This window comes from Mercenaria mercenaria, chromosome 4 (genome assembly GCF_021730395.1).
Source record: "Mercenaria mercenaria strain notata chromosome 4, MADL_Memer_1, whole genome shotgun sequence".
Taxonomy (NCBI): Eukaryota; Metazoa; Mollusca; class Bivalvia; order Venerida; family Veneridae; genus Mercenaria; species Mercenaria mercenaria.
In genome coordinates this window covers 86245010-86317098 of record NC_069364.1, presented here as the reverse complement: position 1 = coordinate 86317098, position 72089 = coordinate 86245010, and the positions used below count along the sequence as shown (strand labels likewise).

Genomic DNA, 72089 nt, shown 5'->3' with positions numbered 1-72089 from the left:
TATTTGTCCTCCATAAAACAGAAACGACGTAATAAACCTCTATGGTCCCGTTCAAAAATGAAAATACAAATGAAAAACAAACACCAATGAAAGAAAATAAACGGACCAGCAATACTAATAGAGATGTGCCACAGTTGTACAAACCGAAGAAGAAAAGCGATGTTTGCCAACGGGTACTTATTCGATTTGATAAGAGTTAGAAATATTGTAAAATAATGTATCTTTTGCTTCAGAAAGTTGTCTCAGGACAGCCTTGTCATTTGCAATGTCTAAAAAATCTGTCTCTTCCACTGTTAATTCTTCAAATATTTCATCACATAAAACTCTTTCTTTTAATACCTTATTGTGAACAGTTTTTTTTCCTTGATATTTTGGTGCTTGAAGTTGGAGTCAGCAGTCTTTTCGTTTCTTCTTTTTTCTTTCTTTTTTTTTTTTATTCACTTTTAGAACATGAAGAAAACGCTCTTAACCGTTTGCTTGATGACACGTCTCTATTAGTATTGCTGGTCCGTTTATTTTCTTTCATTGGTGTCTGTATTTCATTTGTATTTTCATTTTTGAACGCCGACCATAGAGGTTTACTACGTCGTTTCTGTTTAATGGAGGACAAATAAAATCTTGTCTTTTCCCTGACCAATTTTAACGTTCTCTGTGATTTATCTCTCTGAAAATAAATGAACGCTACACCAGCAATATGAATGAAAATATATACAAACAACTGATCAATACTTTTATCATGGACCAAATTTTATTTATTTTGTATGAACAGCTTAAATGCACAACAAATCAGTAATGAAATCGCAATGTATTGGTTTTAAGGGACTAAAAAGTAACCAACTGTAACTATACTGATTTAAAGAGTCAACCTGCTTTTGGTATGCAGTTCAGTACCATTCATGGAGGAGAAACATATCCGTGAACTGGTTCTTGTTTTTACGAACTATTACTATTATTTACTTAATGATATTGTTCGATGTTCATCTTTGCTTTATATTTTTGTGTTGATGTTTTTTGACAATGTCCGCAAAAATATGTTAAATGTTAAGATAACATAAAATGTAAAAGTACAATATATTTGAAATGGCGGGATCATTATAATGCTATAAAACTCTCTAAATTTATTCATTGTTAGGCTTTAATAACTGTTTTTAAGACGGATTAGACTTCGCAAGTAAGACACAGAACGGTATCCACTTGATTGCGTTGCATAGCGACCCACTCGAAACGGCGTTGCATTAGGTTTTCGGCCGATCGTTCAGAAATAACCCTGAATAATTCTATAAAAAAATACACACGCTTTGTTTTAAGAGGTAGCCCTTTACAAAAAAAGTGTTTTAACAGTTACTTGTTCCCGATTAACACTATATTTGATGCGATATTGTCAAAAACTGTCAAAAATCTCCTTCCCCCGCCGGACTGTACAGAAGTGTTTGAATAAACGGCACAAATCTCAGCTAAATGGACACATGTGCTAAAACATAGACACATTTGCGTTCCAGGTGCACCCATCGTTTTCATTTGATTCGTTATTTAACGGGTAGAAATTCATTTAAATCATACTTACAATGCCGGAAATTTGTAGTATCGGCCATATTTCTCCATCTGATCGGCGTAAAATTCACCGCTCAAACAACGTTGGAACCACTTGATCTGATAAAGCTATGGCCAGTGTGAGAATATGCAGAAATTATCGATGGAAAAGTATACACTATTCAAGCTGACCACTTATGGTATGTAAGTTCCTAATCCAATTGAGATGACATAGATAGCAGATAGTGTTACAAACACATTGATCCGTCAAATGCAATGCAACAGATATTTTAGGAAACCCAAGCAGTCTTAATCTACCTCTCACTTCGCCTGCGTCGACTGGACGTAGCACTCCCACCAGTAATGGTAGTATGAGCATTTGCATTCCTTGCTCGAGTCTTCTGACGTGGCATTTCGTTATTTCGTATCTCAGCTCATTAAAAATATTCTAAACAGCATAATTCATTTAAATTATAACTGAATGAATAAAATGCGCAAATCAATCCTTAAAATCTTTTGTCTTTTAAAAGTTTTGTAAAAGCCATAAAAAAAAACGTGACCTGTTTCGCTGAAATCCAATTCAAAAAGAAAGTTATCGCGTGCTATCATTGATGACGTATAGCTGATGATGTCAAAATAGCGTGGCTGGCCAAACCAATATGCCCCGAAGAGTTGTCTCCCATCTAAGACTCCGGATAAAGTCATCTATTTGAAGACAAGCCTCAAATAACTATACTTAATAAAAAACTCAACATTTTATTTATTTATTTCCCTTAATCATCTTTTTAAAGAAATCCGACTGTATTCTAGATGTACTTCATAAATAGATTCTATATTAAAACTTGTTTATATTTTTAGTTTAAGAAAGTGCTGTTATTTTCGAACGTTTTTTAATAAAATACATTCATGAAACATAATCATTGTATTTTTTTTTTTAAAATTGAATATTTACTTTTTATTACGAAATCCGTGTTTAACCTAGATCTACTTTATGAAAAACATTTTTGTTATTTAATATAAAAGTGTCTTGGTGTTCATTTATGAAATCCATAAAAATAGAAAAAAAATCAAAGAATTGTTTCACTTGCACAACACCTGACGGACGTCTGTTGTGAAAGTAAAACTGTGGATATTTTATTGTGAGACTGTTGTTTTTTCTTCTAATTTTCTTTATCTGTTTAATTTGTTAATTGTTGCTGTTTTTCAAAGAACATGCACTCAGATAAAGTTGATAAAAATGTGTTATGTGCTAGTGATATGTTATTTGTTCACAGACAAACCAAACTGTGTATGCAGTTATTCTCTGCTTCATACTATCTGTCAACGAGTAGCATTAAGGCACTTACAAATTGCAGTAAACCAGAAATAAATTTTTAGTCTTGCTATTACTAGCAGCTCTGCCGAGTCTCTTTATAGAAAGGCAAATGATCCGCCGAGTGAAAATTTGGTGCCTAAGTACTCGTAAACTGCCTATACAGTGAATCCGCATTTTTTTCTAGAGATACTACACGTTTTTATTTTATGTTTATGTTCATTGTGTATTCGTATAATCTGCTTGACGAGTCCCCTGATCCACGCATACATACTGAATCCTAACCAAACACACCTTTCCTACACCCCTGCTTACTGTCGTTGAAGTGACTTTGCATACATATAGTCGGCTTAAGTCGAGAACTTGAGTTAGAAAATCAAGAAATGGATGGTTTATATCGACATAATATGTCGAGGTATCATTACAGCTTACGCGGATCTCGAGAAAAAATGATTAAACATTGAAAACATGAATGCAATATGTCAATAAAATATAACGACTTGTTATGATAATATGTTGATTTCTCGCGAAAATATGTCGATATTTGCGTTATCTTACACGACATTGCGAGGCCCATAAACGTTTCCGTACATTCTCAAACAATATTGTCGCGATGTCGTGTCGCATTGTCGTCAATAGCACGATGCGGCATCGCAATACAAAACACGACAATGCAATACGACATCACAACAATATGATACGACGCGCGAAAATGCGATACGACAAACGACATTGTCGCGATGTCGTATCGCATTGTCGTGCATCAACTGGTGTTCACTTGAATAAATAGCGGTGTTCACTAAAAAAATACCGCCTAATCTTGGTGGCATTCTTTTTTGGAACAATTCATCAATTTCATTTTATCATTAAAAGCGGTAAAAGTAAGGTATCAAACTGAAATTTCTTTTAAGAAGTAGTATTGCCAAATCGAATATTAAAAACAAATGTTCTTCCCCGATGGGCACGCTGTCGGGAACATTTGCTGAACTTAGCCATTTTTGGCTTAAAACATTATCAGTAAAATAAGGAAAAAGTGCTTATAATAGATTTATTTTGGGTAAATAACTGCAAATAAAAACTTGTTTTGAAAGAAAATGATAAAATCTGAATGTTTGTGACAAAAAAGACAACATCTGTTCATCCGTCTGTAGGTAATTTAGGATAAAAGCTGTATTTCGTACGTAAAATGTCCGTTTTTCTCATTAACTTCAAAAAATTGTAGAATGTACCAAACACAAGATATTTAAATGGTATTACTTTTATAAATCTAATTTAAACATTGTCTAAACGGATACGTAATATGTATAATTTTACCACCGACGGTTTCGTCGGAGGACCGTCTCAAAATGTATCATTTTTCGTGAAAATATGCATACTTCTTCATACATTAAATAGAGGGGTGGTCCTTGTCTGAGGAGCTATATCTTCATAACCTGGTGTCTGATTTTAATAAATGATACCTTGTTGCAAAGGGCAAGCCGATACCTAGAGAAAAGTGGCCACGTCAGGTTCGTACCCGGTCAACTAGGGGTCAAGGTCATAGGTCAAATTCAGGTAAAATTCTCAAAATATTGACTTGTTAGAGCAGTCAATGAAGTCCTGAAAACCCAAGCACTACCTTTACCCAGTCCAATGACACCATTGGAGCAATTCTCAGAGCTCCACGGGTCAGGCAAGCTTAGTCTTGGCCAGCACCCTACTGCATATAGCAAGTTTCGTCATTTTCTGATACCTGTCCTATTCTTATTATTATTATTATTATTGTAATTTATACGGAATTTCAGTTGACAATGACACTATGTTAGATTTTGACCCTTGTTCGAGTCTCTACACCCCAGGTACCTACCTATATCATATATGGATATGTTCGTAGGTGACATGGCTTTACATTTAAGCTATTACAAGTCCATATGATGCCATTGTTGTGCGTCGTATCATATTTAAAATGCTGTTTTCTTTCCTGGCGACCGTATCAGCAGCTGACTTCATCAGGAACTTACAGACTTTATCGTGTGATAAATAATAAGTCACATTTTCGAGTATATTTTTAGACATATCACGACAGGCAAATCTGAGACCATTAATTATGTTGAAGCAGAAATATACTGTGGGTCTATCATATAGTATTTGATAGTCAAAGAAATGTAAAGATAACATACAATTTGTGATGTTTATTGCTTGAGAGCGATTAGCGGTTTTGTATTTTTATTTTGGTCTTTTTTAAAAACTCTTTGTAAGAAATGAAGTGAAAAGAAACTGTGCATTCCTGGATTCAGAAATTTGTATTAGAGAAACAAACTGAGAGCAAAGGCATGATCGTTAAAGGGCGCATGGCACCGAGTGTAGGTATGTACTGAAGGGGGTATACTGAACAGTTTAAAATATTATATTATGTAATATAACAAGAGCAAAACCACTAGACTTACAGTCAAAACTGAAAATATCAGAAAGAACACTTTATGCAGAAAGAAGAAAGAATCCGTATGACTAGGTTTTCCCGTCAGATAGGCAGCGCCTAATTTCATATTATGAAGCTTACCTGATACTGACATCCTTTTCCAGGTGTAAAAGTACCAATATTTCCCTGTATATATGATTCTGCATAAAATAATGCCGAATGTCATCTTCCAACGACATTTCGAAAAACGGTGATAGTATACAGTTTTTTACCAAGACACCTCTTACCGGTGTAGGGTTATGCTCACTGAAATTAGTCCTACAACGAAAAGTCGAAATTTAAGCGATAATATCGCGAAATTATCGGCCAAAGAACTGGCACGAAAAGTAGAAGTTAAGATTTTAATTTATACTTTTCGCCCTACAAATTCAGTCGATAAGTTGAAATTTGCACGACAATTGTCGCGTTACAAACTTCGACTTTTCAACTTTTCGAGGAAATATCTTAACGAGAAGTTGAAATTAGCTCTCTTAATTTCTACTTTTCGCGGTTGATTCTAGGTCGAAAAGTTGACGTTTGCACGACAATTGTCGGGTCAAAAACTTCAAGATTTCGACTTTTCGCGGTAAATTTATAGCACGAAAAGTATAAATTAGATGCTTAATTTCAAGTTTTCGCGTTTCTTTCTAGTCGAAAAGTCGATGGCGGAAACAGGATTCCGTACTCAACGGTAACATGCGATATACCGAATGAGACATATAATATCGAATTAAAAAATGTGTACTTTTTTTGGAAGAATACATCTTTTCCTAATGCCTAATAAGCGTCCACATAACCTGTCCGAACCGCAAGGTCTATCAAATTAGTACAAATATGGGCAGTGTTGTTTTTATTCCAAAATCTACCTTTAAAGTCGTATCTGTAGGGTTTTATATACTAAGCAAAGAAGGAAAACTTTAACTAGCGGAGAGAATTTTCTTAAACTTTGCATGATCATAGAGCATCATATTAGAAACAAATTTATGGGAAAAACTGGGGATCCTGGTGCTACTTTTTGAGTTATCTGCACCTGAATGCGAGATTTTTGCTCTTTTAGGTCATTTTCAAGGGCAGATAACTCAAACTCTAGATAACGCGTACCTTATTTCATTTCACATTATTTTTTGTTATTACATTTTTATTCATTATGCAAAGTTTTTAACCATTCTATCAAACAGAATTTTTGCTGTGTTTCAATGAGTAAACATACTGCATTTTTCTTGAAAAAAATGGCATAATTTGAAGAAATTTCCTATTTGTTTGCGTAAGCGACTATAGAATATAATCCGTCTCATAGAATTTCTGCAAATTTTCTACAGTTGCAGGAAATAAAGTAACAAACACTAATTGGAAATCAAGTAAAGTGTAACTAACCATTACCTTGAGTTATCTGCCCTTGAAAATGACATAAACGAGCAAAAAACTAGCATTCAGGGGCAGATAACTCAAAAAGTAGCATCGGGACCCCCATATTTTTCCATAAATTTGTTTCTAATATGATGCTCTATGACCATCCAAAGTTTAAGAAAATTCTCTCCGCTAGTTAAAATTTTCCTTCTTTGCCTTTATAAAAACCCACAGATAGTCTTTAAATTGATAGGGAATAGATCCTGCGCGAAGCGACGAATCTCGGGATCGATCCCTCTACGGTAAAATGCGATATGCCGGATGAGATATTCACTATCGACTTGAAAAATGTGTCTTTCGGTCCGTGCCTTCATTAGACAAGTTTTTTTCAAATGTTTAGTTTAAGTAGTTTAATTATATTTTATTGTTATACATAATCTATAAATACACATACAACAAGCATACATAAATACATCAATGTAAATACTAGTATACAAAAGGGCTGGGCTGGAAGTTATAATACCATTGTCGGAGGCCCCAAATGTTTTCAACTGTTATGGGATGAGTTGAAGTCGGATCGATTCCCGATTGAGACAGTGCCTTGTTTCATATAATTTAATTTTGATTTCTATCTGATTGTCTCGATCCAATGTCATCTATTACTTAGTAGTCTTTTCTCTTGATATGATTTATAACGTCTGTTGAGTAACTGCTATGAACTTGAACCTGTAAAATAAACATTCGCTGTACGAAATATACTACGCATATTACGTACCTATATCATAACAGCGCAATTGCATTGCCGTCAAGGTTCTTTTGGATTGTCCTGCTGTGTAACTGTGAGTAAATGTAAAATATTTTAGGGTAAGTTTGTTCTCGTAAGTTCCTACTACCTGTCATCAGACTTCTTTTTCATCATATTTCACTGCGAAAAAAGAGTTAATATACGGGAGTGTACGGGATCCCGTATATTACCCGTATACGGGAAGAAATACGGGAAAACTAAAATACGGGCGTGTACGGGGCTTGTATATTAAAAAGTCCGTATACTAATAAAATACGGATTACCGTATACTATGAAATACGGAATTCTTAGTATACGATACCCCGTATATTATTGAAATACGGGAGATTCTAAAAAGGGTTATTCTGATCGTATACAACACCGTATATTCCCGTATATGTCTGGTGTACGGGAATACATAAATCCGTATATTACGAAAATACGGGACGTATATTTCCCGTATATGTTTCATATACAACCCCGTATATTTCCCGTATATTCTGGATATACGGGATATGTATAGTTTGAAAATACAGGGATTAAATTTCCCGTATATTCTTCGTATACAACTCCGTATATTTCCCGTATATGCCGGAATTACGGGATTTAAATAATTTGTATATTTCGAAAATACGGGACGTATATGTCCCGTAAATGTTTCATATACAACCCCGTTTATTTCCCATATATTCTGGATATATGGGATATGTATAGTTTGTATATTTCGAAAATACAGGGATTAAATTTCTCGTATATTCTTCGTATACAACTCTGTATATTTCCCGTATATGCCGGAAATACGGGATTTAAATAATTTGTATATTTCGAAAATACGGCACGTGTATGTCCCGTATATGCTTGGTGTACAACTCCGTATATTTCCCGTATATGCCAGAAATACGGGATTTATATAATTTGTATATTTTAAAAATACGGGACTTATATTTCTCGTATATTCTTTATATACAACTCCGTATATTTCCCGTATATTCTGGATATACGGGGTATGTATAGTTTGCATATTTTGAAAATACAGGGATTAAATTTCCCGTATATTCTTTGTATACAACTCCGTATATTTCCCGTATATGCCGGAAATACGGGGTTTAAATAATTTATATATTTCAAAAATACGGGATGCAATCAATATGTGTAGTGAAAATTATATTTTCCGGCCATTTCAAAGGTCAAACGTTTTGCATGTTTTCGAACTTGTACGTGTATGTAGAATGAATGCCAATACTGAAAGAAAGAAATGTTTAATACTAATATGACATGGAATGAAAAAAGCATTCACGGACCAAAACAGGTATAAATTTAAATCAAACATGAATGAATGATTTCATCTAGCGCGTTCCCGATTTATTTTAACATTTAATCTAAATAGCCGATTGAGAATAGAAAAGGATTAATCAATTCATCCCTTTTTATTTGTAGTGATAAATACATCCGTGGATCATCGCCATTGTAAAAATCTAATGGAAGCATAAATTAACTCTTTTTCTGCACATTTCCAACGCTTGTGCATACAATGCAAATATTTACAGAAAAAAAGAGGAACTAATCCATTTATATTTTGTACTGAAAAAGTATATAAACATGTATTGATACTTTACTTATGAAATCAATTCTAATATTTTTACAGACGAAAAATAATCGATATAATGTGTCTGCGTCCAAAGATTCGAACAAACGCCTTTCGTTCGATTTAATACAGTATCGTCTGCTACCGACCGAGTAGGTCGGTTTTTTTGTGTGTTTTTGTTGGGATTAACGTTGCGCTGACACACTTATTGGTCCTTTAGCGACTTTCCTGTTTTCTGGTGGGGGAAATACCCCACGTGCCCTAACGGGGCATTATTTCATTCGTGACGAGCGAGCCTGCTTAATGTGGGGCTTGAACCCCCCATCAAATGATGGGCAACTAGTTTGAAGTCATCGATCTAAACCACTCGACCACGGAAACCCACTCCAGGTGGGTCGAATCTTTAAACCAACATGTAGATAACATAGCATTTTGGTTATAAAGAAAGCACATAATCTACCGAAGTCATTCATTTTTAATATAATTCAAAGAGCTATAAAATATGTATATTATACCTTTTTGTTCATGTTCACTTTCACGGGTTACTTAATTTAAATCATTAAGCGAAAAATATTTTCATATCCGTTGACTTTTGTTCGAAGTATTTCTGCAGATGTTCTATGTATAGTACGGGGGCATAGCGAGGCCCATAGGAAATATTTTATTTTTTCTGTGCGCCGTGTTAGCTACCACGTGCGTATGTGGTAGTTCACACGTGCGCGGGGGTGATAACAAATCACGTGCGAAAGTGACAGCCGTTATCCCTACCATGTGCCATGTGATGACTAACACGTGCGCACGTGTTAGCTGATCAATGAAAAAGCGTGAAAGATCTGCAATTTTTCTAAATGGATGTCTTTCATAAGGAAGTTTTTATTTATAGTTAACTGTAATTTACGAAGTAAGTGTTTCTTGTTTTTGATAAAAGGCTGGTATCTCGATTAGTTTCCTTGGTAATATTTCACGTTCGCACGTGTCAGCTAACAACTGCGAACGTGTTAGCTAAGATATTTATTACGTGCGCACTTGTTAATCAACACATTCGCACGTGGTGTCTAACATGTGCGAATATGGTGCTAACACGTGTGCACGTGATAAATAAAATGTTTCTATGTCCTCTCTGTTCCACTGTTATATACACTGTGGCAGACTATTTTATTTCTCGTGGATGTAGGGCCCTTTTAGTATTGACCTAGCCCATGTGAATATTTCGTAAAATTTCCATAAATTCATTTTCAATGTCCAAACATAAATAGCGATACAAATATTACATATATAATTCTTAGTTGATATTATACTATCGCATGTGCAGGTAGCTGGGCGGCAAAGCGTTTAGCTGCCAATATCAGGGTAGTGGGTTCGATTTTTGGCCATACCTTTTCCCCTAAATTTATTTGCCGACTTTCCATTATTTGTCAAACGCACCGTGATATTTATGGTCCATTCATTAAAAGTTATCATATTCACTCGTTGTAAAAAAGTCAATTATTTAAAATATTCAAAGACAAAAGAAGGACACATTACCAGTCACGCGTACTAAAAATAAATACTTTAAGAGAAAAAATAAAATTTATAAAGAAAAAAAACAGGTAGTGATAACATCACATTACTTCACTTTAAAGCAATGATAACCGTGGTAACGTGAATGGCGTGACACTGATTGACTGTATAAAATACAAATATTGCTTAAAATTAACGAAAACGCTCGAAAAATATTGACAAAGATTAATGAGTGTCTTTCATTAAATCAAATGATATAAGCATTTACACTGATTTACCCATCTCTACAATTGATAATAATTGTATGCATATTAACTAAATCAAATAGATAGCCCATGTACCCTAAGCCTGGTAATCCAGTCTGACAATATCTCTACCTGCAAATGCAATATCGGGAAACTCGATGAATCCCAATTAACACAAATTGCGCAAATTAATTGGGATCTTTATGGCATAGTATTAGGTTCCAATCATTTGGGAACACGCTTCGTCACGCTTGCGCGTTCATATCCCGAAGAGATAACATCTGGCTCAAGTGCCCGCACGCGATAATCTGTATATTGCATATTTCGGGGGAAAAGGAAGCCCACGAGTAAGTACTTATTTGAATTATATGTTTTAATTTTTAAAACTGATTTTTTTTGTGACAAACCAGACCATGAATTATATTTCAATTAATCGGAAACAGGGTTGCTTTTTATGCTTTCCCAAATTCAGAAGCGTCAAAAAGGTCAGTTTAATTTTGAAATCTTAATATAAAAAAGAAATTCAAAATAGCCGTTAAATAGTTCATTCATTCATTCATTCGATTGATCATTTCTTCACAATAATCATTGAATAATAGTATTATTTCATTCATTCTTTCATCCGATAGTCTACAAGGATGTCAGTCACCAAATGTTGATGTTGCAAGTGTTTGAATAAAAAAAAAAAACCCGTGCAAAAATTATTTGATGAATACCATTGGGGTTAAACGAGATTAAAGTTGAAAGGAAAAAAACAACCCCAGATAGAAGTTTTTTTTCGTAGAAGCTAGGTAGCCGAGGCTAGCTTTAAGAATGAATAGGCGGACGCAGTTCATTCATTCGATTAAAATGGAATTCGGAAAAAGCATTATTAAAGTTAAAAATTAAAATCTTTTATTTTTAGAAAAATGGGTACCGGTAATCGGGACAAATAACGCTTTTTTCTAGATGGCACTTTTGCAAAAAATTACAACATCTCTTGCCTCTGTCTAGAGAGAAAATGTTTTTCTCTGCGAAAATATCAGTGTCAGTATGAAGAAATTAATACTAATTACAGATTATTTTATCTCTACAGACTTTGTAAGTCTATGTAAGCGGTTGTCATGCGTTTTTTTTTTCAAAGTATTATATAAAAAAGGTTTGGGAATAATAAAAATTATTTAAAATGTAGAATTTGATTATTAATCTGAAGTTATAAGAATTTTTATAGTGACCTAAAATACATACATACTTTTAAAATCTTTTGCATAAAACCCAATTTTTTGTAACATCTTTAAAACCGATAAAGGGGAGAACAAATAATCCCAATTTGTCGATTTCCGTACAAAAGTGTTGTTGATGTAACACGGGGGTGGGGGTGGGGTGAATCGATAACTAATAGCTTTGGTCATTATAATTTTTTATCTTATGCATTTACAGGCAAACGGTTTACTAACGATGTACTTGAATGAAGTTTAAATTAATATTAAAGTGGAATGCGGAACAAGTCGAAAAGTTATAACTTTATTTATTGTCAAATAAAAGTAATATTTAGTAATATGAATATGGTATCTAAAAATATTTAAAATCGTTACATATTCACATCTAAAACAAACATTTACTTTCAGGACCATACATGTACAAACAATAAGTAATTGCTCAGCTTAGTCTGTTATTTTAAATCGATTTTCAACGGACCATTTTGACCCTTTTAACAAATTAAAGTTGGGCGATATTTCCGATTGATGGTATTTTTTCAGTTCTCTATTTACTCCATTTTACAGCTGTAAATCTTCAATATGGGCCACAAACGTCTTTTTTTCAGCAGGGCGCAAAATGATGTACTTACAGGTTAACCATAAATCAAAAATTTAAAGTACCTATCACTTGTAGTAAGTGGGTTAACATTTTTTTATGACCCCGCTTGAAATAAAAACTGACCGGATATTTCTTATCCCCGGCAAAATTGTAATACACAATGAAAATTTTAAAGGGTGATTAAACATTTTACACAATTAATTATCTTATTTTTAGTGTAACTGTATGCAATCTTGGGGTTAAAATAAATTTAAGAATAACGCAATGTTTAAACGAATACTAAAAAAAGGCACTGGCCTCCAGATCGTCCGACAAGAACGAAAAAAAAAAAAATAATTGAGCCGTGCCATGAGAAAAACCCAAAATAGTTTTTAGTTTTCGACCGCATGGATCGAGACCAAACCCGCGCATCCGCGCAGTCTGCTAAGGATCCTTGCTGTTCGCTAACAGTTTTTATTCTAATAGGCTTTGAAAGCGAACAGCATGGATCCTGACCAGACTGCACGGATACGCAGGCTGGTCTCGATCCCCTGTGGTCGCAAACCCACTATGTTGGTTTTCTCATGGAAAAAGGCATTATATTTTTTAGATTATGGAATTAATGGTGTATAATTATGCTACGTATACTGACAGACTATAATGTTGCGGAAACACATGAGAATTGATGTTTTAACTAATTTTTACGATAAAATTGTATATTTAACGCGCAATAAACACTAAACCCTCCCTTGCGTTGTAATTTGGTAAAGACAGTGGAAAACTTCTTTTTTGCCGCTGCGGTCAGGGTTCGTTTCCCCCCCGCGCGACCACTTTTTTTCTATATATGACATTTTAATAGTTTATAGAAACAAAATAATTCCTATTTTAAGTTTCATAATGTGACAACTTCAGCTTAAAAGGTATCATTGATGAATGATAATTGTGCTTTTAATCGAACCTTCTTTGAATATTTTACTCCGTAGATGTTATTTGTAGAATTGTATCGTCAGCATATCCTGTGCATTTAAGGAATATTGATTAAGGAATATTAAAGCCTGTTGCCTGGGGTCTATATATTTCGAAAAAAAAAAACTGTGAGAACAATAAACATCTCGCGGGAAGGTCTATCTTTTTTCATGTCTACCGTTTTTCTGATACTCTAGCCCAGGCCTGTTCACGTGCACGAATAGACATGCGCTCGTGCAAAACCATCATTCTGAACAAAGTGGTCATTTATTAGGATTGAAATCGAGTATGTTTGTAAATTCGATCATCAAACCCTTCAATCAAAATGTACCCATTCTTTCATTTTACCACAGATTAGACATGTATACACTGTTATATAATTATTATCGAATATTCGGCAACTCTAATATGAAATAATGTAAATTATATTGATACCCTGATATTATTTATTGCATTTTAGTTAGGTTAATCTATGGATTTGGATAATTTTAAATCCAGAATTTACAGATGCATTTTATTTATTTGAACATGATAAAGAGATGGGACGTTTATGATGAATATTTTACTTGTCCCAAAAATATTATACTGACAGCGAGATTGGAAATTCTGGAAACTCTTCAGATTGTTTAACCAATATTAAAACGTTTAGAGGCAAATATATCGTTCAGAACTTGTTCAGTCACAAAGTTTAAAGAGATGTTTGAAAATATTAAATTTAAAAAAAAGCTTAACACCCCGACTGTTGTGCATTCTCATCAGTCAGATGTTCGTTTAAAATCCCGGGAACCACGGTAGACTCTGGTATGCGAGAATGTGTTATGGTACTCTGATTATTTTATCCAAACTGTACAAAAGATTTATTGTGCATTTTGAATAATTCTAACACGGGGGGATTGCGTAATGGCGGACAGGTTAAGGAACACTAATTTGCATAGTTTACGTTAACACTAGGGGTTGTTTTAAATTATACCGTGGCTGTAGTTTTGACATTTTGGTAGGAATAAAGGGGAAGTGTTATTTAGATCCCTTTACCGCATTTATGTGCTTTTGAAGTTTTGTGACAGGTAAAATCTCTCTTGAAAAAGTCTCTCCGTATTTATGTAATAACTGTATGTCAGTTTGAAGACAATCCATCAAATGAGGGAAAGATTGACCGGACAACGTGTGACGGCACTATGAACACCATGCATTTTATATTAAATATAATTTGGGAGATAGATATTAACGTAATATAACCATAAAATGCAAATAAAACACTACATAGATAACTTGTATTAAATATCAACAGGCACGTTTAATGATATCTAATTTCTTTTCGCGACGAAATGAGTATGGGCGTTCTGACACTAAATGATGTCGTCATCCCTGCCCACATGTCATTTTATTCGTCATAATTTTCACATCATTTAATAGATATAATTATCAGTATCTATGAATTGCAAGAGTCCATTTTTTATAACTTTTAATGCGTGCATTTTTTTTATTCCAGGTTGACACAACAGTTGTTTACTGGAATCAGAAAACGGGACGACTATTTATTTTCACGATAGAGAATATACTTACGTGTGAAGTTTCTACTAGTTTGATCAACAGATGCAGACAGACAGCCCGGATGAGCCATTCGTTCTCAGTGACATTCGTAACAACAGATAAAAGCTTATACTTATTGACATCAGGAAACTGAATATTTCCATGTGGTTCATCATTTGTAACCTGCTTACATATCGTGTTCCAGTACAGAACCAACATGCGTCTTTTTAACGTACATCTTCGGACATTAGGAGGGGTGTACTGCTCTTTTTAGAAGACGGCAAATCGAAAAGCCTATAGCGGTAATCAGCATTCATGAGAATAACGAAAACATGTACAGACAATAGTAAAAGAAGTGATACTCAACTGATTTGTTGAGTCAACCGCGCAGAATTAAATGTGTGAATTGCTAGTTTTTCAATTAGAAATGAACATAATAATATTAAGAAATGCTTGATGTTATTGACTACTCACATTTTAATTCTGCTTATTTCATTTGGACAATAGTCCACAGCCATTTGTAATCCCGCTCGAAAGTAGTTGAGAAATATAGCCACATATACCAAATTATTCCTTGGTCTAAGACAAAAACAATATGTATGTATCTCAAATGGGGACCGCGACTGGATCCGGAAATGACGTCATCAATGTGGCGGCCGATTACGAAAATAATACTGCTGAATAATTTCTGAAAAAAAGATCAGTAAAATTGCTTATAATATCGAATATCATGTCATTAAACAAGCCAATGGGACATTTCAAATATCTATTTACACTTTCTCAGGAAACAATATATTCAATTTATTTTAACTGTTTAATTCGTACCCCACCCACTTAATTTACAATGCATTTTTACACGTCGCTTCTACCTCTTGATATTAACTATTTTCGACTATTCTTATGGTGTTGAATATGAAATAAGTTAATTTCCGAAAGTTACAAGAAATGTAACATACAAAAGGGAATATATGTTACCAATATTTGCTTTTAGTAAGTACACAGAAGGAAAGGAATTTGAAATACAGTACAAATCAATGTCGGCACAAATAGTTGTCTATGCTCTTATTATAAGATTATGTGCAAATTACATGCATTGTTTGCAAGTTCATTTTGATTAGATTTAAGCATGATCAAGACGATTATGCCAGTAGAAGTTTAACAGATTTTTTTTAATTAATGCAAGTATTAAATTCATGACAGTCTTCTTAATTACTCTGAGTTACTGGTTAATTATATTCATTAAGACTTGACATCAACACTGAAAGTGTTCCATAATTCGTCTTCAGCCCTGCGATAACAAAGCTATATACAAACAGTATTATTCATTACCTCTGCATTTAAAACGTTCTGAGTTTAATATGGGCTTTCCGCAATTACATTCAGCTATTTGCAGAAGGAAGGGCATCAGGGCTATGGAATAGTCATTTCATTGTCTTTTTTTCATCATTCCTTCTCTGCAACTGAATGCATTTCTCAAAAAATCCAATATGTGATACACTCTGCAACGCCTCTTTAAACCTTAACACTGCAGCAGTGCATGTATAGTTTAGAACATGATAAATACATGAACAAAGTAAAGCATATAGACAGAAAGCTCAAAACGTAAATAAAGAAAAGAACGCAGTGCGACAAGGCCTTGGAACAGTCAGTTGTAAAACAACGCTGGCGTGCGTTAAAACAGTATTTGGGCAACAGTGCTCACACTCTATATCCCCACCATATGTGATAGAACAGTATAAATAAAATTAAGCCCTCGACTGCTGAATGTCTTATTCACGAAAGAGAAACTAAAGGTACGTTATGTGAAAAACAAAAATGATTGGGTAAATATCTATAAGAAAAACCTCTGGTCCTTTAGTTTTATGGGGTTCATTTAATATTATCACAATAGAATTCCGCTTAAGCTGGTGCTAAAGAGCGTGAGGGTATTTAACCTTTCAAAACGTCTCATGAACAAACTTAGTCGAACCGAGTCTATTTATTTTGATTAGTTGTGTCTATACTTCTAAGGGATCTTCTTGAAGCTTTAAACAAACCATTTACGCATGTTCTCCATGCCGTTGCAGAAGGCAGAACAACAGCAGAATATTATTAAGGATCCGACGAATCAGCTCAGTATTAGTGGGCTTTAAGAACTATCATGGCGTCGTCTACCTCTTTCGTTAGACACGATCAAATAGGAAAATCTAGCATCCAGCTGACAAAGGACTGAGCACCAAATATGCAATCTCGGAGTAAGTAGGTCAAAACCGCATATGATAAATCATTTCATAATTTTATCAAATACATTTGGAAATATTTCCATTGAATTTGATAAATAACTATTTTTTTGATACACTTTGGAACAGAAGTGTTTTAAATTGCTATTAAATGTAAAAAAACAACAACACTGAATTACGATACTGACATTTGATAGAATATTCTCGCAGTTGATAATAGCTGTATTTCTGTAAAAGGACAAATTGATAACGTTCATTGAATTCTTGAAAGTCGCTCTTGCAAAGATATGACGATTACATAAAGGTAAAGGAAAAGGTATTTATCAAACGTCGCATATAACCGACAGACAACATGACCTACAGCTATGGTGAGACAAACCACGCACCTAGTTACTGATACCTACCTGGTCCGATATATTTCAAAAGATTGTATGGGAAACATCCCCCACCCATCTAAATAGTATAAAAGCTTGGGTAAATCAGTGTACTTAAATCAATTTTAAATATGGAGATACATGTATGTCAGTCCCAAGCGATGCAGTATTGTAGTCTACATTTAATAACTGTACCTCCCTGGCATAAAATGTCAGCTATTCGAGCAACAACTGATTGTCCGGATTTGAAAGCATCATCAAGAATGCGTGAATTATCTTAAAATGCGTTTAATTTAAGCAGTCCCTTTGTCATTCATTAGATTATTAGGTAAATAGGTATAAAAAGTAAAGAAATCATATGAAACAACTAACAGCACACCTTGTAATTGTTGGATTTTAATTTTTCTAGGAATTTTATTTTCAGAGTTTGCATATACTTAGTCGCAATATTGTTTCACGCGGGGTAAAATATCAGTTAGACATGATAAATTAGTATTGGTAAATGTAAAAGAGGTTACATTATCTATGAAACGAGCTTAATGTGATTGTATAGGAATCCATCATAATCTTGCTGATCATCTATGTGAACTTTGAAAAAGTAATACAAACTTCAGAGATGTGATGAGTGGCCAAATCCTGTTCATTAGAAGGACTCAAGTTGTAGGTTTAAATACTATAAATGTCCTTACGTAAAACGTAAATATACTATAGGCGTTAAACGACGATGACATCATAGACATCTAGTATACTGGACTAAAACGTACATAGAGAAATCTTCTAATGATTCCTTTCGTACATGTAGATGTCTTTAACTCAGGTTTACGGGGAAGTATGTATTAATTGGATTTATCAGTTTTAATAGGAGAATCTACACTATCAAATAGTTTACGTTTTAAAGCTGTTATATCATTAGAAACAACATTTTTAAGATTGCACCATATAACATATTTTTTTTTATTTTGCGGTCTGACCACATTGTCGGGGCGTTAAGCCGATCTGACACACTCATACAGATAACAAGGGTGTATAGATATATATAATTATGTTATTTGACTATGGAAGTGATAGAGTATTAGACTATTTAAATTTTTAATCGAGCATACTGCGCCATTTAACAGAAAATTGCTCATTTAATATCGTTTTTTAGTCACTTTCGTCATTTTCTGATAGTTATGGATATTTTTTCATTTTAAGCAAAATTAATTCCAGCTTATTTTTCATAAAAGTGTTCTATCTGCTAGAGTAAACATTACCTTCAATAAATATGTCAGTTTTACAATCATAACATAGTTTTCAAAGACGTTGTCACCTGTAATTATTCAGTAGTCATACATTTTCTGCCTTTATTATTTTCTCTTTAGCCGCCATATTTATGACGTCATAACTTTTTCCAGTCGCGTGTCTGGAAAGAGATACATGGGAAATTACGATAACTCACTTCAATCTACAATGTGGTATAGGTCTCTATATTTCTCAATATTTTTCTCACGGCGGCCCATATTCCCACAAATCGACGTGTACTACAAGAAATGAAAATGATTCATAACCGTTTGAAAAACTGATTTAAAAAGTATTTAAGTTGAATAAAATGTTAGTTTAATCTGACATGTCTCCAATTAATAACAATATGATTTTTTTCTCATACCCTGTCTTTGTCTTGCTTTTTTCTAACATACCGCATTCTGCTGTAGGTATCACCGACATTCATTTTGTCATCTTTCAGTCTGTGCCCATATACAAAATCAGTTCACATAAAAGAAAAATACGGGATTTTTATACTACACATGCATATACGGGAAAAGTCTGGTAAATGTATCTTTTAGAAATACTGGTCCGTGAATTCCCCGAATACGAAAACCAAATTCAGTCTAAATGTGACACAAATATGGAATCTGTATACTCTGCATATCTTGCATAAACGGGGAAAAACCTGGCCCGTATATCAAAAACTACAGGTTCTTATATCCCCGTATATCAGATGCAAATAATTCCGTATATGACACAAGTACGGGATCCGTATATTGCGTATACCATGCATATACGGGACTAGTCCGTAGCCCGTATAGTAAAAAATACAGTTTCGTATTTTCCCCGTATATGACACAAGTACGGGATCCGTATATTGCGTATACCATGCATATACGGGACTAGTCCGTAGCCCGTATATCAAAAAGTACAGTTTCGTATATGCCCCGTATATGACAAAAGTACGGGATCCGTTTACTTAGTATATCATGCGTATACGGAAAAAATCCGAAGCCCGTATATTAGAAAATACAAGTCCGTATATGCCCCGTATATTAGATGCAATCACAGTCCGTATATGACAAAAATACGGGATCCGTATACTACGTATATCATGTGTATACGGAAAAAATCCGAAGCCCGTATATTAGAAAATACAAGTCCGTATATGCCCCGTATATTAGATGCAATCACAGTCCGTATATGACAAAAATACGGGATCCGTATACTACGTATAATTATTCGGAATATACAGGCTCGTATACGTGTTCCGTATATTCTAAAATACGGAAAGTATACGGGAAAAAAGTCTCAAGACCCTTTGAATACATGAAAATGAAATTTATGTTAAAGCAGGACACCATTTCTAGGGATTTTTTTTAAAGTTCGTATATTGCATATATACGGGAAATATACATTTATGTATATTCGGCGTATACGGGATCCCGTATATGCATGACAAATATACGGACTTCCCGTATACTAGATGTTCCGAATACGGGATCGTATATTAGGTCCGTATATTTGTAATATACATCCCGTATACTCCCGTATTTTCGAAATATACGGGACCGTACACTCCCGTATATTGACCCTTTTTTCGCAGTGTTATAAGGTCACTTGAAAGCTTGTTTAAATTGCCATAAAGGGCAGATGTAACCATACCAAACTAATTAAAACATTCATTACAGTAAAGTTTTAATAAAAATGGTAATAAAAGAGCAATAGTTCTGCTGAAATTATCTCAAACCTACTATTAGCTATTATTGTTACAGATTTGTCTCGGTTTTCATGGAAATAAAGTAATCTTGCATCTTTTATATTTTATATACTATGTATAAATCAACTTTATAGTAGAAAATCTTCATTTAACGTTTTTAACTTGAGACGTCTGGTAGGCGGGTTTTTGTAGATTTATTTTTTGTTTACTTGCAATGCATTCTGTCTGTAACCTATCGGATAGCAAGTTCTATCTCGAGAACAAAGACAGTTTGCTTGTAAAATGAAAAATTAGCGTCACAGTGACGTATCAACATTTTCCACCTTAAGGTTGTGAATATTATACTTATAAATTGAGCTTTAATTATTCATATGCATTACCTCTTATCTTTTTGTAACAATCAGTTTGTAAGATATCACTTGCCACAAATTCAGTATATTAACAAAACCTACTTCTATTTAGTATGCAAATAACACAAACGCACCTAAAATCTGATTAAAATTCTATGCGACCTCACAAATTAGTGAGAAACGTTAGATGAACGTCGAATTCAAACGGATATAAACAACTACATTCTGAAAATAGACGTATTTCGTTTGATGTATTTAGTTAAAATCTATCGACTGTATAAAGTAGCGTTAACCCAGAATAACGCAATGAAAAGATTTTTTAAACTATATTTGTAAAAGGAACTGCTTACAATTAAATGGATATTATCAAAAGCAAATGGAAATGAATAAATCAGTGTAAAATAAGACGTAAACCCTATTTATTTTTGCTTTAATCACTCACCTAATTATTTTCTTACGAACGTCGGAGGCGTTTAAACCATTTTTCTTTGTTTTTAAAATTACAAAACTGCCAAGTTAAACTGCAACAAAATCCAATAATTTAGGTGTGTTTAACAACTGCTGAACATATAAAAGTGGAATCTGAAATATTCCATACGTAACTTGAGCTGTCTACATCTTTATGTAAAATAATGAAAGGAATATTTTACCAGATAGTGAAACGATTTTAATAACAGCAATTGTAGTAAAAGAATTTAAAAGAATAAAACATTGAAATTTATACTTCAATTTTAACTCATATTTTTATATCATTTATAAATAGTTATATTGGTAACGTATCAATGTTAAAGCAAAATTGCAATCCTTTTTGGCATGCCAGCTTTTGGAATTCTGAGATAATTAAAAATCCGCATTTGAATCGGATATGCAGTGATTTTACTCATGATACATTTAAAATGATACATAAATACAATAATAGTAAACGCATTACAATGTAACGGGTTCGAAAGCAGGCCCAATTCTCAAATACCTTTTTTGCATCTACACTTTACATTATACAAGTAAATGCGTAAATAAAAATATAACATAACAGTAAGGCTATCGGTTAGAAATTAATCAAATATAATTTCGTACTAATGTCTATTATTTACTTATATATAGTATCCCAGTACAATTCGTCCGTTTTGTTTAGAAGAAAATGAACAAAAGAACCGCACCATGAGAAAGCCAACATAGTGCGTTTACGATCAGTATGGATCCAGACCAGCCTGCGCATCCGCGCAATCTGGTCAGGATCCATGCTGTTCGCTAACGTTTTCTCTAATTGCAATAGGCTTTGAAAGCGGACAGCGTGGATCCTAACCAGACTGCGCGAATGCGCAGGCTGGTCTGGATCCATGCTGGTCGCAAATGCACCATGTTGGTTTTCTCACGGCGTGGCTCAAAATTAAATATGAAAGGCTTCTGCAGTGTGCTAAGCATAAGGCAAATACAGACTTAAAGATATGTAAATGAGATAGTAAAAGAAAACAAAAATCGAATTAAGAAAATATTTTTTTTTAAATTAGAAACTGTTACCTGGTCAGTAGACAGACTTGTATAGCATGAGCATGAATTACGCAAAATGGACATTATTGGGAGTCACTGATGACCAAAATTTATAACATTTAAAGAGAAACACCGATTTATTACATTTGCACTGAACTCAATGAAATAGAAAAAGTGGAAAACCACAGGTCGTCCAACACGAAATAAACGAAACTGTTGCAGGTTCGGTTTGATTGAGCCTGTTCATGGGCAGTGGTGGGGATGCAAGCTACCGTCCACGCCCTCTAGCCCAGGGTTGTGCAGAACCCAACATTTACACATGATATAAGTACTAGAATATAGTTTAGAGACATCCGCAAAAACCCAGTAAGGAAATGCCGTTGTAGAGATGAGTGAGTGGTGTTGAATGTATACCTTTAAATGAATTTTGGCAATTGCACTTCCTGAATTCCATTAGTAGCCAATAGCAAAACAGAATTTCGTTAAATAGCGTCGCATTATGGTTAAACGTGTGAAATAAAAATGAATAGAGAGATCTAACTGTGTATACTATCGAGTTGAAAATCCGTGGTACTTTTTTGGAATCGGTGTTGTTCGGATTTTTTCGAGTACACTATGCACATAGTAATTAATCAGTAAAGACGTCAGTACACGCTTACTGTTTACGGTTGACAAAAGCGTCTCGCTTACTGCTTTGAATATTGAATAAAAATGTAAATGAGCGTTTGATAATAAGAAATCAGTGCTAAATACATTTTCTACGAAGAAAAAAGAAATAAAATACAATATTTTCATTTTGAAACGAGTTTCGTCACGCTGCCATTACTGAACTGTATTATATATACTTATGTTTGTCTTATGACGTCATAACTCCACAATGGTGTAATGGTTAGCGAGTTCGCGTTGTAATCCAGAGGTCGTGAGTTCGAATCTTTGATTTTTTTCATTTCACTTTTTTGAGTTTTGAAAAAATTGAATAACTAAAGTCATTCATGTGAAATTCAACATGTGTTTAGTTTTGATGTCAGGTTCCACTTTAGTGCCTGTGTTGTAGTCAGTAGACATAACTTAAAAAAAAGAAAAGCTTTAGGATCAAAATATACAGGCATTAAACTTTGAAAAGCAAATAATGCTCTTAAAAAAAAAAAAAAAAAAAAAACATTGGCAATGAATTATCAACAAACATCAAAAAGGTTCTTACTACCATCCCTATTCTATAGTGCTAAAAGATTAACCACTTTTGGGTTTAAAACAAGCTTTGTACAGTCATGTAAATGATTGTAATTTGCTCATACTAGGCGTCAGTTATAGCAGTATTTTTGACTGAAAGTTGGACACATTCTTCCTTCCAAAAAGAACCAAAATTTGACAATAATGACATTTAAAAGAATTACAATAGTCATTTCCAGGATTACGTAAATTCTAATTTCTATTATCTTTGGAATTGGAACATTAACTTTTTACATTAAGTCCTCATTGTCTAACATTCACACGCAAAGACACAGAATTCCTTTGGCTATTGGCCTAATGAGATTCTGTTAGGTTTGAAATTTTCAAAGTTCAAGCTTTTCAATTTGAAGCAGTTATCATTTTGTGACTGGTTTCCAGTATGATAATAAGTTATGTAAAATTGTTGATGCAGTACGTTATAATAAGAATAACAGAAATTATTCAAATACGTTTTTTCTTTATCTTGGTGCAGTTTTGATTATATACAGAATATTTGTGGAGTTTTCACATGTCGAGAATTAATCTTGATGCAGTCTAAAACATGCATTCAGAAATCATGAATTGTCATTAATAATTTTATTAGATCTAAAGAACATAAACTTCCTAAACGAATCCATAATTCCAGATAATTCCAGCACCACTCATTTAATTTTTAACGGGCACTGGTGATTTTTCATGGGAGCTCTGCTTTTTAGGTAGCACCTAATTTCATATTATCTTAAATCCCAAGGACATACAAGTAAAAATGATTTTCCATATACGCCAAAAATCAGAAGCAGGCGTAAATTATTCTATTACGTTATTAAACATTGTTTTCAAAAGTGAATATGGCATGCACTTAAGAAATGAAATGATTTTTTTCGGTGTTCATGCGAAATGAACGACAGAATAGGATCGGCAAATCCATGAATCGCGCTAGTTTCATTTCTTATATTTACATTATATTTCCTTTCTATTTGTAAACAAGATAATATTATAAATTGCACATATTTTGTGGCATTTAACATTAAAATCAGCTTCCCGGACATTCTGTTCACCAGACGGAACAACTGCGGCGTCATTTAAGGAACGTTCACCCTGACTATACGCGGACGTCGTCAAAACAGCGGTTGGTTATCACTAAGCAGCGATGACGTAACTTTCGCGCCTTTCCTTCTGCTGTTCATACGAAATGAACGTCACAATTTTATTGGAAAAGAATAGGGCGAATGTAAATATATGGATTTATATACCAGAGTGCGTAGACATTCAGCTAGTACTTATGATGACATGTTGGCTTAGCATGTTATTATACAGTATTGTTAATGAAATACGTTTAAAACATGTTTCAGATTAATATTCAGATTGACAGCGTTGGCTGTAAAAATTTTTTTTTTCAATTTTAAACGGCATACAATACGCTTTACTGCTCTCTTTTAGGTTAGCGTTTGTGCAGATGGAAACACTTTGTTTCAACCCCTATTACTTGAGTTTTTTTTCTTCAGTTAAGTTCTGCATTACTCTTTGCTTCTTTTTTACGTAACTACGTACCATGTGGTATGTCTAGGTAAAACTAATATTCAAAGACAACCAAATTTGAATGCAAAAAGATATTGGGTACTTAGTTGGACTAAATAATCGTATACTTGGAATTCAGGTAATATTAGTCTCACAAATTAAATGTAAACTCACCCAATAAATCATTGTTTTCGCAGTAGAATAATTTTTGTGCATTTAGAGTATTTTATCGTACATTGTGAAGCATAAAGTTAGAAGCATATGTAGATATGCAAGTCCTCTTCTTTTAAAAGTTGCTGCTGTGTTTTATAAAGGCGGGGTCATCAACCTTCTGTGCTCAACAAGAAACAACACTACATGTTTTCGACTTTAACCGGCACAAAAACACATAAACAGAATAAACACAACTTAAAAGATAGTTACGCAAAAAGATTTCATTTCGTTTCGATGACATTCATGTACTTTGTATTTTGTTTTTACATATTAATATCATTTAATTTATATTCAACATTCATAGAAATTTGAATTCTTGACACATTGCACTAACATTTTTTTTTGTATTTGACATTTGTCACCAGTCACTGTTGGTTTGAAACATTGCTGATTCTTTTACATGATTTTTTACAATTTAAATCTGTAGTGCAAAGTAAAATGGAGTTACGCTTATCTTAAGACTGCAGAGACAACAAAATCAAGACAAAAACTGACGTATGTCTCACTCGAAACACTTTAGAGCTTAGAAACCGGCGCATGAAGATTTAGCTGTAACGGAGGTGTTTTATGCACATTTATTTATTTGACATCTTAAGTCTTTCCGCTTTTGTCAGTTTCCCATAATATTACACTTGCCTTCTTTTATTTCAGCTCATTTATTTTCATGTCACATTAAAAAAAATCTCGTTCTTTGTCGGCTACACTTAATATTCAATTCACTGTTTATATTTATATGCCCCACTCTTATTCTGTAAGTAAACCATCCATTTTTTCTAGTCATTCACAATGATGTTTCTGTTATCAGATATTTTGATACGTTCAATGGTAGTTAAGTTCAGGTAAAAGTAACATGGTGCATCCATTATGATCAGTGTTTTTGTGTATAAGGTTATTTTTTAGTTATTTTGTTTTATGTAATTGGTATTTAACCGAAATAAATTCGTGCCGTTTCAATTTCAAGTAAATGCAATACAGTCAAACTGTGTTAAAGACAACCTCTGAACAGAGACAACCTTGCTCTAAGGACCACATGTTTCGTTACCGATTTTAACATTTACAGTGTATTTTGACCTGTGAATAAAGACCACCTCCCATTAAAGACTACATTTTGGCTCTTCCATAGTGTGGTCTTTATAAACAGGTTTGACTGTAGTTTAATTATGCTTTTATGTCACAACGACATCTGTCTATTCATATGGCGACATTCCAGCTTATTTCAATAGAGAAGGTCTCCTGGTTTCCCCCAGACATTACCTCAGGCATAGACGGGCTCTAGAAGCCGAACCGGTGATAGCCAGCTGTGTTGTGGTGCAAGTGGTCAGTGATTTTATCATTTCGACCGTAGAGGTCACAACTAAGACATAATCGGATATTAATACGGTTTATATTGTATTACAGCTGTATTGAACGTGGTAGTAATCTAGTCAGCATATTGTTGACATGTTTCACATTTTGTCACATAATAGAAATGTGTTGTAAATTGATCATACCTATAACGCATCAACTTGATGGCGATTGTCTTTAATTTCTTATATTCGTTGGTATCTGTTTTTTTATTGTTTTTTTTTTTATATTCTTCAAAAAGTTATGATAAATCAAGTCATAGACTAAGTATATTATATCATAAGCTGAATGTGCAAATTGTTTGAGTAAAACACAGAAACATTTATAAATATCGATGGAGTCTGAATACAATGAATTGAACATTATGCGTACAATATGCTTACAAAAAAAACACTCAAGCTGTAAGACAGTGCTTTCTTTTACTTGACATCATAATATGATTTCCTACGCGGGTCATGTTTTATGGTTAGTACAAAGGATATTTAGAACGACCTTCAGTGAAATTATAGAAGCGAGTTGTTCTTTGCTCTAAATAATTTGCACTTTGTTTGTCTCCGTGCGAAAACTAAAACACCGTGCTGCTATGACACAACTTGTGTATTCTGCATCGAATGAATCCCCTTTCACTACCCGTGTCCATTTTTATAGACAAAATTAACCTGTCTAAATTTTAACAACAAGGACAGATCTACTAAAATAAACCGCAAATATTCTGCTTCAAAGTATGAATTTAAACAAATCTTCATTTCTGTAAACGTAAATAGCACATCCGTGTTAGATATCAGTGTTTTTCAGTATTTTTTACACGGATTTCTAGACGTGCGTGCGATATCATTTTGCAGATATTCATGATTTAACATTCAAAACTTTGAAATGTTGACAATAGTCTGCCAATATCTTGGGAAAATGTGACTTCTGGTGGCATTTTTTGTTAATGCTCGTATATTAGTATAAAACTGTTCCTTAGGATCGAACATGAAATTTAAAAGGGGCTGTCGCCTTCTAGGGTTCCTCATTACAGTACAATGGGGTCAAAGGTCAAATAAGTGCATTTACAAATAAACTGTGCTGCTGTGCACTCGTTTTATTTTCATATACAATCTAAACTGGTTTAAATATTGTGTCTCAACGCCCTTTAGTATTTTGTAAATAAAACTGATGATAATATATACAATATATATATATATATATATATATATATATATATATATATATATATATATATATATATATATATATTGTAAAGAATAATATACATCTGGGAAAAGTGGCATACGATGACAAAGTGTGTTTTACTTGACATGTTTGCTAATGTGGATTAACTAGAGAAATATTTTTGGAACTGTCGTATCCAAGGGTTATTTCTATGTAATTTCAAGGTCACAGACATGTCAAGGTCAAAACTGATCTTTAAAAATGACTTCTAAGTTATTAAAGGTAGCAAAATGGCATGTATATTAACAATATTCTCAACAACTTTTTTAACTCTACACCTGTTTTTACCCTTTATCGCCAAATTTTGACAGATTTGAATGAATGTTTTACACAATGTTAAATGATTATTTTATTATAATATAATATAAAAACGACCATAGCCTGATGTAAATCTGTAATTTAACTGTAAGGGTAACAATAAGGTAACCCTTAAATTAAAAGTCACATAATTAGTATTTCCAACTCACAGTAGTACACTTTGATCCTATTAATTCAATGAAATTAAAATTATCATATTCTGAATGTTCAGCTCTTATTAGTTATAATAGAACATCGGTTACTATTTTCAATATGAACATGTTATTTTTACTAGGTTTGTGACGTCATTAATGACACCACATTAATGACAAATTGTTTAATCCCGCAGATGGCAGTACTTGCCCCATACAGACAAGCACCAAGTTGCATTCATTCTGTTACATTTTTATAGGGGGGGTGGGTATCTTATTTGAACTATAATGGCACAACGAATGTACGCACAATTGATATATTGTTATGTTTATTTAACTGAACTGTCATTAAACAGTGTGTCCAATTTTCATTCAAATCTGTCAAAATTTGGCAGAGATAAAAACAAAAGTCAGGTGTGGAAAATTATGATTACAAAATGACACTGTAAAAGCATTTCTTGCATTTCAGGCTGCAATAAAATTTGAATTTAAGCTTTGAACTGACTATAAAAAAAAAGAATATTTAAATATTGATTACCTTTTGAGAAATGTGTATGAAAGAGAAAATATGATAGGTTTTGAGGAAGAAGACTACAGTGGAAAATGAATAACATACAAATGTATAAAATATTCACGTAAATAGTTAAAATTACTTTACTGTCATGTATACAAACAAATATTTTTAGCTCAATCAGTAGAGCGCAAATCTTAGGTTCGCGGGTCGTGAGTTCGATCCCCGGGAGAGGTGAATGTTCTCCATGACGATTTCACAATAGACATTGTCAGAATTAATTTCGGCAGTTACTTGCGGGGAAAAGGCTACTACTTGTAGAGACTCCAGAACACTGATTAGGTTAATTGACCGCCGTTAAATGACTGAAATACTGTTGAAAGTAACATATATACTATTATATGGAATCTTCTCCAGCCCCTAAAGAAATGATTTCAAATCTGGTGATGTTTCATTATATGATATATATTTATGTTAATTTGTCCACGCGGTGATGGTTAAATAGGACCATTTTAGAAGAATAACTGAAATATTGGTCACAATATAGGTTTACAAAGTACATGTACAGTTATTAACTAAACAGAACAGATATGTAGGATTTCAACTAGTTAATTTATACACAATTCCTTTAATATGCTGTAATATAGTTCTTTTTTTACTATCGGTAAGGCATTTATCATCATATTTTATGTATTTGCAATTAAATAGCACATTTCAGGAACTAGAGTGTCTATCACCGAAGCTCTTAATGCGATATCTGCATCATTTCATTCTGAAAATTCAGCACGCTATTTCTGTTTCGATCCTTTTGATCTCTGGCTTTACTTCTACACTCTCACTTCCTGTTCAAACCAAAGTTGAAAACGAATCAGACTGTAACAATTTACAGATCTGACACTTGGTTTCAGACAGGATGTCCTTGATAACATTGTGAAAACAAAGCTTGTGTCTTGACACTGAAACATTAGTCATTCAGATATTTTACAAATAAAATGTAAAAATAAAGATATAAAAACATCAGAAGGTTGCTCTAGAATTTTTATAATAGAAACATTAAGGCTCAATTGCTGAAATATTGAAGTTATACCTTCCGATGTTTTCATGATTACTGACAGATGTATGACGGCTCAGCAAATCCAAATGATGATATATGGTGGTTCGATAGTTACCAAGAGATATACAATGCGTAAAAATAACTTCCTGCAGGATGAGAAGAGCATGAAGAAGAGATTTGAAAATCAAAACGATGGATTTATAACGAACAAATAATGCCGATTGAATAAGTCAGACTAAGACATCTATAGCTTGTGAAGTGTTTTGGGGTTTGTTCATTTTTTATATAAGGGTAAGAAGTTATTTCTATATAAGGGTAGTTCATTCTAACATTCCGCACTGAATTTAATTGACAATTTATTTATTTTTATATGTTTAAGGCTACAATAGCGTTAGCTCACATTTGTTTATTTTTTAACATCAGTAGATTCCTTCGTAATACATTGGTAAGTTTTCTCTACCCGGTTCTATCAACAACCAATCACTCGGAAATCTAAAGGTGTTGTAACAGGAAAACAAACATGCTTTGCCCCTATATTCACTAAGATCATACTAATAACATTCGATATACTGTCAAATTCACTGACAATTATCAAGCCTTTTGAAATTAAGACATTTAAAGAACCGACATGAACAAATATTTACAAGATTGTAGATATTGAAAACACTTGAAGAGCGGTTACCAGTTCTTATAATAGCCTAATGTTAATGTTCAAAGAAATATTTTTTTAGCTGATTCAAAAATATGAAAATGACCATTTTCATACTGATGGAATAAAAAAAATAACAAACAAAAAACAAAAACACCAAAAAACATAACATTTGCGGTTATCTAATATTTATATTTACGCTTTGATATCGCTTGATTTGTATACATAGGTAGTATTTCTAAACGCCCATACATTCATGAAATTGCTACAACACATGCATAAACCACTGAAAGAGAGTATTGATTGATAGCATAGACCATTTTAGATAATGCTTGAGAGAATTTGCACATTTCATACTATCTCATAGATAGACTTAATCAAACCGAGTTAAAAAACTTTGCTGTTTTTACGTCCTTGAGTTCTATGCTTCCAAAGGAATCTTTGGATCTTTCAACAGTTAGTACAGTCAAACTGCGTTCGCGAGAGAGTAGTAAAGTAATTGTTTGTGCGAAGACAGTATAACCTCATTTGACCTTTTGACCCTTGGTCAGGACTGGTCAATGCCGGACAATTTAAAATCCACAGGTTTTAAACCCTATAAAAAAAACTCTGATTTAACTAAATATGATTTAATTAAAGATGATTTAAAATGAAGAAAACATATGTCTTTATTTAAAAATAGTTTCCACTTAAAAACTTTAAACACTACACCGAGAGACAAAATGTAGAATAAGTTTGGCCTAGTATAACATACAGGAAGTAAAATATAATGTGGTTGAATTTAGACCACATTTATTTTCTGTTTAAATTATTCTTTTACTTCCTTGTTTTGTAATCCTTCTTCATAGATAAAACAATTGTTAAAGACATTAGAAATGACACAAAATGTACACAATACCAATAAATACATTAATAATTATCCATGAAACAAGAAAATTTCAAACTAAAAATAACACAGACCGGGAAACCAAATGCTAAATATAACAAGGTCAGGTTATTTATAAATCTATCCCCCTTTTTAATAATTGAAATTAAAAAAAAACAAGTAATATCTCCCTTTGATAATTGAAATTCATACAAATTATTTTAATTAATATTGGAAGAATAAAATTACTTTAGGAGTTGTTATTATTTAAAAACAAAAAGTAATTGAATAAATTATAACACATGAAAATAAAATTATGATAATTTCAAAACCATAACACTATTATAATAAAGAATATACACTATATATAACCGGTTTCAACTTTTATATCATTGAGTCGTGTTGTGTTACGCTTAGTTCCGGAAGTCGATCTGACGCTTCCTTGTCTGTTTAAAGGTAGCTTGCAGTATGGTTTGTGTACTGGGTCGCCTTATCTGTTAACGGTTACAGCCTGCTGTTATGACATTGACTGGTTGTGCACATAAAGAATTCTTCCGTCAATGTTGTAATAGCACTGAATTGCCTTACTTCGTTCTTGTCTCTAGTTTCGAAGGTTTCGGGAGGCAACGAACAATGGGGTTGAAGGTGATTCTGGCTGCAAAACCGGGCAGGTTTGATGATTTAGGAAAAACCAGCTGTATGGTGAGCCTACAGATGAGGTCTCTTAGGAAAGACTAATGGTTCACCCCGGCGTCGGGTGTGCACGTAATAAATTCTACCTGGCGTCGGGGTTAAAATAAATGTACAGAACACGGCTTTTGCATTTTTTAACAACTATTAAACAAGTATTACAAGATTTAAGTACAAACAACTGAAATCACTCAACCGTTTGAGTATGCCATAGGTATATGCATGATTGAATATCATAATACTTTTATGTTATGAAAATCACTCAACTGTTTGAGTATGTCATAGGCATATGCATGATTGAACATACGCTTTTGAGAGTAGTATGAAGTATTCCCATTATATTAATTATTCCAGTTAAATAAAAACACAGTAATTAATAAAAGTTTTAATAAAAACTAAAGATTAACTCAAAAGTCTGTTTCTATCATAAGATATAGGTTCATCCGATACGTAGAATCTGATGTAACTATCCGTCAAAAGCGTAAATGTTACTTCTGTAGATGTTGAATCGTCATAAGGATGAATGTCAAACATTGTCCCTTGTGTTAAATAAATCTTAATTTTTTTCTTATAAATAGATACTAACAGATCAGTGTCAAAGTCCTCAGCTGCTATATTTACATTATCAAATATACTAAGAAATGGATCATCATTATCATTCCACCACCTAAATATAAAATGTGATATTGGGCTTTTAATTGGTTTATCCGGTTCACCTATGGGCTTGGCCCCCGTTCATAAAATCATAATATCTATTATATAAATTCCGGTTTTTTCGACTATAAACACACCCCTCAAAAGCACATCTGGTACAGCTATTTTATATTGTTGGTTTATGTGTATAAAATCTTTAAAATCTACGGTAATTCCAGATCTTAATTGAAGTGCATTCAAATAGCTCAGACCGGCCATATCTTCATATGTTGAATATATCCAGATACCCTGACGGTTTAAAATACTTTTTCATTTTTATGTATTCATAAAAATTGTATCCAAACATTGGATTTGTTTCATAAAAACTGTTATATTCAAAAAGAAACACTTCATGTTTTACTTTTTCTATTTCTTTTTCCAATTCTTCCTTTATTTTTTATCTTTCTTTTTAAGTTGAAGAATTATTTCAGCTAAATCATCAAGTCGTTTTGTTGTAGCAACTTCAGAAGCAGATAAATTGTCAACAACGCCTTTTGTTCTAGCTAATTGTGTTTCTTGTTTTAGAAAAGCATTTTTTACTTTTGTAATTTCTTGGGTATTAGTAGAAATTACTTGGGTATTAGCAGTGATTGATTCTCCTTGTTTAGCTGATATTTCAACTACAGAGTCCAGATCATCTATAATTTTTTTAATTTTATCATTAAATTTATCTTTAAATTCATTAATATCTTTTTGTAATAAACCTGTAAGTTTACTTAAGTCTGCGTACTTTATATTGTGACGTGTGTCAACAGTACTAATCAAGTTCTGAAGTTGTTTCTTAAAATTTTCTAGCTGATCATTAATTGTGTTAATTGCTTTAGCATTAGCAGTAATTGATTCTCCTTGTTTAACTGATTTTCCAACTACAAAGTCCAGTTCATTTTTATGTTTTTCAACTTTAGCATTAAATTCATTAATATCATCTTGTAATTTTTTTTTGTATTATTACTTAAGTCTGCATACTTTAAATTATGACGGTTGTCAACAGTACTAATCCAAACTCGAATTTGTTTTTTAAAGTCATCTATTTTAGAATTGAGCTCTTTTTTAAGGTTATCTAATGCTGTGTCATGATCATCACCTCTTTGTGAAGCTGCCTTTTCCAGTTCAGATTTATATTCTGCAAGTTTATTTGAAATTAATTCTAATAAATCTTTATGCTTATTTTCAGTTTCAGTATTTCGTTTATTTATTTCTGTTTTGATTTCAAACTGATACATATTTTGTAACTTTTTCTCAGCCTCAATAATCTTTTCTTTTAGTTCTTCATGTTTAATCATACTATCTTTTAATTCTTGAACTTGATTGTATAACTTTTCAAAATTGGTTCTTAATACTTTTTTATGTTGTCATCTGTCAAATCAGATTTCTCTTCAAGTTCTTTAATAGAATCAACCAAAGCTTTCATTTCTTTTTCAATTTTATCTTGTAATTCAACTATTAATAATGAATTGTTTTTTAAGTCTTTTGTTCATTCTTCAATATTCTTTACTTCTGCTTCTAGTGTTTGTTTTATAGATTTGATGTCTTCAAGATTATAGTTATCTATTACACTTTGAACTTTTTTAAACATAAATCGTCTTGAAACTGCATCGTTGGGTTTATCTGGATCTCCTAGGTTTATAAGGTTATTACCTCCCATATCTAATGCTCTCTTCATTGTGTTATCAAGTTCCTTATTTTTGTGAAGATACGATTCTGTTTCCTTTTTAAGTTTTTTGAATTTTTTTTTAGTAGCATAATCACTTAAATCAATATCAAATTTAACTTTACTTATACTGTCAGGTTCACTTATTTGTTTTACATCATTAAAAACTCCCATTATATAATTATTATATATTACCAGTAAAGTTTTTTCTAAAAAACTTCCTTGGTTTGTCAATATATAAGAAATCATATTTTTGATTTGTTGCATTAGCAAAAGAGTTAGGGTTAATATTTTGTTCATTACAAATCATATCATTTTCTCGTTTACCTGGACTTTCAAATAAAATATAATGTGAACAGTTAATTTGAATATCTTTTGGTGTTTTATAGTAAGACTGACTTAAATAAATAACACAACAGTTTTTGTGACGTCCTTGAATAAAGTATTTTGTTATTTCATTTTGAACCTTTTTATCTTCACATACAAAATCATCAAATATTACTACTTTTTGTTTTTCTGATTCAAGGCTATCGCATGGTTCAATTTGGTTAGGATCAGCTGAATATTCAAGTATTTCATTTGGATTTATTTTATTTTTTTCTGCAATTCCATTTAAAAGTTTAACTAAATCCTGATATTTAGATTGTTCTAGGTTTTTAGCATATAAGTATAATTTATCATAATATATAAGAGGTTTTCGAAGTATATGCATTAGTGTATTTGTTTTTCCAGATCCGGACGATCCACATATTAACATTCTAAAACATTAATCTGGCATAAAAGGATAAAATTGTGTAAAGTTATTGGATTTATCACTTTTTGTATCATAATTTGGAATTTCTATTTATATATAATAGTAATACATTATCTTACATTATCTTACATTATTATATAAATGCAATCAAAACTTAATGAAATAAGAATAAGAAAAAAATTAGTCGGGCAAAAGATGAGAGCTCTTAGAGAAGAAATAATGAGAGAAAAAATTAAAAAAGCTACAAATCGGGATATGTACACTGAAATTTATAAGCCAATTACTGAAGGAATAAAAAGTCAAAAAGAAGAATTGTCAAGTCAGTTAAAAGCATTACCTGGAATTAAAGAACAACTGGCATTAATTCCAGAACAGTTTGCTGATAAGATACAAGAAGCAGAAAATCTAAAAGGGTTGGAAGAGCTATTCCAAGAACCAATACCATTATTACCGCCGAAAGATCATATGGGTTTGGATGATGAAGATGATGAGTTTGAAGACACTAAAGAATTTCCTGAAGAATCAGAAGAATTAGAAGAAGAATTGGGAGCAAGACCAAAAGAATTTACAGTTAATTTTAATAAAGATATTGATTTAGATCTTTTAGATGAAAAACAATATTATACGCCACAAGAAGTGTTTGATTTTTTTCACAGCAAATCAAAAGATCCAGATGAAAAAATGACTAGAGAAGAAGTAGAAAATATCATAGAAAAGGTATCAAAGGATATAAAAAAATTGGGTAATGAATCTGGTGCAATAACTAGAAAGAAAAACAAAACAAATTTCGATCTGAAGCAAAAGGAAGCAATTATAGCTAAGTCGGAAAATTATAAAAAATATAGAGACGTAATCATTGATATTTTAAAACAAGGAAAAAAGTATATGGGAAAAGGAATAAGATATCATAACCCATATAAAGTTTCACAAAATGGACAATATGGTAATTTAATTATTAACTTAAATAAACTTTATGGTCACAACAAATTAATTGCTAAGGATCAAAGAACTGGAAAAGAAGTAATAAATACTGAAGTAGATAATGATTTGATTGATTTGATTAATAAAAGATATAACAATAATAAAAAAACATTCAATTCATTCTAGAAAAATATTTAAAGAATTAACAGAAAAGTCAGGATTACCTTTCAATAAAAGATCTATGAAATTTAAAAAAGTAATTAGAGGACAAGGTTATGACGTTTGTCCATGTAATCCAAAAGAACTGGTTAATGAGTTGGAGTTAATTTGTGGTTCGATTGATGCTGGAAATAATAATGAAGAACTAAAAAATGAAGGTATTAGGGTAGTAGATCAATTACTAACAAGAGGGCCATGATGGCCCTATATCGCTCACCTGAGTGAAAGAGAACATATGCAATACTTAATCAGATCTGTGTTATTGCTAATAATAACTGTGCTCAGTGATAATCCAGAGGGTGACTGTTCATAACAAACAGGATATCATTTCTATGGCAAGCAAAATTTTAAACAATGCAGACCTTTTTGACTCAAATATGACAAACTTCATTTATCAATTTATATTTTTTTTATTTATTGACAATTTAACATTTTAAACTTATCAACACATTCACAGATGACACTTAACTTTCAGAGACACATACATGCTTGTTGTAAAATATATTTGTTTGTCATAAATACTTATATGTTCATTGTAGTGTATGAAGAGGGCAACCTAATAATGTACATGGTTATGGTAAGCATTTGAAGCCTAAACCATTTGCAATATTGTATATAGAGAAATAATTACAATTATAGTAAATTATAAATTTGCTGCTGTTATTGTCTTACACTACTGAAGCTTTATTTTATACTTGCACAAGGACTATTTAATACAGCCAATTCTATATTTCTAACAGGATATCTAACCTAACATAATCTATAGATTTAGACATAAAAATATCATTAAACTTTACACATTGCAATGCCATGAACAACACATTCACTTTTGTAGTTAGTAACTATAAAAGGTTTAAGTAAGGTACAGTTAACACTGAAACTATGTAGTACTATGTATGTACAAGAGGGAAATGTGAATCATAAGAAAAATTGGAAAAGATGTGCTGTTGCAAATATTGCAAAATACTTGTTCCAATTTAAAATGAGTACAAAATAAGTTATCTTTTATTCATATTATCTATAACATTAATACAGATAGCTTTATCAGTAATAAATTCATGACTTTTTATAAGCTACCACACAGCTTCATCAGAGCTGCAGCATACGTTTCATTATGACTAGCAGCAATAATTTCATGACATTTGATATCCCTACATACAGCTTCATTATACAGCTTCATTAGAGCTGCACCATACAGCTTATTGTGATTAGCAGCAATAAATTCATGACTTTTCATGAGCTACCATCATATTTAATACAGAACACTCTCAGGGTTCTTGAACACTGCCAAACTCTTCAGCAAAGCATGTGCCAAGATTTAACCTGTTTGCTTAATGTAATATTTGTAGACTGAAGCTTTCAGTTAAAACCAGTGTTGTAAATTGTGTTCACATTTTTTAACAACTATGCACAAAACTTAAATATGCTATTGAGTAAACTGCAAATGGTATGTCATATTTCAGAAACACTTATAGTCACAATGTTATAGTGTTTCAAATTCCAAACTGGAAGACAACTCTTTTGCAATAATTGCAACAAAAAACACAAATAAACAGTACATTACACAACTTAATTTTAATTTCAGATGCCTCCTACTATTACTTGATTTTTCCACACAATCTTCTGAAAAAATGGCAATGCAAACTGGAAATAAAAGTTTCTATCAAACATTATTTTAACTGCAGCATTAATTCGAAGTAAATAAACTACAGATTACAAAAGTCTACAACATAATGTTATTGTGTGTATGCAACCCATGATTACAATAGGTAACAGTTAACGGCCACGTGCCACACTTTAGCATGCAAAACCACAGGTAAATTATATAGAATTTATATAAAAATAGACTCTATTTTGACAGGCGTCACTGTTCATAGTCAGGATTTTCATGCTTTTTCAGTGACAATTTAAGGTTAAAATGTAGGACTGGAGCAGGTCTTTAATATTACATCAAAGCTGTTTCACATTTAACACAAATACAACAGCAATAAAAATTCATCTACAACTTAAAAAATGGAAAACTTTGTTAAAATGTTTATAATAAGACCAAAGACACATACTTATATTGCAAATAGAATGTAACAAGTGGCCACCCTGAAACAAAGTTAAACCACTATGAATGCCAACCTCTATATGGAGAGGTTGGCATTCCTCATACCAGGAGGATGAAATTGTTAAGAAGTGATTTTAATTCAGTTTTGTGACTAGTTCCAATGATAATGCAAAACCTTTTATGTATAAAAGTAAACAAGTTTGTGATCTGACCAGTATGTTTCTACAGTTCCAACACTGCCACTGCAATTTGCAAATACTAGATCTATTGTTGACCCGTGATCGGTTGTTGGTTCATGCATCATTTGTTGGCAACATAATCTTTCGTTCATAAATTGTTTTAGACTGTCATTTTGTGAAACATCTATATTGAAATCTCCCATGATAACTAACGGTTTATCCGAGTCCAGGTGCTTAAAAAGCTGTTTTTCAATAGTTGAAGCAAGACAAGAAAAGAAGGACCTGGTGATTTGTACAGAATTACAATTTGCATTTGCATTAGCACATGTTTTACATCTATGACTATCCACTCAAAATTCGTTGTACTATAGCAATGGCATTTAGAAACTGTGACATCATTTTTAACATACAAGGCTAAACCATGAGATGGTCTGATGTTATGTTTTGTTTGGTTTTGGTCATTTCTAATTAGCTGAAACCCATTAATTGAATAGTCTGAATTTTCATCTCTTTGGACTAATCTTGTTTCAGCAACTCCAATCACATGCGCTGACAAGATATTCTGCTCTACAGCTACATCTTCAAAATGTCTGTGCAATGATCTACAATTGTTATAGACTATTTTAAAATGTTCATCAGAATTGACTGTGTCAAGTGGGACATAACAGAGTTGAATATTTGCTTCAGAACAAAGTCTTTCCATTTCTACTTCTACACGCTCATCCAAAGATAATGCCTGTTCATTGAAGTTCAAAATATGGAGATTTTTAATAGACCTCACTCTGCTTAAGGCTACATAATGGATATGTGGATTTTTTCTTAGTTTACGTTGTGACAAATCTATAACAACTTGGTCAAGAGTGGTTCCCTGAGCTCTGTGAACAGTTCTACCTGCAGACGGTTGTAATGGAAACTGTATTCTCTGAATTGTATTTTGTCTCAGTGGAAATGTTCGCTCTATGTCAAATATGGAGTCCAACTGTCATCAATTAAGTGATGATAAAAGCCTCTACTGTGATATTTTTTTCGTCTTCATTGCCTATTCGTGGGTCATCAAACTTTACCCATATAATACTGGTCTATTTTTTCAGCTTGCTTGTACTCTATATCTTTAACTATACAAGAGGCACCATTAGTTAGCCCATCTTCTGTGTCAATATTAACAGTCAAGTCGTATAACATGCCAACCACTACTGTCAAGAGTAGTGCAAACCCATCGTACTACAGGCATCTCTTGGTAATCTTTTCAAAATATCATTTTGTCTATCCTGTGATATGTTTGCTCCCACTACTGAGTCATGACAAGAAATTTCAACTTTTTGAGAATTAATGTTATTGATGATTTTGTCATTAAATGCTTGCATAAAGCAATTTTCTGCAAATATATGGGGTGCATTCTGTGGGTATGTTACTGAGTTTGGATCAACCTGACATTGTTGGATCTGTTCTTTGTCATGGTCTGTCATTTTATTGTGTCGTAACCTGTTTAACAGCTCTGCAAATTTATTGTCATTCTTTTGTCGCATGATCTCAGTCAACTCAAACATAGAAAAGTGATCTTGCCACAAGTTAGATGCTAAAGCAGATGCATCATGTGTAAGGTCTTGAAATATCCAAGATCCTGCCACTGGCTTTAACTGGTACAAGTCACCTACAGCTATGATGCTTTTTCCACCAAAAGGTATTCTTGTGCCTGTCAGTTCTTGAAGTCTTTGGTCAATAAACTTTAGCATTGAATTGCTAACCATTGATATCTCATCTATAATGACAACTGAAAGGTTTCTATACTTTGACCTAAAGGTGTTGAGCTTGTCACAATTTAAAGTTTGTTCCTTTTGCTTGAATTTTTGAAGAAAAGCTGTTGATATTGTTGAACCATTGATGTTATAAGCTGCTTTACCAGTATACGCACACAACAGTACTCTTTTCTCATCTGCATTTTCACCTTCTCTGAGATTAAAATACCTGTACAAGGTCTGATACAAAGCCTTGATTACAACACTTTTACCAACACCTGCTCCTCCAGTCAAAAAAGCATACAATGGCGCATCTTTTGTTTTTACCCAATGTATAACATGGTTGAAGAAGTGTCTTTGTTTTGTATTCAAACATCTCAGAAGTTCTCTGTAGTGTTTCATCTGGCAACACATTTTCATTTACATCAATAGTAGCAGATGAAGTACAGCTTCCTAGTTCAATACCAATATCATATTCTCTCTGCTCAATAGCTCTATCAGGATTAAAATAAACAAATGTTTCAGATTCAACTGACTCTTCCTCAGCTGTTTCTGCTTCAACTTGTTGTGTTTCTGGCGCTATTTCATCATACGCATCAAAGTCATTTTCTGCAGCTTCCCGTGCCATTTCTAGCTCCTCAACATGGTGTTCATACAGTTTGCACTTGCTGTCAATTTGATGCTTTTTTGCTTCATAATGCTCCTTGTACGTTTCATAATTGGCTATCAAATCTGTCGTTTCATTTCTCCATGACAGAAACAAAAGAAGTTTTTCTCGAAAATGATTATCTTCATCTGATTTGAGATTAAATCGAACATAACGTATGACTTTGTGGTTTTGTCTCTTTCTAATTTTGATACCATTTTTCAGTACCAAGAGAGTTTGGTCATCACTGAATACTTCATGTTCAACCATGTTATCATCGTCATTCACATCTTGGTCAGCAGGAGGAGTATCATCATCATTTGGATAGACAATTTCTAACTGTGATACATAATCAGCAAGGCACCAGTTTTCGAGGCATTTTGGTCTTCTTGAATACCTTTTGATGATATTGTCAGCTACAATATCTGTTGAAGAATCTGGCAACTCGTCCAGTACACTTTTTGTCTTGAGAACCTGTATTCGCTGATTTGGTTGTGAAGTGTTAATAAACACTACATCTCTTGTACCCTAGTCAAAGACATTTGAAGTACTAAGTAAGCTGCTTCTTGGGCACTAACCTCAACACTATTTGAAAATACATTTCCAATGTGTCTAACCTGTCTCTTTATATCAAAATTTCCATTTCTGGCCTCCTTTGCAGCAGCATGTAATAATGTACTCATTCCCCGCTGTGATTTACTAATATAAGATACAATGTACATTGCACAAGCATATGGGTCTAATACAAATTGAATATCAATGTTTGCTTTCCAGGCTCTTAAGACTGCCTCGTTGTACAAGTTTACACGAATATCTTTAGGTGTCCTTTCTAGAAATACTTTAGATGCTTTCAAAGAACTTCGTATGCACTTAATATAGTCTTCCTCTGTCTTTCCAAAAAATCAGTTAAAAACTGTTCATATGACATATCTAATCCATCTTTTTCAGAATTCATTTTCTCTTGTATCTTTTTGTACATTTTCTTGTACTTGTCAACATCTGACTCAAGTGGCTCTAGAACCATTGTCCGATTTAATGGTGGAAGTGGGTAACCAAATCGACAAATTTTATCTTCCTTTTGTGACAGGTCCTTGAATGTTTATGAATTTGTAATTGAATTAAATCTTGTAAATGTACTTCATCTGAACAGCATTTCAAATACTGGTCAACATATGCAGTTATTTCTTCATTGGAACAACTGTTATATTTAGGAGCATCTTCCACCCAAACTATCATATGAATATGTGGAGAACCTCTCTGTTGAAATTCAACTCGATAGAAATAGTCTGTCATACAACCAAGGCAATTGTGAGAACTTTTCAGAACAATTTTTATAAATTGCTGAACCCTATGCTCAAAATATCGAGAACATGTTACAGGGTCTTTTTGAATCAGCTTTATTTTCTGTTCCCATGTCAAATTGTTTATCTGCTCTTCAGAATATTCAGTGCCATCATTAAGATTTGATAACATATTCAATAAATCTGTCCATCTTGTATCTGCAGATGAAAGTGACATGAACCAAGTTGGCAAACCAAGCTGTCGTATCATTGCAAAAATATCTTTTTTCTTTGTTTCTAAATATGACGGAGAATTTCTAAGCTGTTTGAAAATGTAATATCCTTCATCTTTTTGTACCATGTCTTTCATGTAGTCTGAATTTCTAGCCTGAACTGCTGTCAATTTTTTCTTCTCAAAATTACCTCTTCTAACAGCAAGATTAACTTTGTCATTTAGTTGCTTCATTTGAATTTTTTTCAATTTAAAAAATATATTTGGTACACTATTGGCTGCTCGTCTATCACTGCTTCTCAGTTCCCATTTAGCAATATCACTATAGCTGACAGGGATTAATCTTTCTGCATTGTCAGTTCTCCTTTGTCCACAAAATATGGTAGGGAAACATAAAAATTCTGAATCTGTATCTTGATATATACTAAGAGGTCGCTGACCTTCTCCTGGAGCAAAGGTAAATGTGTTGTTTCTATTCTCAAGATCTGCATCATCAAGAAGAGTGTCTATGTTTCCTACATTTTCTTGTGGGTTTTCTTCTGCATCTGAATCATAAATGGAATTTTCTAGACTTTCACCTTGAAAAGTAGAAATAAAATTTTTGTCTTTTTTTGTAAAACTGTCAGGTGTTGTCGTATCAGATGAAAAAAATTCTTGCACTGTATCTTCACAGTCTTTTGTTACATGTGCAGGCCATTCTTCATCTATTAGCACTGTTGAGTTTTTGTAGAAGTCACTATTTCTCTTAAGCCAGTGCAATGCTACTAAAACCCGTAATGGTCGCACATTCTCTGAAAATGCACAGGATTTGTATGACAATTTCTTTTTCAATTTAACAGCTACTGTTATATTTTCATCAAATGGTCTTGGAAGTGCATTCACAACAGGTTGAATATCAACAGGAACATTGACAACATTCCCTTTCACAGAATACTGACGACCTCTTGGCAACTCTCTGACCTGCATGAATGGTATACGTAAAGAAATTAATCTTTCTTCCAATGGATACAAATGAAGCTCATTTGGTTTTTCAGGCCAGCTCATACCATTCTTTACAGATAACTTTGGAACTTTTTTGTTCAAAAGACTGGTTTTACAAGTTGTACATATCCATTCTAAACCATCAATAGACAATGTCCCAGTCAAAAACTGTGAATCAATAACACCTTTAACATTGCTAATATTGCAAACACTTTGCTTAAACCAGGTCTGCTTACAGCAAGTGCAGACAAACTGAGGTCCAACCTTTATGCTTTCATGAAATAGTGAGATGCAACTGTCAATGTCTCTTCCTTGCTTCGTTCGTTTAGCAGCAATGTTCTCAGTTTGCCTAAAATCAGGCTTCTTTCGCTTTTCAGCTTTTCTGGTCTTATCTTTAAGTAAGTATCTTTCTTTTGTCCTAGCATGTGAACGAGATATTAGTTTTGTTATCCTTTATCTTTCTAACACATAAGGTTTCATTCGAGCACTTCTTTTTGAGGTTCTTTGAACAAGGATTTCCTTACTTCTAAACTCTTCATCAGCTCTTGCTTTTCGTTTTGAAGTTTTCTGCATTTCTTTTTCTTTACTTTTGAACTCTATGTTGGCTCTAGCTTTCTGTTTTGAACTTTTCTGCATTTCTTTTTCTTTACCTTTGAAATCTATGTTGGCTCTACCTTTTTGTTTTGAACTTTTCTGCATTTCTTTTTCTTTACCTTTGAAATCTATGTTGGCTCTAGCTTTGTGTTTTGAACTTTTCTGCATTTCTTTTTCTTTACTTTTGAACTCTATGTTGGCTCTAGCTTTCTGTTTTGAAACTTTCTGCATTTCTTTTTCTTTACCTTTGAAATCTATGTTGGCTCTAACTTTTTGTTTTGAACTTTTCTGCATTTCTTTTTCTTTACTTTTGAACTCTATGTTGGCTCTAGCTTTCTGTTCTGAACTTTTCTGCATTTCTTTTTCTTTACCTTTGAAATCTATGTTGGCTCTACCTTTTTGTTTTGAACTTTTCTGCATTTCTTTTTCTTTACCTTTGAAATCTATGTTGGCTCTAGCTTTTTGTTTTGAACTTTTCTGCATTTCTTTTTCTTTACCTTTGAAATCCATGTTGGCTCTAGCTTTTTGTTTTGAACTTTTCTGCATTTCTTTTTCTTTACCTTTGAAGTCGATGTTGGCTCTAGCTTTTTGTTTTGAACTTTTCTGCATTTCTTTTTCTTTACCTTTGAAGTCTATGTTGGCTCTAGCTTTTTGTTTTGAACTTTTTTGCATTTCTTTCTCTTTACTTTTGAAATCTATGTTGGCTCTAGCCTTTTGTTTTGAAACTTTCTGCATTGCTTTTTCCTTTTCTTTAAACTCAGGATTAGTTCGTTTACCTTGTTTAAATTTATTAAAGTACTCTTTTCTATCTTTCTTTTTATGTCTTACAACAATCCAATCTTCTTGTTCCCCCAAGTTCTGCATAAGACTGCTTTTTTGCTTACTCATTTTATGATCTCTTCTTATCTCTTGATCTTCAAAGTATTTTGCTAATAGATCTGAGGCATTACTACTTTCACCACCTGAGACAGCTAACTGCAACGGCAATATTTCATACTGACAAGACAGATCAATGCTCATGCTGCTATACATAGCATACATAAAGGTAACAAGATCATCTAGGCAGTTAAATGACATCAACACACATTTACCATCAGGACTAGACAACCCATCTTTACCATGTGAATGAGAATCAAAAAGCCAGAACAAGTCATCTTTGACAAAAACTGCTGAACAAATTGCTCCAATCATCACCAAAGCATGTTGTACATTTTGAAATGCTGTATGTAAAGACTGGTGTAAAGAAGGTAAAGCAGAACTGCCAAACTGTTCAACAGCAACTCCTGATATAATGTCTGCCTTTTCAACACAAACAAGCCTTGATAGAACATTTACTTTATCTGGAATTTCGTGAAGACTCAACAATCTGTGTCTAAATTTTCCAAGACCTTTCAAGGTGTTTAAAACATGTTTATATATCTGATCACCTGTATTAAGCACATCATCTAATAATTCTCTTGATGAAAAATTAGAATACTTTGCATAAATTAAAGCACACAATGAGTTAATAGTACACTGACTTCCTCTTGAATCAATAGAAAATCTGACATCACCTTGATGGTAGGAACCAAATATTACTGACCTACTACTTTCATTCATAGATTTAACAGGATAAGCATAATACATAGCTTTATTTTTATTCACTGATGCAACATTTTCTACGGTCATAATGACACGATCTTGTAAAATTTTATGCACATTTTCAACTCTATTCAGTGAACAAATTTCAGGCTCAGTACAAGTCTCATTATCAATCTGAATTTCAGGCTCAGTACCAGTCTCATTATCAATCTGAATTTCAGGCTCAGTACAAGTCTCATTATCAATCTGAATTTCAGGCTCATTATCAATCTCAATATCAATCAGAAATTCCAGCTCATTATCAATGCACTCAGATGGTCCTTTATCAAATAAAGGACTAATGGGGCGGGCTCCACCCCCATCTGAGTTAACCAGGCGCCCATTTTCTGCATCATTCCTCTGAATCACTGCCTTCCTTGCCTGTGCTCTTCTCCAGTTCTTCCCTCTAGGCATCTCCTACTAGTATATCACTACAAAATCCACACTTCACTATAAAATCCACACTATATCTACACTATTATTATGTCACACACTATTGATCCACAAGTTTTTCACTCGTCACTATCAATAATACAAATATTTATAGTTTATAGTTTGTTGGAATATAATTCTTGATATAATTCATGTAAACCTAGAAAAAAAGAAAATATGGTATTTAATGGAATCATAACAAAATAAAACTAAATATAATTGCAAAAACAAATGATTTTTTTTTTTAAATTCCTATATAAGTCTATGTAAAACTTGAGACCCCTAGGGCAGGGCCTCTTTTCACCCCAGGGGCATTATTTGAACAATCTTGGTAGAGGACCACAAGGCAATGCTACGTACCAAATATCAAAGGCCTAGGTCTTGTGATTTCAGACAAGAAGATTTTTAAAGTTTTTTCCTATATAAGTCTATGTAAAACTTGGGACACCCTGGGTGGGGCCTCTTTTCAACTCAGGGGCATAATTTGAATAATCTTGGTAGAGGACCACTAGGCAACGCAACATACCAAATATCAAAAGCCTAGGCCGTGCAGTTTCACACAAGAAGATTTTTAAAATTTCTTCCTATATAAGACTATGTAAAACTTGGGACCCCCGGGGCAGGGCCTCTTTTCACCCCAGGGACATAATTTGAACATTCTTGGTAGAGGACCACAAGGCAATGCTACATACCAAATATCAAAGGCCTAGGTCTTGTGGTTTCAGACAAGAAGATTTTTAAAAATTTTTTCCAATATGTCTATGTAAAATTTGGGACCCCCGGGGCGGGGCCTCTTTTCACCTCAGGGGCATAATTTGAACAAACTTGATAGAGAACCATTAGATGATGTTACATGCCAAATATAGAGGCTCTACGCCTTGCGGTTTTGGACAAGAAAATTTTCAAAGTTTTTCCTTTTGGTTGCCATGGCAACCAGAATTCTGTATGGAATTCAATTCTTTGAACAATTTTTAAAGAAGACCATCCAAGGAACATCCCTGTGAAGTTTCATCAAAATTGGCCTGTTGGTTTAGGAGGAGATGTTGTTTAAAGGAAAGTGTGGACGGACGGACGGACGGACGGACGGACAGACGGACGGACGGACGGACGGACGGACGGACGCCGGACGGTGAGCGATCACAATACCTCACCCTGAGCACTTTGTGCTCAGGTGAGCTAAAAATGAATTCACTCTTACCAGAACAACATGAAATGTTATATAAAAAATATTTTTCTTGAATATATAAATGGAACAAAAAATAGTATTAAGTTCTGAAACAGTTAAAAACGATAATAAAAATACTCCGAGTGATTTTACAATCAGATTTAGTCGTTCTTTAATTTTAGATAAAAATAAAACTTATGTTGTTGGTTTGGATAGTATTAACACTATGACCTACTCTTGGCATAATATTAGTGATGAATATGATAATAAAAGAATTCGTTATAATAATGGTAAGGATTGGAAAGATATCATATTTACAAATGGTTCTTACAGTTACACAGATATAAATAATTATATTAGGGAAACATTAATAAGTAATGGTGATTATGAATTTGATAAATCAGACATTGCACCAATAAGTTTGGAATTTGATTTAAGTAGTTTTAAGATTTTGATTTCAATTAAAGATAATTTTATGTTGGATTTAGAAAAATCAAATTTTCATACATTGCTTGGATTTGAGAAAAAATTTGTAAACAAAACTGAATGGGAAACTACAACACCAAATATAACTAACTCTGTGGATACAATTTACATTCATTGCGATCTTATTGATAATTCACTTGTTGATGGTAATTTCAGTGATATTATCTATGCTTTAAGTACTGCAGATTTAACAAGAGCTTATCCATTTACAAAAGAACCACAAAGAGTTGGATATTCTGAAATTAATAAATATATTATAAATTCAATTAGAATATATATTACAGATGTATTTGGTAGAATAATTAATTTTAATGAGGTTGAAACAAGTTTTACATTAATATTAAAAGAAATATGAAATTATAAATTTTAGTTTTATATAATGTACAAAAAGGTTTATGACAGAAATAAAGGAATACTTATTTATGTTGATGCTCACACAGGAAAAGAAATCATACACGGAACAGGTATCTTTGACACTTTAACGAAATTGTTTTCAAGCGGAGTTGCATCTTCAATTAGCACAGCTGGAAAAAAAGCTTTGGAAACAGCAGGAAAAGCAGCACTAGAAAGTGGAACAAAAAAGGTTGTAACAGAAGTTTGAAATTTAGCTGCTAATAAAATTGTTGAAAAATTTAAAAAGAAACCTGCTCCGGCAGTTGGTAATTTACTTGCTAAGGAATTGCAAGAAAAGAATAACAGTAAAAATAATAAAAATAATAATGATAAAGAGGAGGATATTCATATGAGAATAAATAGAATATTGTCAGGATCTGGGACACGTAAACGTATTAACAGATTAATTTATAAAAACTAAAGTTTTAACTTTAATAAAAACTAAAGTTTTAACTTTAATAAAAAAAAAAATAATATATAATATATACATGTTTAGAACAAAACAATATTGTGAAAGATATGAATTAACTCCTATTCAATTAGATACAGCTTTAATATCTGTCTTGGGAAATAATGTTAAGCAACAGAAAAACGGATATCATTTTACAATTAATGATAGAAGCTCATATTTTGATTGGTTTAATGCTTATTTTGAAGTAAGTTTTAAAGTAAATAAGCTTGCTGATGGTAATAATTATGATGATAATCAAATTGCCCTAATTAATAATGCTGCTTCATTAATTGATCAGTTAGTGGTTAAACAAAATGGAAAAATTGTATTGGGGGTTTTCAAAGTTTATTGTCCGTTCTATACATGTTTACATACATAAAACAATCATTATACATGGAACATACATGCATAGCCAATCTATTAAAGATTTGTAACAGACAATTATTAAAACATTTTACATAGTACAATGAATAGCACACAAATACAGTCCAAACTCGATAACCCGAACTCGCTTAAGTTGAACTCCCGCTTAAGTCGAACATATCTTTCAGTCTCAATCTAAATTTATTCCAATCTGACTTTGTTTAAATTGAAAATGTTTAAATAGAACCACGACTATTTAAAGTCAAAGTGTTTACATTGGTCCAACCGACTTCGAGTTATAGAGTTTCAGCTGCAATATGAAACTACTTGATATATACATATCAAACAGATAAAATTCAAAATACCCTTGTTAATCTTAGTTTAAAAGCTGCCTTAAAATCTATTTACTTAAAACACTGAATTATTAATACTATGGCAATAAGCTCAACATTACAAAATGGTATAAAATAATGGAACATGTTTGGTCAGACCAAACATATGTTAGATTAACGAGAGCATTTTGAGTGATAGATAAATATCATCAATACTTTTAAACAATGGATAAATTTACACTGGCCTAAAATAGTTTGACATTTAAAAATTACTTAGTAATTTTACTATATACATGTCATTTATTAAGAAATTGACATCTTCTATCAAGTATTGCACAGCAGGTTTTTGCACTTAATCTCAATAATGCTGGGTTTGTTAACACAAATTGTATATGATTGTAATAATTTAAATAAGGTAGTAAATGTAAAGAGTTTGGTTGAATTGTCTGAAGATTATGTAAGAACAACTGGAACAAATGAATTTATCTATTTAGTGGTTAAACAAAATGGAAACAAGCAAATTCGATGAATTGGAATCCCCCGCCGAAAGGGTCAGAGTTGAGGAACGGCAAAAAAATATATCCAGCAAAAAGTTAAGAATGTTACCAAGAAGCAAATAATTTCATTAGTCAAAATCAAATTAAAAGAAAATGAATGGTTTGTTTTGGGGGGGGGGGGGGGGGGGGGTGAGGACACAACAGTTTACATGTTGATTATAAATATTGATAGAAAATGAAAAATGAAAAAAAAAAAAAAAAAAAAATGGTGGGGGGGGGGGGGGGGGGGGGGGGGGGGGGGACCAAGGTAAGGTGGTGACCAGGTGTAGGTACACAACATCACATGTTTATAATAAATGTTCATGGAAGAATGAAAGAAGTTTAATGAAATTCTTCCAATTGGTTGGTTTGTTATGTACAGATCTGTGGATTTTTAAACAATTAAAGGGCAATAACTATATGGAAAATTGACCAATCGAAAAAAACCTTGAAGGGCATCGTCGCAGTATCTTGGTTCATGTCTGTTTCAAGTTTGATGAAATTCTACCTGCTAGTTACTGAGAAATGGCTGCAGACGGACATTTTTCATTAAATCAAGGGCAATAACTCTGACGGAAATTGACCTATCAAAAAAAAACTTGACGGGCATCAGCACAGTATCTTGGTTCATGTCTACTTCAAATTTGATGAAATTCTACCTGTTAGTTACTGAGAAATAGCTGCAGACGGACATTTTTTATTAAATCAAGGGCAATAACTCTGAGGGAAATTGACCAATCAAAAAAAAAACTTGACGGGCATCATCGCAGTATGTTGGTTCATGTTTATTTCAAGTTTCATGAAATTCTACCAAGTAGTTACTGAGAAATGGCTGCGGACGGACGGACGGACGGACGGACTGACGGACTGACAACGCCATTTCAATACCCCCCTCCCGATTTCATCGGCGGGGGATAATAAGGTAGTAAATGTAAAGAGTTTGGTTGAATTGTCTGAAGATTATGTAAGAACAACTGGAACAAATGAATTTATCTATTTAGATACTACTGCTACTGCTGAGAGCAGGAAGGATCAAGCTAAATATAATAGTGGTTTTGCTTCTAGGAAGTTATCAATCCAGGGTGGTAAAGAGGTAAATGCTAAAATTCCATTAAATAATTATTCATTTTTTCAGGGTTTAGAAACTAATATTATACCTCCAAGTCAAATTCAAATAACACTGCAGCTGACAGATGATGATGAATTAATTTTTAGAGCTAATGCTGCTGATGCTGGTAGAGTAATTGTAACAAAATTAATTCTATGGGTTCCACGTTTAATTTTCAATGAATTTGGACTTAATTTAATTTCTGAAAGATTTACAAAAGCAAGATGGTCATACCTACGGGAAATGGTGACGCAATCAAGTGACACACAACAAACTAATATAACCTTTAGAATAACGGCTGGTGTAACAAAACCACAACATGTATTTGTTTATTTACAACGACCTGATAAAAGTAATTCACAAGAACATAATCCACATTTATTAGATACATTTAAAATTAATGCAGCAAATGAAAATTGCACTTTGAGCTCCTGTCGTCTTGAAGTTGGTAATGGTGTTTTTTATCCAGAAACAGAATACACAAGTATATCAAGAATATATGATGATGTAATTAATTATTATTATAAACAAAATAATAAGACTACCGGGAGTCTGCTAAATAGATCAAACTTTTATAGTTTATTTGGATTTGTTCATTTTAACTTGGAATATAAAAAGGAAGTAATAACAGAAGATCCTAAGCATATTACATTAACAGCTAAATTAAATCTTCCACCAGCAGCTAATATTCGTGTTTACGCAATTGTATTATATGAGGAAACAGTTGAAATAAATACTATTGGAAATGAACTTGTTATTGTTTAAATACAATAGATATAAATTATATATAATGGTATCAAATTATATTGAATATAAAGTTAACCTTACAGATGGACAAAAGAAAAATTTAGCACAAGCTTATAATAATAAAATTCCACATACTTTTAGATTAAAACATGAACAATTACATGGAAACTTTCCTTTACTTTTAACAAAAACACAAATTAATCAAATTAAAAAAGCTGTTGCAAATAAGAAGGGATTAGAAATTAAAATTTCAAAAAAAACAAATGTCCAGTCAAGGTCAAAATGGCGGATTTTTAGGAGCTTTGGCTGGTTTGTTAGGAAAAACAATTCTTCCAATGGCAGCAAAAATAGCTCCAAAAATATTAGCCCCTCTAGGCATCGGAGCCCTCTCTGGGCTGGCCAGTACTGGTGTTAGTAAGTTACTTGGGAATGGTATGATTTCAGTAGCTAATGATAAGAGAAATATGATATCACCATATCTTACACCTAATCAAAGAAAGCAACTAGTAGGATCTGGAGTGATTAAATTAACACAAAAACAAAAACAAAATGGCGGCTTTTTAGGTATGTTGGCTGCTAGTCTAGGGATACCTTTGATTACATCTTTGTTAAGTGGTAAGGGACATGGTCAGGGTGGAATTATAAATTCCCCAGGAACCAAAGGTTTTGGTCTACAGATTGATTCTCAGAAAAGACCTTACAGACGAATTCCTATAGTAAAAAAAAAAAAAAATATATAAACAAACCAATTTCTAACTTTGAAATTGAACAGTGGGTAAAACAATTAAAAATTAAAACTTTAGGGGTGTATTTAGTAGAAATAATTTACTAAAATTAAAAGTAAAGGACGAGTGTGGAATAATCAATTTAGATGACTCTGCTGGACCTGGAACACATTGGGTTTGTTACTTAAATAATATGTACTTCGATAAAACCAGAGGTTTTCTGAGAAATGCTTTGTATTTCGATCCATTTGGACTTCCTCCGCCGAAAGAAGTAATTAAGTATATACCAAATGTAAAATACAACAATGTTCAATATCAAGACAAAACAAGTATGCTTTGCGGATATTATTGTTTATTTTTCATAAAAATGTTACAAGATGGTATAAACATTTATGATTTATTGTATAAAATACTAAAAATTAATAATGTAAAACAAAATGAACAAACTATTATAAATTATTTTAACCAATAAGGACATGTAAATTTTTCTTCCGGGTTTTAATTAAAACTTATTAAAACTGTGTTTTTATTTAACTAGAATAATTAATATAATGGGAATATTCAATAATATAAATGAAAAAGTAAATAAAATAGAAAGACAATTAATAAGAAAACCTCCATTGTTTTTAACATGTTATACCCAAGATACCGATAGTGGATTATTTCAATGGAAAACTGTAAATGCTAGTCCCGGTTTAGTTCAAAATGGCAATAATGTAAGAATTAGTTTTAATTGCATTTTAATTATTCTTGTTGATGCAATTAAATTAGATAAAGGAGAAGCTAAATTACAACTAAAAAATAAAGAAAATGTAATTCTTCAAAGTTACGATGTAAAAAATAACAGAAAAAATGAATCTATTTCTATTAATTATGCTAATAAATTTAAAATAAATGATGTTATTTATATTAATTCTTTAAACGTTAAAAATATTCAGTTAACAATTTATGGTTCTATAATTTAAGAGTTAATTTAAGAGGTAATTTAAGAATAAGCTAATGTATCAATACCATTATCAAGAATATATCTTTTATCGTCATAACATGATAAAGATGTTTTATTTATAACATAGCTGGAAAGATTATGCTTATCAGAACGAATAACTTTAAAGGTGTGATTAGTTTGGGTTGAATTAAACAAAGTATCTTTGTAATTTTTATGAACTATTGTTTTCTTAACAACAAGTTTTTTAATTCCTTTACATTTTTTAACGTTAACTTCGTTTTCTAATAAATATGAATACATTTTACTTCTTAATCCGACAAATTCAACAATGGGAATGCCGGCAGCTTCGTCTTTAGATATTCCAATTACTTTTTTATTATTGTCGAAATAAAATTTTGAGTTGTTATCGTAATCACTATTATCAAATAAATCTTTGTCCTTATAAAAATCCTCATATGCATCTTTGGTTTTAATTTCATAACATAATGAATCAGTGTCAGTGAATAATAATTTACAATTACCCTCGTACTTTTCCTTAATACAATTATAATGAAAATCATACATTAAATATTTTGATAAATCTAAAATGCACATTCCAACATAACAAGGTCTGTTTAATAACAAACTTTCTTTTATTCTATGAATACCAAACAAATTCTTGTTAAACATCGTTGAACTAACAAATGAAGGTTTGGCTATATATTTTAATAAAAGGTTTTCATCATGAGTTAATTTAATATTAATCCTCTTGCGTAAATTCTCCATCGTCTTACCGAATACAGAATTGTTCATTAACTTAAAAAAGTCTTTTTCAAATGAATTTTTTGCTTTAGATCTTTTTGAGTATTAAAATCAATATACTTTTTTAACCAAGGACTTTCGTCAAAAGTTAATATTTTGTGTATTTTTGTTACTTTTAACCCTAATTGTGTATATAGTTCAAGATTTTTATAATGAACTACATAATTTTGTTTTTTCATTAAAGTTGGAACTAATTTTTTTACATTACTTTTTCCTATTTCAAATTTTGTTTTAATTTTTTTACTATAATTGGAAAGCCATTCGTCTGGTATTTTAATTTTTTCAGGGGCTAAAGGATAATCGTTGTGGGTTTAATGTAATTCTTTTGGATATTCAAGATCACATTCAACTATAAAGTTAGTTTTACCTTTTGCAATTAATTTCTTGAATTGTTTTTCGGATATAAATTTAAAGTTTCCAGAGGGTAAAGGTTGACACATAGCCCAACCGTAAAGGTTATTGGCGTCGAGGTACATAATGTATTTGCTGTCAAGTTTAGGATCATAATCTTTCATATATTTATTGTTTGCTTTACTGTATCTGTTTGAAATATAACTAATTCCTCCTCTCAGTCCCTTTTCAATAAAAAGATACATATCAATATCAGTTATTAAATCTAACTTAATTCCAGTCATTTTTAACATTGCATCCCAAGCTAAACCAGGGCTACTGAAATAATGACAAGGATCTAATTTGTAGTACTCTAAACATAATTTTCTAAAATTTTCGAATACATCAGCTAAAAGTAATACGTCAGTTTTTAAATATAGATCGTGATATTCTCCCATTGTTTTTATTTTAAATTTTTTCCAGATATTTTTAGCATGCTCATATTCGTTGTCAGATATGTGTGTTTCATTTAAAATTGAATAAAAATCTTCTTTAGAAGGTAATTTTGTTTCTTTGAATTTTTTAAATGAATCCATGTAATCATATGGATAAACACCTTTTGTTTTTAATAATTCTATATTTTTATCAAATTCAGTTGAAGTGTATTCAAATTCTGGAATATTTTTTACTAGGTTATCCAATGATTGAGACATAAATTGGAATGAATCAATAATGTAAATTATTTTGAATAAAAATAATTTTATTAATTTTCGAGAATTCACGTTATTGGTTGCTAAGCAAAATAATATCGATGAATAACTGGTTCCGTAGCTCTTCTTTATCTTCTGGGTACCGACGTACTTTAAACCGGTCTCAAGCTAATACGCATGAACAGGTAGTTTACTATAAATACCGCTAAACCCGTGCTCTTCGTTCACTTTGTATTGCTACACGGTTGTATCAGGAGAAAACTTAGATCTACATGTATAATACTACACAGTTGTATTCAAGTGATCAAGTTTGACTTTAAAAGCTTGAAAATGCCACGCGGTCGCCGAAGACAGGCACAGGCTAGGCGTATGCCGAGACAGGAGAGAGCCGTTCGGCAGGAGAGAGCCGTTGAGCAGGAAAGGCAGGAGAGAGCCGTTGAGCAGGACGAGGAGCTGAATCTGCAGAATGCCCGGCGTAACTTGAGAAGGAACGCTGCCAGAGAGGAGCAGAATGACCAAGGTCACGGGGACGTCAGGGGCACCAGGGGGCAAAAAAGGCCTGCGGCTGACCTCGAGGATGCTGTAGACGAGAGGTTGCTACAAACAGATGCCGGTGAGTGCAATGTTATTGATTTCGAACAAATTATTAGAAATTCACAAATTATTCCTCCTACGGGCAATAGAGATTCAAATAATGCAAATAATTTTCAAGGGTGTGGCGGCGCAAATTCTATCGACCCACAATCTTCAGGTATTCAATGTAATGGGCCACTGAATGTACCGTCCAATAATTCTATATTGTCTATGGTTCGCTTAGCAGATGACGACTTAGCCGCACACGTTCCGGCTTCATTAAAACAAAAGATATGCAAAGGTGAATATGTCAACCTAGCATTATTATTAAAAGGAGCAGTAGAATTGTCAGAATTTTGTTCAGGTAGCGTTTTTCGCTTAAATTCGGAAGGCCAGATTGAATCAGCAAACAAAGAATGTAAAGAAAAAATTACAAACATAGAGAAATGGACAAACGCGTTCATAATCTATACATCCATTTACTTAGCTACACATGCAGATAAAGTGTACGAAATGTTACACTACATGTTCAATATAAGAGAATGTGCCTTACGCCAAGGCGGTTTCTCATGGAGGACGTATGATGAACAATTTCGCCTCCGTCAAGCAATTTCCCCATCCCCTTGGTCACAAATTAATAATGACTTGTGGTGGCGCTGCATGCAATTACAGCCTACCCACAACATTACACCAAATGCAGGTCGGTACACGTGTCAAGACTTTAACAGAGGCAACTGTGCTTGGCAAAACTGCAAATTTCCTCATGTTTGCTCAAAATGTTCGGGGCCCCATCCTGAGGTCACATGCACTAAACAAGGTTCATTTGTAATGAACCAGTCTGGTTACTCACGTGGTGGACAGTTTCGTCCCGCACAGCGAAATCTTTTTCGCGGCAGACCCTTTTTTAGACGGGGCAGTTACGGAGGCCCAAGAAAAAACTAACAATTCTAAAAAACAAAGCGCTTCCACCGAACAGAGTAATTTGGACATACACAATTTGGCCCAAACACCTGTAAACGTAATAGCCCTTAAAAAGCATTTAAGAAACTATGACGTCACTGAAGCGAAATTTTTATTAGATGGATTTATGAATGGTTTTCCGTTACAATATACAGGTCCACGTACTGCACGCGATTCAAAAAATCTACGCTCAACTTTGTTAAACCCCGATATCATAAAACTTCAAATTCAAAAAGAAATTAAAGCAGGTAGGGTGGCTGGCCCATTCAATGAAAGACCGATGACTAATTTAATCGTTTCACCATAGGTTTAGTTCCAAAGAAAACACCTGGAGAATATCGAATGATACATCACTTATCATATCCGTCTGGAGATTCGGTGAACGATTACATAGACCCTACTTTGTGTTCCGTACAATATACGCACTTTGACGAAGCGGTAAAATTAGTACAGGACCTGGGACGTAACTGCAAATTATTCAAAACTGATATTAAAAGTGCGTACCGGCTTATACCTATAAAACCGACTGATTTTGAATTGTTAGGCTTTTGTTTTGAGAATAAATATTATTTTGATAAAGCACTTCCATTTGGTGCCTCAATCAGTTGTATCACGTTTGAAAGATTTGCAAGATTTCTTGAATTTTGTGTCAAATCGAAACTCAAATCAGGCGGACTGTTGCATTATTTGGACGATTTTTTGGGCGGAGACAAAACGAACGCATCATGTACTGCTGCACTTCAAACGTTCAGAGATACCATGATAGAATTAGGTGTACCGTTAGCGGAGGAAAAAACGGAGGGCCCAACAGAGGTTTTAGTTTTTCTTGGGCTGGAGTTAGACTCTAAGCAAATGCTCGTTCGTATCCCAGCTTCAAAAATTCAAGAGCTTATACAAAAAATCAATGAAATTTTGCTACATCCAAAAACAACTTTAAAGAAAATACAATCACTTATAGGTTCTCTGAATTTTTGTTGCCGCGCAATCACTATGGTAGGCCTTTCATCCGCCGCCTGATAAACGCAACCTGTGGATTAACGAAACCACATCATCATGTTAGAATTAAAAATGAAATATGCTTAGATCTGTCAATGTGGTTACTTTTCTTTCAGAATTTTAACGGTATTTCTGTATTCCATGACCGCTTTTGGGTATCGAATACAGATGTCCAACTGTTTACGGATAGTGCTGCGGGTGAAAACTTAGGGTTCGGCATATATTTTAAAGGCCACTGGTCCCACGCTAAATGGCCAGAAGCATGGCACAAATCGGGTATTACTGCAGATATAACAGTTTTAGAACTGTTTCCAATCCTAGCGGCATTGTATATTTGGGGCGCAGATTTGACCAATAAAAAGATAATATTCAACTGTGATAATCAAGCAGTAGTACACATTTTGAACAAATTAACTTCAAAATCAGAAGCAGTCATGTGCCTAGTTCGAGTACTGACGTTACGGTGTTTAAAATTAAATATCTTAATCAAAGCCTGTCATGTACCTGGTCATCAGAACGAAATCTGTGATGCACTGTCTCGTTTTCAGTTGAACAGATTCAGAAAAATAGCCCAGACGCGGATCAAGATCCATATCCCGTTCCACACTTCCTTTGGAAAGTCTTCGACGCCGAGCTGGACAGCTCATTAGATCAGGAATTTCATATAATTCCAGGTCAACATACAGCACAGCTATAAATGCTTTTACAAACTTTCGGTCTATTTATGGGCTTACAAATCAATTTCCTATTCCCGTTCAACAACTTACACTGTTTATAGCTTATTGCTTTGAGAAGGGACTATCACCAAAATCAATATCTACTTATGTAGCGGGCATCAATTATCATCATAAACTGCATGGATTTTATGATCTTAACAGTATTTTTATAGTTAAGAAATTGCTTGAAGGTTGTCACAGGAGTCGCACAACACGAGATAAGCGTGCTCCGCTGACCAAGTCTGTATTGTTAGCTGTTTGTAGGTCACTCCCTGAAGTATGTTATGACAACTACGAAGTAAAGCTATTTCATTCACTTTTTACCTTAGCATATTTCGGTTTGTTTCGGGTCAGTGAACTTGTCAATGTAAACAAACACCTGTCAGAAAATCCCTACAACGCAATGATTTACGCTTCACAAAAGACGATTGTGTAATCATTCGGTTAAGCCACTTTAAAACTAATCAAAGGGGTAAACCAGTATACTTAAAGTTGCCCAGACAGGCTGGTAATTTGTGCCCAGTTAAGGCAATTAAGGAATTTCTGTCTATGAGGCCAAGCATCCAAGCCCCACTTTTCTGTCATCGGGATGGGTCTGTAACAACTAGGACCCAATTTTCTGCAGTCTTAGCAAAAGCCATCAGTAAAACACATTTTTTAGGTGCACAATACAAAACACACAGTTTTAGGATTGGTAGAGCCACTGACCTAGCTTCCGATGGATACCCGTCGGAAATCATAATGAAACTTGGTAGATGGACATCCAACTGTGTTAATCTTTATGTTCGAACATGATGTTAATCTGCAGATCATATACGGTACATCACAATCAACTTTATTTCACAACGGTATTAATTACCATTCTAAACGTAATATTTTCATTAATTTATTTTACCAGCTATAAATGAAAACTATTTTTTATTCAGACGTATGGGTTCTGGGTGACTCTATCCCGTTCTGGGCCGGCGAACATGCAAAGACGACTAGGAAACCAAATCTTAGTATCCCGAACATTTCTATTGCTTGGTGGGCAGTCAGAGGTCTTCGTTGGAGAGGTTTCAGACATACAATTGAAACTCAGGTCTTACTTTCATCTCCTCCTTCAATAATATACATTAATTTAGGCGGAAATGACCTAGTATACGAAAATACTTGTGAATTAAGAGGAATGATTGAAACAGAGATAAACTATTTACGTGAAGCATTCCCAAATACAACAATAGTTTGGATAGACATATTAGAGAGACAAAACTGGCAAGGGGCATTAGGCGGTAAAAGGCCAATTGAAAAGAAAAGAAAACGCCTTAACCGCATAGCGCGGAAAATAGTAATAGAATCAGGGAAAAGTGACGTCATAAGCCCCGATATTGACGCAGAAACAGCCTTTTTTAGAAATGACGGCGTTCATTTAAATCTCGTAGGGTTAGAATTCTTCCTAGATTATTTAAGAGATTCAATTAGAAAGCTAATATAAGTATGACAATTTAGTAAACATAAATGCTGAAGATTCCGTGTTCAAGCATTGTATAAATTAAACATTTTTATTAGATAGAATTTTGGGGGATAAATTGTTTCAATTTATTGTGGCGGAAAATTCTATAAACCGGAAGGTGATCAGGCGTGTCTGCTTACATTAGTTTACAATAAACTGATAAGTATAATTTGGAAATAAATATTGTTTCATAAAAATACATCTATTGTCTGGCGAGAACTTACAAAGCACTGTATTTTCGGCGTGTGTTACTCTTATGTGGTTACTCTTATGTTGTTATGTGGCTAGGGTTGAATAGGTTTTGCCCATAGTACCTGGCGAAATCTAGTTTTGTATTGCGTATGCTGTATTGCGTTTGGTATTGCGTATTGCTTTGTATTGCGTTATCAACCCTCTAGCATGCAACTTACTGCTTTCCTTCACGCAGTGGTTTTGGTATGTGTTGACCCGTCATTCCCGGATACCTGGTCGTGTCTGGTAACTATCATACCGTGACTACTGGCACCGAAGTTGCCGTGAATTGCCACATTATGTTTAAGTTAGTCAGTATTGCTACCTCGTTATGTCCGACAGTGCAGAGTTACGTTATGTTGAAATTAGCTGGTGTTGCTACCACGTTATGAGAGTGTAAATTATGTGACAGTGCAGAGTTTCATTGTAATAGTTTGCAAATTTTAGCAGACGCGCCTGGTCTCCTTCCGGTTACTTTATTCACATACTTGGCGAGATACCTCGTCAAGTACATCTTTGTTTTTGAGCGGCCAATAACTACCCAACCTTGTATTCATTTAGTAAATATTTTATTTGTTTGATTTGTAACATATTGAAATATTAACATTACAATATAAAGTCCTATCGTGTAGTAATTAAAAGGTACAAAGCATGGTTTAGTTGTAATCTTTTCGAGTATTAAAATAATGTAAATTATTTTGAATAAAAATAATTTTATTTATTTTCGAGAATTCACGTTATTGGTTGCTAAGCAAAATAATATCGATGAATAACTGGTTCCGTAGCTCTTCTTTATCTTCTGGGTACCGACGTACTTTAAACCGGTCTCAAGCTAATACGCATGAACAGGTAGTTTACTGTAAATACCGCTAAACCCGTGCTCTTCGTTCACTTTGTATTGCTACACGGTTGTATCAGGAGAAAACTGACCCGCCCGCCACACCCCTGTACTAGAAATCATTTTTGTCAGATTGATAATGAGATTAAACATAATTCAGTTTTTGTATGAATATATATTCAAAATACAATGTATTAACCTTGTTACTTTAATATCTTAGACAAATTGACTGTTTCTCTGTAGTATTTATGCTTACAGGCAACTTCTCAGAGTAGTTGACAAAAGGCCTTATAGAAGAATGCACAGTCGTATACACAGGAACATTATGCCAGGAACTATCGCTGTGAGAAGGGATATCCGGCGATTCCAGGACATTCATATGAAGAAAATGTGTGGTAACCAATGAACTCTTTTGAGATCATTTTAAGCATGTGAATTACTGTTCCTGGATATTCTTGTTATAGTTACATGTAACTGTGCGTTCATTTGAAATGTGATAAGTACTATTAAAGGTGAAATAGACAATCACTGAACTGTTCCTGGAAGTTCTTGTTTAAATTTCATGTGATTTGTGCATTCATTTAAAATATGATAAGTACTGTTAAATGTGACATAGACAATCACTGAACTTTTGAGAAAATAGATCAATGTGACTGTAAATATTCTCACCGAGAAATATTTGAAGGCCATTTATGTAGCCATATTTGCGAACAATATTCTTTTCTTTGTATTTTATAATTAACGTCGCTCTATTTTCATATAGGAAAATTCTATAAACCGGAAGGTGATCAGGCGTGTCTGCTTACATTAGTTTACAATAAACTGATAAGTATAATTTGGAAATAAATATTGTTTCATAAAAATACATCTATTGTCTGGCGAGAACTTACAAAGCACTGTATTTTCGGCGTGTGTTACTCTTATGTGGTTACTCTTATGTTGTTATGTGGCTAGGGTTGAATAGGTTTTGCCCATAGTACCTGGCGAAATCTAGTTTTGTATTGCGTATTGCTTTGTAGTATTGCTTTGTATTGCGTTATCAACACTCTAGCATGCAACTTACTGCTTTCCTTCACGCAGTGGTTTTGGTATGTGTTGACCCGTCATTCCCGGATACCTGGTCGTGTCTGGTAACTATCATACCGTGACTACTGGCACCGAAGTTGCCGTGAATTGCCACATTATGTTTAAGTTAGTCAGTATTGCTACCTCGTTATGTCCGACAGTGCAGAGTTACGTTATGTTGAAATTAGCTGGTGTTGCTACCACGTTATGAGAGTGTAAATTATGTGACAGTGCAGAGTTTCATTGTAATAGTTTGCAAATTTTAGCAGACGCGCCTGGTCTCCTTCCGGTTACTTTATTCACATACTTGGCGAGATACCTCGTCAAGTACATCTTTGTTTTTGAGCGGCCAATAACTACCCAACCTTGTATTCATTTAGTAAATATTTTATTTGTTTGATTTGTAACATATTGAAATATTAACATTACAATATAAAGTCCTATCGTGTAGTAATTAAAAGGTACAAAGCATGGTTTAGTTGTAATCTTTTCGAGTATTAAAATAAAGACCAAGTCAGAAATCATAAATGCCATATATCTTTCCATATTGTTAGGAATAACATTAATTTCTTTTTTTAAATTTTCCTATTTGTTGCATAATAAAATGACCGTCATAACCTCTTAAATTATGAAAAATAACAGGAATTTTGTGTGTTAGTCTAAAATTAATATTACATTCTGAGTGAGCACTTCCTCTGAATTTTCCTGTTATATGACAATGATCACGTACTGGCACTTCACCTTCTATATATTCTTTTTCACAGATATGACAAAACTTTTGTTTTTTAAATTCACTTTCATCTTTTTTAGACATTCTTAGTTCTTTGTTAAAATGTTCTTTAAATATTTCTTTACAATATTCCTCTTCCTCAAGCATTTTTTCTATAAATTTATAAACTGCGTTGGGTCCTCTGTAAATCTGGGTTGGTTTAGTATATTTGTCATCGTAACAACAAACAACTTTATAGCCGTAACCACAATCTATATGGTTTTGATATGGTTCAGTAAATGAAGATTCAGTTGATGGTAAAGCAGTTAAAACTTTTTTAGTTATTGATTCAAAATCAGCATAAATTACAAAAGGTACTGCTAAACCTTTATGATAATTTTTAAATTGTACTTTACTTCCCTCTTTTGGCATTTTTATACCTTGAGTACCATTAATAGCTAAACAGTTTGGAATATGTTCATTTAATATTCTTTCTTGAGTAAAATGTTGTAAGCAACTTTTACAAAAATGTTTCTTGTTTGTATTTTTTGTTTTGTTATTCATTAATCTATTAAAGTCTTTTATCCAAACATAATGTTGGACTACAGTGGTTTTAACCCTCTTACAGTCATCATCAGTTATTTTATCATTAGTAATTAGCAACATGTCACAGTGTTCTTCGTATTGATATTTTGATATGTACAATGGATAAATTCCCGTAGGTTCTTCATAACCAAATATATTAAATGATATTTCATTTAAAACTTCAATTTTAGGTATTTGATTTAATGTAACAGGAAACTTTATTCCTTTATAATTAAGATCGTTTATATGTTTTTTATAATTTGAAACTCTTTCAGAATGTTTTGTTACAGGAAATTTATAAGCTAAATGACACCATCTAAAACATTCATTATCATCGTTCTTTATATTTATTAATCCTTTCATTGAATTTTGTAATGGTTTTGGTAATTCTAAATAACTTGAAGCAGCCAATGGACTATACTTATATCTATTTATATAATGAGCATCAACTGACTCTATTCTCCAGCCACTTCCTTCTGAAATCCAATTACCAATTCTATTTATTATTTCATCAAAAGCTTGATGTAAAGTTTTTTTTATTTCATTTATGTTAATAATTTCTAAAGCCTTTGATTGAAAATAAGCTGATTTATATATTGTATCAGTTTTATCCATTTTTGCAAAAGTTAATTTTAAAACAACGTTTATTTTTATACCTTTTAAAGTTTTAAGTTCAGATTTAAGTATTTCATAAGAGTCGTTTATAGTTAAATATAATTGATTCTTTGGATCTTCTCTATATGTAATTTTAATTTCAAATTTCTTATAATATCGTTTTGTAGATCTCTCAATTTCCATCTATATATTATATTTAGAAAATAAAATTCGTTAAGCAAAAAAGGATTAAAAAAATAATTAAAAAAATAATAAAATAAATAAAGTTTTAAATTATCTTTAAGAAGAATTAAAATATTTAAACTTATATCTTTTTCCATTAGTTTTTGATATTCCACATTTTACTCGGTTTTCTCCTTTGCAGCACATTGTTATTAACCCAGAATTAATACCAAGGTCTTTAGACGCTGCATAATTGCTTTTATATGCTTTTTCTTCATTAGTATCACAGTCGGTTACAACAACTTTTTTAGGATTGTTTCGAATATTATTTGGTCTGGGACAATCACATAATCTTTCAGCATTTTCTTCTTCAGTTAATAGACAACCACAGTTCCATTCAAATAAATTATTTTTTAAAAGATAAGGATCTATAACATTTTGTAATTTATCAATGACATGATTTTTATATTCATCGCTAACTATTTGATTAAGTTTTGATTTAATAACATTTCTTCTTTTAAGAACTTTTTTATATGAATTTTTGTCTGGATTCATTATTTCTCCTAAAGTGCTAGATAATTTTGGCATAATCATTCTATCTACCTTTCTATTAACCATCTCTATATAATATACTTATAGAAAAAAATCTTTAAAAACGCACCTAATGAAATTATATTGATTTGAGAAATTTGTTTATATTATCTATATCTTTTGAATAAGATTTTAAAGTCATTTTTTCTAAATTGTTATCAACTGTTAAAATTTTAATACCTTCTTGAAACATTCTGTTTAACCATTCTTCGTGTAATTTGTGTAGTTTTTCTAAATAATCTAAACCAACTTTGTTTTCTTCCGTTCTGTTTCTTTTTTGGAGTCTTTTAAAACATATTTCTGAGTCGGTTTTAACATAAACAAATCCATCAATTGGGTTTTTTCCGTATGGTTTTATAATATGATCAATTAAGAAAAGATTGTATACTGCCCATTCGGGGTCATTTATAACACCGTTGTCGTGATGTTGTTTTGTAAAAACGTTACTGTTAGCTAAATAACAACGTTCAAGGACAGAAATACCATCAAACTGTTTAGCAGAAGATAACATTTTTATATGACTATTTAAAGTTGTTAGCTGAAAAGGAAATAAATATTTGGAAGGTTCTTGAGCAGCAAGTTCAAAAAGGTTATATGAATTATAATCAGAGTCCATAACATTTTGCCATTCGTGAATTGGTTCTGGAATTATATTAAAATTAGGATTATATTCTTTAATAATAGAAAGTTTGAGATTTCAACCTTCGCCTTCCCCTTCAACGTCTCTTGCGAAGTTAACGTATGAAGTTGAAGTCGATTAAAATTCCTTGAGATTTCAAACATTAGAATGAACCTTACTTCTTTTAATCCGCCCATTCAATTTATCTGTAATTATGATCGTGTTTTTCGTGCATTTTGATACCAATTGTCCGACATGGCAGGAATTTTACAAGTGGTTTTAAAAATTAAAAACATTTCAATTAATATAATCATCGCATGGATATTATATTAGAGCGATTACCAAAAACAAAAAACAAAAACAAACAGACAAACAAACAAACAAACAAAAATAAATAAATAAATAAATAAATAAATAAATAAATAAAACAATGTGAACAATGTAAAAACTCGTTAGTGTTGCTCCAAACATTTAGGTTTTATACAAAATTATGTCAGTAGAGTTAGTATACAATGCACGATTGTAAATCATACATGAGAGGATATGTAATAAAAAGGTTATCATCGTTCTTTCGCGGACAATATTGCGCTCCTAAAGTCGCGCAATATCACCGCTGCAGAACTCGTGCATATATCCACATACAAAGTTAATAACCTATAATGATCATATCGACGTGATAATGACACTATGTATGACTCTGTATAATGCCAAACTCTCAGACAGCACAATATGATTTTAATATACTATTTTATAAGTAAAGCATCAGCGGATCCAGGAATTTTGATTAGAGGGACACCAACATTAAAGAGGGGGTCACCCATTTCAGGGGGGGGGGGGGGGGGGGGGGGGGGGTAGGGTAGGGTCACACCGAGTTTCAAGACCGACTTTCTTTGTAAAATGTAAGAATCAAAGGGGGAATTAACCCACAATTTTCTTCTGCCAGGCTCTGGTTCCGTGCATTTCAAGAATGGAGTTATCCCATACGGCTAACAGGAAACGTCTCTCATCATGATATCATAGATCTGAAATTGTCTGATGCTTCAGAAGAATTTTCCGTCTTACTAGTACCATTTTATGTTTATAATTAAAACGCAATTGTCGCATTAAGTGTCCGACAGAAACAAATTGATTTTTTTTGGATGTGAAAATAAAATATTCCACCAAATGATAATCGCGCGTAATTATTTATTTTTCAAGTAAAATGACTGTCATGCCATGTGCCTCCATCAAGATTTCAGTCTTTGATACCGAGTATGTGGACAGAGTAGATGTAAAAAGAATGAAGTTTCGACTTTCGTGATATCACATATTCGGACGTTCAAAACTTCACTTCATACGACAAAAAGGCCCATCTGGTATAATCGATACCGCCTGGGGACACAAATATGCCGTAGAAGTTAAAGTTTAAACAAAATCTCAAAGTTTCTCAAAATCAGTTGATAACTTCATACTTCCAGGTTCAATTCAATGTATTTAGTTAAAATCATTAGCCATACAAAACTTCATTATTCTTATACCTATTGGTAGTGTTTCGCATCAAATTTAGTCTAATTATATATATGGATAATCAAAAAACTTAATAAGCAAAAATCCGGAAACTAACCTTTTCATTTCGCATAGTAATAAAGAGAAGTCTTAGGCTTACGTGATATTACATGGAAAACTTTAGTAGCAACGTGTGATATAAATAAGCTACACGCATATCGGTGACGTTTTACCCAAAATATATATGAGAGACGTTGAAGGGGAAGGCGAAGTTTGAAATCTCAAACTCTCTAATATCTAAAAACGTACTTTTTCCTGATGCAATATTACCTTCAACTGATATAGTTTTTCTCATTTATATAAAATACTTATAGAAAAAAATCTTTAATAATCTTTAATAACCTTTAATACAACTCTTCTTCTTTTTTACTTTTATATCCGTTAAGTTTAAATTCCTTCATATGCATTTCAAGAGGTGTTGAATAATTTTTTTCTTCCTGCATTTCTAATAGTATTGTAAAAATATCTTGAATAACCTTTTTCTCTTCTTCTTTATTTACTTTTCCAATTCGTGCTTTTGTTATAAGTTGTTTTATTTTGTAATGATGTGCTTTTAAAATAAATTTCTTGTCGTCAAGTTTTAGTCTGTTAGTAAATATGGTAATTACTGATGGAACAGCGCCAGCAACTGCTACAAATATAGGAATAGCTGGAACAAGTGCTAATGCAGCTGAACAACCAAAGACACCTGCTGTAATATATAACCCAGTACTTACTCTCCCACAAAATTTATAACTTTTTCTGTAAGCAGCAGCTAGTTTAGTTAAGTGAATAATTAATTGATCTATTGTTTATATTCCATTATTATTAGAAATTAGATTTTTATTGCTCATTTATATAATTAAACTTTTTTATTTTCTAAATTAAATTTGTTCAAGATCGCTAAACGGAACCCAACTATTAAATTTTTCGCTATAACCCTTCCATTTTACTAAAGCTTGTTTTTTCTTATAGTCTCGTCTAATAACTTTTTCAATTCTAAAAACTTCTTGTGTAGTATGTAAAAGTTCTTGTCCGTAAAATGAACCTTGAATTATTTCATCATTTAAATCTTTAATAGTGTATGTTCTGGGATTTGTATTATTAATTTTATAAATTATAAATATTTCCTCTGTCCACTTTGGTGTATATACTTTTTCAAAATGTCTTTTAAGTTTGCTTAAGCGAACTCGATCACCAATTTTAAATTTTGCTTTGCTCTTTGGTGTCTTTAAATTACCATATAAGTTAAAGTAAACAGTACCTTTATTTAAGTTTTTACTAGCTTCGGTTGGTGTCATTTTTATACTAGAATGTTTTGTTTTGTTATATTTATCAACCATATCCTGCAAATTATCTAAATAAGTATAAGTATTATTTGTTGTAAAATATTTCCACATTATTCTTTTTAAAGTTCTATTAAATCTTTCAATTACTACAGCTTTGCCTTCATTAAATGTATGATACATATTAATCTTATTTTTATTCAAAAATGATTCAAACTTTTTATTATAAAATTCTTTTCCTTCATCCACCCATAAATTTATTGGTAATCGCCCTTTTAAAATTATTTTTTCAAATGCTTCAGTAACAGATTCTCCAGTTTTATTCTTTAATGGAATAACCCAAGCATATTTACTAAATATATCAATAACGGTTAACAAGTACTTTACTCCTTTATTGTATTTTGAAAAAGCTTGCATGTCAACAAAATCAGCTGACCAAGTATCATCAATGTCATTAACTATCACTTTTCGTTTCCTAAATTTTCTTTTAATTGGTTTGTGTAATTCTTCTGCTAATTCATCACTCCATGTGATTCCGGGGGTATACTCTACCCCCTTTTCCCGTTTTTTGACTTTCGTTTTTGTCCCAACCCAAGTTTGTATTTCGTTTTAATTACAGGTTTTACAACTAAATGTTTTGCAATCTTTTCCCCAAATGTTTTTGATTTAGTTTTATTTAAATTGGAAAGCATTTTTTGTCGCATGTACCCTTTTTTACACCACTGTCATAACAAAAGTCATGGTCCATACATACTTCATCCAATTCGTTGACAGGAGGTCCGTTATCTAAAGGATTTCCTGGTCCACAATAGTTATATCCTGGGAGTGTTAAACCTTTCTTAGGTAATAAAGATAACATTGCTTTGTGAATATCTAAATTACCTGCTGTGATAGTACTTTTAACAAACTTTTATTTCATTTTTCCACAAGATGCGCAGGTAGCCATTAACATTCTTTTCCCATTTTTTGCTGTAACATAGTGAGGATTTATATTATCAGTAAATTTTCTTTCTTTCAAACAATATATTTTATTTTGTAAACTCATTATATTATATGTGTTTAAATTTAACTTTAAAACTTTTTAGTCGGTTTTTACTGGGTTTAAAACCTGTGGATTTTAAATTGTCCGGCATTGACCAGTCCTGACCAAGGGTCAAAAGGTCAAATGAGGTTATACTGTCTTCGCACAAACAATTACTTTACTACTCGAGAGCTCAATGGGACAAGCAAAATGTGTTCCAGATATCAATAGTACAAGCCAACGTGGAGTATACATTATAAAGAACTGACACTGAGTTCGAGCAAACAGTAGTAATTGGATAATCCGAATTCGAGCAAACGAAGTCTAACTGTATCAGTCTATATGAAATACGCGCCATAGATTTTTCTACCTGTACTGTTCATACAGACAAACATACTGGTAACCAACCAGCCATTTTAGAAATTGTTAGCCTGAAAACGGAAATTTAAGAAACATGAGAAAGATAACTTCCAGAAATGAACAAAATATCAGAGCGTATGAAAAGTTAAGCTCATTCTATAGAAATAACTTTAATCGTCTTGAATGTTGCCAGTCTCAAATGCAATAAATCTGTTTGAAGTAATTTATTTTACTTCTCAGATTCGTAATTATTACCGAAAAATAACAAGTTTGTATTAGAATGTAGCAAAAATGGCGAAAATCTGAAGTTTATAACAAAAAATGCACTTATTGACATTTGACCTTGTGCTGTGACCTTTCTATGGCCCTTAGAAGGCGACAGCCCCCTTGAGAAGGTTCCAATATTTATAAAGTTAACAATGAACATGGCTGTCGGGCATTAACAAAAAATGCCATCAAAGGCAATTTCTAGGCCTCTTTTTGGATATATAGGCAGACTACAAGGCAGACAACGCGTTATTTATTTGTTATTAATGAAACGCACAGTTTGTTCTTTGTGACGTATTCATGCTAATAAAAGACGAACATTGTACTGTTTATAGTGATACAAGTTGTTGTTCGATCCTGCACTTAAAAGACAAGTTGGTATAAAGCCAGTCCGCGAATTTGTTTAACACTTCTAGTTGGATTTCGTTTTGGGGAGGCTGCTTTCTTCGAACTTGATATTTGAAGTTATTTAGTTGTATGAATTGCGACTGGCGATTGTCTAGAGCTCTATAAACCATATGCATTCCTCCCTGCAAAGAATATAAAGTGCATTGAAATCTAATTATGTGACACATTAAATATCAATACTCATTTTTGCATTTTACGTGTTTGAATAATTGGCATATTACTGCAGTCCTTCTGATTGCTCAGAATTGTTCCTGTTTAATTCAAGAGTGGGATCGGTTTAATTTCATTTAAATTTTGAGAAAGAATTTACTTCAGACAAATTTTATCTAAAATTCAACCATTTATGGTATTAAATTACGAAACCATATATTAATTTGTAATTCAAGAAATGGCTGAATTCTGACACAATTTCATGATTAGTTTAACATTTCTTATCTTTGAAGTTAAAGAATCTTAAATGTAGTCACACATCAACCTTTAAGTTCGTATAATCGACGCAGATAACGCAATAAAGATATCAGACGCTTATAAAAAAATAAAACCCAAACAGGTTATGTTTTATTTGCCTTCACAAATTCATGAGATTAGAGACAGATTTTTGTGTTAAAGTTTATATATAGTTTATCAACTGCCAGATATGAGTTTAGATGCCTGACAATGAATGAAAACAAAACAATTTCCAAATACTGTAAAATTCAGATAATACCTGTTTTCTTCTAAAGTATCCGCATGACCACCATCCAGTTGGATATTGCAGGATTTGACAAATGACCAATATAAGATCATATCAATTTCTTATTGCTTGACTCTTTTACTTTTCTTCAAATATGTTAGCTCTGATAATAATTTGTATTCCTCAAAATATTTGCATGAAGTTCCATAGTTATCTTATTTTTGTATGTGTTTGTTTAGTAATATTAATGTTAATAGTGCAGCAAATATCTCGCTATAGACTCGATGGACCAATAACCGAACACTTTTTAAGTTTTTCACAGGTACATGATTTATAATTTGAACGAAGGAAAATAAAGACATACCACACTTGTAGAGAAGCATATAAGATGACTTTTAAACTGCTTCCGATTTATCGACATAACCGTTCCAATGGAGGCAATTACTCTAAATTGTTACTTTACTTCAATAGTATATTATTTACGATTGGAATCATCTCTCCAATTTCATTGCTATTACATTAGAAGTGAGCGAAAATTAAAATGCATTTAATTCACAAAAAAGTAACAAAGTAAACCAAACGCTTGCAGATAAATTGAGAACCAAAATGGACATATCAAACCTAAATGAAAATTGATTGCATACAAAAGAGTAATCATGTATCACTACTAATTGTGACAGCCCAAAGGATGTAAATAAAGTGAAAAAGTTTATTGTCGATAGAAAACTTTAGAAAGGTTTGATCTCCATTGAAAATGTAATAGAAAAATGTCAAGTGATTTGCAGTACTGACAGAAAATAACAACTGAGTTTAGTACGCTTGCTGATTTTTTATTTCACTTTTTATCAGTTTTTGTGAGGGGGCGGTTTTTGGGGGGTTTTTTCTGGTTTTTTTTTTTTTTTGTTAATAAAACATTCAGAGTGGGGCTAATCTTTTGGAACTGAGCAATAACGTTGGTAAGTGATGTGACATCGCTTGCTTTTGCACTTGGCATCAAGTTTCAGTAAAAAGCAAACGAGAAGATATTAGTAATAACAATTTCATTCGAGAGTTACGTAAAAGGCACAGTTACTATGAACGAAAAACAATGAATACGACTTTAAGCTTTATTACCAATACTGATTTATAAAATTTATAACGAATTCTTTAGAAAGATGTTGTGTTTTAAACGAGTGAATAATTCCAAAAA

At 32.6% G+C, this 72089-nt stretch overlaps 1 protein-coding gene across 2 annotated transcripts; it reads left to right on the top strand.

Moving 5' to 3' along the window:
* The first annotated feature begins 55287 nt into the window (after nucleotides 1-55287).
* LOC123536578 (uncharacterized) lies at nucleotides 55288-62263 on the top strand. 2 transcript variants are annotated; one of them, XM_045319889.2, is made up of 2 exons: nucleotides 55288-55822; nucleotides 61259-62263. In XM_045319889.2, the coding sequence occupies exons 1-2, from the start codon at nucleotides 55540-55542 to the stop codon at nucleotides 61288-61290; spliced, it is 315 nt and encodes a 104-aa protein (XP_045175824.2). In that variant the 5' UTR covers nucleotides 55288-55539; the 3' UTR covers nucleotides 61291-62263. The 2 variants fall into 2 exon arrangements, with proteins under 2 accessions (XP_045175824.2, XP_045175822.2); XM_045319887.2 differs by lacking the exon at nucleotides 61259-62263 and adding an exon at nucleotides 59381-60282.
* Nucleotides 62264-72089: the final 9826 nt, after the last annotated feature.

Excerpts from the sequence above, each read along its gene's own strand:
- LOC123536578 (XM_045319887.2), top strand. The coding sequence starts at position 55,540 with ATGCCACGCGGTCGCCGAAGACAGGCACAGGCTAGGCGTATGCCGAGA. Across the intron at positions 55,823-59,380 it reads GTTGCTACAAACAGATGCCG|ACGTATGGGTTCTGGGTGAC; the intron begins GTGAGTGCAATG and ends TTTTTTATTCAG.